The 72,089-nt window shown below is 36.8% G+C and overlaps 2 protein-coding genes and 1 pseudogene across 2 annotated transcripts; all 3 read right to left on the reverse strand.

The window, feature by feature from the left end:
* Positions 1–9,435: 9,435 nt before the first annotated feature.
* Positions 9,436–13,480, reverse strand: LOC109159940. The gene is made up of 3 exons (XM_019308054.1): positions 12,317–13,480; positions 11,783–12,196; positions 9,436–11,649 (listed from the first exon to the last, which is right to left on the reverse strand). The coding sequence occupies exons 1-3, from the start codon at positions 13,478–13,480 to the stop codon at positions 9,436–9,438; spliced, it is 3,792 nt and encodes a 1,263-aa protein (XP_019163599.1).
* An 11,993-nt stretch (positions 13,481–25,473) lies between these two features.
* Positions 25,474–32,943, reverse strand: LOC109159941 (annotated as a pseudogene).
* Positions 32,944–62,744: 29,801 nt separating this feature from the next.
* On the reverse strand, positions 62,745–64,166 carry LOC109159942. The gene has a single exon (XM_019308055.1). The coding sequence runs from the start codon at positions 64,164–64,166 to the stop codon at positions 62,745–62,747; it is 1,422 nt and encodes a 473-aa protein (XP_019163600.1).
* Between the last annotated feature and the right edge of the window lie 7,923 nt (positions 64,167–72,089).

The following is a 72,089-nucleotide window of genomic DNA, read 5'->3' on the forward strand; positions in this document are numbered from 1 at the left end:
ATTGCTGTTGTGAACAATGAGGCCAACGTAGTACAAAATCAAGAAGATTGGGTGGTAGACACTAGAGCCTCTCGACACTTCTGCACAAGCCGAGACATGTTCAAAGAGTTCGTGTCAACTGAAGGGGAACAAGTCTTCATAGGAAACTCCAGTGTTTCTGAGGTAAGGGGTAGTGGAACAATAGAACTTATGTTATTTTCTGGCAAGAAACTTCTTTTGCAAAATGTGCTATTTGTTCCTACCCTTCGTAGAAACCTAATCTCTGGAGCCTTGCTGAATAAGGCTGGGGTTAAGTTAGTCTTTGAGTCTAACCGTCTGGTCATGAATCGAGGGGAAAAGTATCTTGGGAAGGGATATTTACGTAATGGACTTTTTGTGCTTGATGTAAATGTGGTTAGGCCTAAACCAAATCATGATGTTGTTCCAAAATGGCATGGTCCAAATAATAATAATGATTCTTCGGCTTATATTTCTGTCTCAGTAAATGTTTGGCATGGTAGACTAGGTCATGTTGGCTTAAACTGCTTAAATAGATTGAAAAGTATGTATATATTGCCAAATTTGTCTACTGATTCATATTCTCAATATGAAATATGTGCTGAAGCTAAATTTGCTTGAAAATCATTTTCTGTTGTAAATTCTCGTTTACTTCAGTTCTAGAATTGATTCATTCTGATTTGGCTGATTTTAAAAGTATTGAAAGTAGAGGTGAAAAGCGCTATTATATAAATTTTATTGATGATTTTTCCCGCTTTACAAAAGTGTTTTTGTTAAGAACAAAAGAAGAAGCTGAACAAAAATTCTTGATTTTTAAATCAGAAGTAGAAAATCAACTAGATAAGAAGATCAAAAAGGCTTCGTTCTGATAGGGGAGGTGAATATGAAACAAAGATTTTGAAAAACTTGTGTGAAAAATCTGGAATCATTCATGAAGTAACTGCTCCATATACCCCACAACAAAATGGAATAGCAGAAAGGAAAAACAGAACTTTGAAAGAAATGCTCAATGTAATGCTAATTAGTGCATGTGCTCCAGACTCCTTGTGGGGAGAAGCTGTGTTAACAGCTAACCACACTCTAAATAGAGTTCCCCATAAAGGGTTTGAGAAAACCCCCGATGAGTTGTGGAAAGGGCATGCCCCCAACCTAAATTACTTCAAGGTGTGGGGGTGCCTAGCCAAAGTGGGTCTTCCGTCCTTCAAAAGACCCAACATAGGGTTTAAAACTTTAGATGCCATTCTTGTGGGCTATGCTGAAAACAGCGCTGCTTACAGATTTATGTGTTTAAAGGATCGTTCTATATGTGAGTCACGAGATGCTATTTTCTTCGAGCACATATTTCTTTTGAAAAATGCTCACAACCTAACTGGCATTAGCCATCAATTTGGTGAACATGCATGTCTTCCTTTTACTAGTGCTTATGATGATTCTTGTGAGCCTAGAAGAAGCAAAAGGTCAAGAACTGAGAAAAGCTTTGGTTCTAATTTCATTACTTACATGACTGAGTTGCAAGACATAAATGAAATATGTGATCATTTCATTTGTCAGTTGGTGTTAGAAGAAGAACCTAAAACCTTTGACGATGCTATGCAATATGTTGATTATATTGCACCTTGTGGAAAGAAGTCATCAAAAGTGAGTTAGACTCAATTAAGTCAAATCTCACTTGGGAGTTAGTAAATCTCCCAAAAGGGTGTAAACCAATTAGCTGTAAATGGATCTTCACGAGAAAATTAAGACTAGATGGGTCTATTGAAAGATTCAAACCCAGACTCGTATCCAAAGGTTACACTCAGAGATTTGGTGAAGATTACTTTGATACCTATTCACCAGTAACAAAAATCGCAACTATTAGAGTTCTGTTTGCCTTAGCTTCGCTACACAAGTTGTTAGTCCACCAGATGGACGTCAAAACAGCATTTCTCAACCGTGACTTGGAAGAAGAAATCTACATGAATCAACCGCCTGGATGTGCAGAACCAGGCCAAGAATAAAAGGTATGTAGACTCAAGAAGTCGTTGTATGGCTTGAAGCAAGCCCCTAAGCAATGGTATGAAAAATTCAATAACACCTTGTTAGACCTAGGTTACTCTGCTAATCTGTCAGATGCTTGCTTATATTCGAAAGAAATTGAGTCTACAATAGTGATTATATGTCTCTATGTAGATGACATGTTGATATTTAGTCCAAACATTAATACAATTAATGAAACCAAAAGGACTTTATGTACCAAGTTTGATATGAAGGATCTAGGAGAAGCCAACGTTATCCTTGGAGTAAAGGTTACAAAAACTGCGAGGGGTTATCATCTGGCTCAAAGCCATTATACAGAGAAACTATTAAGGAAGTTCAATAGTTTTGATGTAACCCCAGGTAAAACTCCTTATGATCCAAGTATCAAACTATTTAAGAATATGGGAGAAGGTATATCTCAGGGAGAATATGCCAAAATTATTGGAAGTTTAATGTTCCTAATGAATTATACTAGGCCTGATATCTCCTTTGCAGTGAATAGACTCAGTCGCTATACTCACAACCCAGGTAGTGCACATTGGAATGCACTGAACAGGGTATTACGGTACCTCAGAGGCACTCTGGACTGGGGTCTTGACTATGTAGGATTCCCAGCGGTGACGGAAGGGTTCTGTGATGCTAACTGGGTCAATGAAGGTGATGATGCTAGCTCCACTAGCGGAAACATGTTTACTTTGTGCGGAGCAGCAGTGTCATGGAAATCGACTAAACAGCCGTGTATAGCTAGATCAACTATGGAAGAAGAATTCATAGCTCTTGATCTAGCAAGCCAAGAAGCAAAGTAGCTGAGGAACTTGTTGGCAGACATACCATTGTGGGGGTATCCAACACCTTCTGTGCCATTGCATTGTGATTCGCAAACGGCCATTTGTGTTGCGAAAAATAGAGCCTATAATGGGAAAAGAAGGCATATAAGAGTCAGACATGAGTTTGTACGACAGTTAATTATGACCAGAGTAATCACGATGGAATATGTGAAGTCCGAGAGGAATATTGCAGATCTTCTTACAAAAGGGCTAAACCGAAAAGCCATCCTTGAGATGTCAAGGGAAATGGGTTTGAGTTCGGTGAGGTGAGGAATTCATGACGAGGTCACGAAAAGACTCACATAAGTGATAAGATATTGATCTTAACAACTCTATAGCTCTAAAAGGGTGGTCTATGTTGAGGTAGATTTGATAGAGTAAGATTAAATGGTCAAGTCATTGACCCACGTGTGTTAAAAGAAAAGTTGGTGTGTGCATTTGAGTTCAAAATTTGTCCAAACGAAGAGTTCAAGACTTGTTTCACTCTCGAGAGGAAAATTACTCAGTGTCACTACGTGTCAGTTCAAAATTTTAAATCACTGACATTAAGATCAACTTTGTGTATTACTCAGACGATGTTTATGTCAGCCTTTTCCTATAAATGTGTGGGGGGTTCTTGGAAGACATTTAATATAAAAATGCTTCTCTTCTATGCTTGCATTGATTATTTCCTTTCCCCTAATTTTGTGGTCAAACTCCACCTCTCTGTCCGTTGCAACATGGGATCATTCAGCCCATGATCCTTACTTTGCGGTTATATGTGTGGCTGTGTAAGTTGAGTGGTAGTTATGCTATACACTATAAATTGCAAAGCCAATTTACGTAGAATGGTACACTAAAGAAACTACAAACACTCTGCTTCTTCCCATCTCTCTTGTCTGAGTGCTCATTTACGCAGAAAACCTTCTTATGCTACCATACCATTTTGCCTGAACTATATTAAATAGCTTTGTCCAAGTACAAGCTCGTGTGCCTGTTTTACCGGTCGAAAGCAACCGCGGGAAGACGGTAATTGCTTTTAAGGGAGTGTTTCAACAACACGACACAGTGCTGCAATTCACATTTCCTCCCTTTCAGTTTCTATAGACATTGTTCATTCACAAAAAAAATCCAACAATTTCAACAATTAATGATCAACAATTATATAGTCGTATCATGTGAACAAAGAGCAATTTGAATAGAAACATAGAATTCCTACATTGTTTATTCAAGCATTTTCACAAACACCTCATGTGCATTCTTAAAACTAGAGAATTTCAACAAAAATAGTCAATGCAATTCAACTCTCATATACATTTAGCAACAAGAAGCACACAACATGAATTTCCAACTTCAATTTCATCACTTTCTAGCTCAAATTCATAACCTTAAAGATATAGCAAAAATTCCCAAATTTGAAGAACAATAATTCACACCTTGAATTGATGAATTTGGAAGATTAGAGCTTGATTTTTGGTGTTTGGAATGGAGCACAAGTGTTGTATGGGTGTACCTTTGCAATTCTTCAACAAGATTTCGAGAGGTAGGGGGTTGGGAGTGAAAGAAGTGGTTTGGTGTGGGAGTGGGCAGAATAGAGGGCTGCTGTCTCAGCGTTGTTTTAATTCTGATTCCTGGGCGGTGTACGCCCAGGCGAATGCATGCACGCGACCCCGTACGTGCTTGCTAAATTCTCCCACACGCGTGGGTGGGAAACAAAAACTTCCACGCGTCTTGGCCCACGTGCGTGGTGGGGTGTATGCGCGTATGGGCCCGCGCACGACCTTGTACTTAGCAATTTTTTCCATTTTCGCTTCGTTGAACTCCCCATTTGGACTTTGTAAGCTCCCAAGTGACTTTTTCCTACAATGTTAGCTCAAATACAACACAAGAAACTACCAAAAACACAATTCAAACACACACAATATATATATATATATATATATATATATATATATATATATATATATATATATATAGATTTTGGTTCCTGTAAGGTCAGGTCTTCCCGTGCGGTCAGTGCGGCATACACTATTACGTATGCATAAATGCACCATACAGTGTTCGAAAATACAGGAGAATGAAATGCCAAAAAATACACCACACAAAAAAAATACAACACACATAATGGTGTATTTACGAACACTGTGTGGTGCATTTATGCATACCTAATGGTGTAGGCCGCACTGACCGCACGGGAAGACCTGACCTCACAGGAACCTGACCCTATATATATATATATATATATATATATATATATGTATGTATATATATATATATGTGTGTGTGTGTGTGTGTATATATATATATATATATATATATATATATATATATATATATATATATATATATATATATATAGGGTAGAGTTCCAGTGGGAACATGTGCTTAGGTGAGAATATGAGAACACATCTAATATTTTTTAATGGTATAGATTAGATTAAGTGTGTGCGAACGCGCATTAAATGTGTGCAAACATACTTAATCGCGTTTGCACACATTTAATGCGCGTTTGCACACACTTAATCTAATCTAGACCATTAAAAAATATTTGATGAATGCACACGATTTGTTCTCACGTTCTCACCTAAGCAGGTGTTCTCATATGATCATAAATATATATATATATATATATATATATATATATATATATATATATATATATATATATATATTCCATTTTTTCAGTTTATGATTTTTTTTTCATTTTTCAAATTTTGCTTGGGTTGCCTCCCAAGAAGCGCCACGTTTTACGTCTTTGGCCAGACGAAACGTGTCTTATGTGTCGAAGCACACGAGAATGGGAACCTTGCCATGCGTCCTATCTACTTTGGCTTTGAGATATACCCCAAGATGCTAGGCATTCTCAAACACATTTACAAACATAAGGTGCACAATTTTATTCAAAATCATACAAGGGAATACATAAAAAAAAATACGCTCTCTCCCTCTAAAATATTGTGCCCTTTCTCTTCTCTTCTTCTTTCTAATCCACCCTTAGTATTTTTCTCCTTCCAAGTACTTATGTCAACAAACAACACAAAGGTATTTTCATTTTCTATCCCTTACTCCTTTCCACACTTTGATCTTCAACACCACCATTTTGCATCTCATCGACATCATTTTCACTCATCTCGCCCTCAACATTGTTGCCAAAAGTGACAACTTCACCAATTTTCCTATCACCCTTCTCAACACACTCAACACTCTCCTCATCCCCCAATCAAAATCATCACAATCATAAAATTCATCACAAAAATGAGAAGAGATATTATCAGAACCACCTATAGAATCATCCTCCCAAGAATGACAAGAACACATTATCAAGAGCATTAAGCACATTATTGCAAGAATCAAGGGAGTCATCTTCATAAGCATGAACTTACAGAACTATTATCACAATCACCAATCATACCCATATAATCAATTTCACAAGTATCCAAGGAATCCTCCTCCCACACATCAAGAGAAATATCAACAAATGAATCATTGGAAGAGTGAAGGGAGTCAACCTCACAAGGGGCACAAGTATGATCATAACACGATTTAGTACATATATCATTAAATGTAATGACACAAGTAGAGTCAAGAATGTTACCACATGTAGTGTCACCCTTTGGTTTCTCATCTTCCCACACAACCTCGATGTCATCATTACTCTCACTAGCTTCATCCACCCCTTTTTGATTTTCCAATTCATGAAGTGGAATCTCTTCAAGCACGGGGGTTTCATCTAGCAAAGGATCACCCTCGGCCCTCTTTGGTTCCGGAAGTGTATCAATACTCCTTAAAGCACTAGCTTGGGCCTCCAGCCCCATGTAGTGAGCTTCTTCATCATGAGGCAAAGAGTTTTCTCGAACTGTTTCAATGGTTGTAACATGACATTCTTCAAAGTGGCTAACTCTTCCCCCACTTCCTTTTTGACTTCGGCCTTGAGATTGAGCATTTCTTCCTTTTCTTCATGAATGATCTTTTGTCATCTCCTCTCTAGGCACTCAAGCTCATTACTAAGGTGTGGTGGGTTATCATAGGGTCGATTGTTCCAATGTGAGTGGTTGTATGGCTCATAAGATTTTCTTTCATCATGATGCCATTAGGTGGGTATTTGAGGTGGGTTTTCGGGTGGGTAAATATGTTGAGGTTTATATGAGTTTGTAGTTTGGACTCTTTCCAATTGGTATTGTGGTGATGGTGAGTAGTGAAATGGAAATGGTGGATAGTAAAGTGGAAGTGGTGGATGGTAATGTAGTGGATAATGGTATGCATAAGGGGTGTAATGGGGGTGTTGTCCACAAGTGCTATGTGGGGAATGGTTCATTGATACTTCTCCACCGGGTGGACATCCATAACGATAGGCATCCTTATTTATTGGTGAGCTCATTTGATATGTTATTCAAAACTTCCTGCACAAAAGCTTCACCAAACAAGTGTACTTGCAACTAGAAGTAATTGCAAGGTGAGCAAATATAATATACAAAGTATTGGTACCCACTTTCAAAGGAAGTAGCGAGCAAAATATGTACAAAAACAAGAAAAAACAACAATGAGAAAAAAAATGAATGAGCAACCTAGAATTCTTATCAATACACTACTAGATATCAAAGTAAACGCAATGGTGGTCAACTTTCTCCTCCCGGGCCTTGCCCTCTCGGATCGAAGGACGGGGATTGGGAAGAGTAGGACTAATGGAAGCACAATCTCTTGCTACTTCCACACTCCTAAACTCCTCTCCTCATTGTGGCCACAAATGAAGAGTGAATCATTACAAAACTCATCCACAACATAAGGATTCTAGGTCTAGCATTGCATCACATCTAATCAATTATTCAATACAAATCATGAATGCATAATACACAAGTCAATTAATCCAATTCCTAGAAGATCTAGTCACTCAACATTAGGAATTGAAATCACAAAGCAATTAAATCAAGCTAGCAATGTAGGTTATGGAATTGAAGATAAAGATGAAGAGATTACCAACTTGAATCACAAAGTGAGGTCAATCCTTGCACAATTGAAGGTCTACAAGTGACTAGAGAGTGTATCTCTCTTTTAGAGAGAGAAATTCTAACCTAAAAAGCTTTGAAAAATGATAAGAATACAAGATGAAAATGAAAAGTTCAGAAGTCCCTAACTAATCCCACCTAGCCTATTTAGATAGGCAGGAAACTGTTCTGCATACCCATGGGCGTACGCTCCTGCGTACGTAGCCCAATTTTTGCCTTTTCTCCTCCACGCGCGTGTATTCATCGCTTGGAACTTTCTGGTTCTGATTCACGCACGGCCCACGCGCGTGGGGCACTTAGTGGGTGGTGTTTTGGGCTTTTTTCCATCGCCTTCTTCTTCGGTTTGCTCCGGTTCACGCTATATGCCTTCCTTTTAGCTCAAAAACCCTTCAAAACACTAAAGTGCACAAGATCATGGGCATTTGCAACACATTAGCATATCTTATAGCGTTTACACCATAAATCATTCACAATTAGTTTTAATTAGGCATAATACAACCCCTTAATGACCCATAAAAAGGTGGCGTCTTTGGCACTTATCAGGCGCGAATTATTTTAAGGCCCAAATGGGCTGATATTTAGGAGAGGCTAGGTCAGATTTTTTGAGGCAATTAGGAGGCATTATTTTAGATTAGATTTAGTTCTCTCTTCTAGATTAAGCTCTAAACTCTCTCCTCTTGAGATAGGAAGATCTCCTAGGGTTAAGGAAGAATTGACAACTCTCATTGAATCAATTGGATCTCTTCTTGCTGGATTGTTTGTGATTTGCAATTTAGCTTGGTAATTTCCTGCATTTCCCCCTCTTTAATTCCATCCTACATCTACATTCCTTTGCTTTATTGTGTTGCATTACAATCTAGACAATGCTTGGCTAGAATCAACTTGTGAATTGGATATTTCGTTGTGATAGTTGATGGATTGATTTAGGTAGATTTGGCTATCTGTTGATGTCTTGTTGGAAGTGGAAATTATCGTGACTCTTGTGTGTGAAGTGCACCACATGCAATAGGTTTAGGAAGGATTATGTTAACAAGAGATTCAGGCATAATCCTATACTCCTTCTCCTTGCAATTCCGGCCCTAGATCCGGGAAGACAAGGTCCGGAATGGGATGTAGACAACATGTTTGATGAAATGTCTCATAGAGAATGTTGACACTCAGGTGCTACATTGCTCTATGATAGGCCTTAGAGACCGAAATAGCTAAGGCATTGAAAGTCATCTCACATAGACCTTGATAAACATTATTTTAATTGTTATTTTAAATAATCTTTTTATAATTAATTTGCAATAATAGATTTATATATATATATATATATATATATATATATATATATATATATATATATATATATATATATATTTATTTATTTATTTATTTATTATTGATGTATTTAGTTTTGTTAATATTATTCTATTTTAGAATTATTTTTATTAAATTTGTCTATTATTTGAATTCTATCAGAACAATAATTCCTTAACCCCAATTTAATAGGAAGATTATTATTATTATTATTATTATTATTATTATTATTATTATTATTATTATTATTATTATTATTATTATTATTATTATTATTATTGTTATTGTTTTTTTTTTGAAAGCCAACAAACTTATATTGCATTAGCCATTCCAGGCTCAAGAAAAGAAGGAGGAATATCCCTCCAAAGAGAATGTGCCAAAGAGGCAGTTACATGCTTAGCCATAACATGGGCAGCCTGTAAATCATCCCTACGAACATGAATAACTGTTGATCTAGTCATAGAAGATAACAAACGATTGCAAGCTAGCAAAACATAACCAAAATAAGTACGAAACGAACTTGCATGTTTAAGACTAGAAACTAAAACTAGACTATTGGAGCACACTGAAATCCTTGAGTAGCCATTATCCCTTAGCCATGATAAAACCTCACACAAAGTCATTGCTTCCGCCAAGAGGGGGTCATATGGGCAAATAAGAGGACCATTCCCTGCCGCCACAAAGGTTCCATCCATCTCCTGCACTATAAAACCATAAGCCGGTGCATGATTTGGACCGTGAAAGCCCGCATTTACACGACAGATCACACCATCATCTAATACTGAAGCCGGACCCGGGGGTACATGCGCTACACGCGTGGTACTTCGATGCTGATCAGCTGCAGTCCATGAAATCCACTTCGTTGTGAACCTCCTGACCACCACACATGGCATTAGCAAACAACCATCCCAAACCGCCTCATTCCTGGCAGTCCAAATGTCGTATAACAAACCACATATCCTCCCCTGAGCCTCTGAACTATAAGTGAGCGAGTTGCCAAGCCATAGATCTGTCCATTGCCTAAAACTCCTGCCGTCAAAAGAAGGGATAAGCAGTTGAGAAAAATTCCACACTTGTGAAGCAAAAGAATAAGAACATAAAACATGCATGATAGTTTCCTCCTCCATGCCACATGCTGGGCAAATATTAATCAACTCAACTCTTCTATTAATTAAATTATCAAGGGTGGGCAGGATGTCAGACAAAGCTCTCCACATAAAAATTCTCCATCTTGGGGGGACCTGCAAACTCCACAAATTACCCCATACTGGCAAACATGGGCCATTTACCTCTCCCAACCTTCTGTAACCATCTTTAACCGAGTAGCAACCCCTCAGATCCCTGTCCCAAAACCAATCATCATCACATTCCAAACTAACAGGGAGCTGCTTAATCAACAAAACATCTCGTGGGGCAAACAACTCATCCAACAGTTCATTATTCCACCCATTGGTGGCATTATCAATCAAGTCTGAAACCAGAAGCTCCTGCCCCAGACCTGGGTGGGTCGAGGCTACATAGGGATCAATAGCATCAGGTAGCCACGGATGATTTAAAACCCTAGTGGTCCTTCCATTACCAATTCTCCGCCTGCAACCGGACTTTAGTAATGTTTGACCTGCAAAAATACTTCTCCACGCATAACTCGGGTTTCCAACAATTGTGGCTTCATAAAACGAAGAAGTAGGATAATACCTGGCTTTAAATACACGAGCTACAAGGGACTCCGGATTGGTTAAGAGCCGCCATCCCTGTTTGGCTAACAGTGCAATATTAAACTCATGTAAACGTTTAAAACCCATACCTCCAAACTTCTTAGGCACGCACATTCGGTCCCAGGACATCCAGTGAATACTGCCCTGTGAGCTACTCTGACCCCACCAGTACCTGTTCATCAACCTTTCTAGAGCATTACACAAAGTCATAGGGAGTAAATAAATGCTCATTGTGTAGGCAGGCATTGCTTGTGCTACACTCTTTAAAAGCACCTCTTTCCCTGCTTTAAATAGCAGCCTCTTGTTCCATGAACCGAACCTCTGTCTCAACTTCTGCTCAACATATGCGAATACTACACTCCTATTTCGGCCTACAACAGAAGGCAATCCAAGATATTTCCCAAAATCATCAGCTTGTCCCACCCCCAAGGAATTCGCAACCAGGTACCTTACCTCCACCTGTGTATTACGACTAAACGTAATGCTTGATTTCTGAAAGTTAACCGCCTGCCCAGAGAAAGCCTCATAAATTCCCAGACATCTCTTTACCTCCAGAGCTTCCTGCAAATTAGCCTTAAAGAATAGTAAGCTATCATCTGCAAAAACCAGATGCGAGATAGATGGTGCCCCCCTAGCCACTCTACAACCATGTAAAAGCCCTTTAGCCTGAGAGTCCTGCAACAACAATGATAAGCCCTCAGCACAAATTATAAACAAATAAGGAGACAATGGATCTCCTTGTCTCAGCCCCCTCGTGGGCACTATTTCCTTAGTAGGCTTCCCATTGACCAGCACCCTATACCATACTGACTGCACATCACAACATTACCAGCTGTACCCATCTTTCATCAAAACCCAAGCCAGTCAACATCTGCTACACAAAAGGCCACTCCATCCTGTCATATGCTTTCGCCATATCAAGTTTTAAGGCCGCCCACCCAACCTGCCCCAACTGTTTCCTCCTCAAATAATGACCAACCTCAGACGCAATAAGTATATTATCTGAGATCAACCTACCTGGTAAAAAAGCACTTTGCGAAACAGAAATCATACCCTCAAGCAATGGTTTCATACGATTAGCAATCATTTTCGCCATTATCTTATACAACACATTGCACAAAGCTATTGGCCTTAAATCAGCCACAGATACAGGGGAGCATTTTTTTGGGATCAATACTATATTAGCATCATTCAAATTTGCAGGAAAAGACTTCTCAGATAAACAATTAAGCACAAAATCAGAAACATCCTTACCAATGACATCCCAGAAGGCCTGATAGAAGCCCGGGTTCATGCCATCCCGTCCCGGAGATTTATCCTTGCCCATAGAGAATAAAGCACTCCGCACCTCTTCCGGCTAAAAGGGATGCAGCAAATCATCATTCTGTTCTCTGGTTACACGAGACTGCAAGGTATCCACATTAAAACTCCCTGGACTCTTCCCCGAGGTAAAAATTTAGTTATAATAGTCTGTAACCACTGAGTCCAAGGCATTGCGCTCTCTCCAAACACCACCATCATCCTTCAGTCTCTGGATCACATTCTTCTTCTTCCGGTATGTGGCATACTTGTGAAAAAACATCGTATTCCTATCAGCTCCTTGAAGCCAGTGCTGCTTAGCACGTTGCCTCCAGAAAGCCTCCTCCTGAGCTAGCACCACAGTCAACTGCTCATCAAGCTGCCTAAACCGAGCCAAAGAAACAGGATCATGACTACCTCGTAAACCATTTATCTCCTTCTTTATACCTTCAACCCGTTTCCCATACTTATGATGGCGATCACCACCCCACCTCCTCAAACCCCGGCCACACACACCAAGCCTGGCCTGTAACGCCAAACCTGGAGTATTAGACCATTCCCTTTCCACCACCTCCCTGCAACCACCATCCAGTAGCCATGCATTCTCAAACCGGAAACCCCGGGGCCTCAACACATGATCCACCCCTCCTATATCCAGAAATAGCGCAGTATGATCTGACGAGTCAGTTTGAATATTAAAGACCCTCGCCCTATCATTGCCCTGCAGCCAGTCAATATTCGCCACCAGTCTATCCAAGTGCTCCTCCACCCAGCGAGCAGTCTCTTTCCCACGCTCCCACGTGTAAGGGTATCCAATCATAGGCAGTGTCATCAAACCACAGTCATCCAAAGCTTCAGCAAACCCCTCAATCAAACCAACAGGATGTGGCAACCTCCCTCTCTTATCCGCCTGCATCAATAAATCGTTGAAATCTCCCAAAACCACCCAAGGAAGGTCAGATACCCCCTTGAGAGATCGTAGAAAATCCCATGCAGCCCTCCTCCTATCCCTCTGTGCAAATCCATAATAACACGTCAACCTCCACAGCGGCTTATCAGGCAAAGAAATCTCAAGATCAATGTGATTAGTCGAATATTTAATCAAACGTGCACCATTATTCTTGGCCCATAGAAAACACAAACCACCTCTCTGGCCGTCACTATCAACCGCAAAGCAACCCTCTAAACCCAGTTTCACTCGTAGTCTCTCGGCATGACTTCTATCTACCATAGTTTCCATCAAAAACACGAACTCGGGCTTCTTCTTGGACACTAAGTCCACCACCTCCTGAACTGTCCGTGGATTGCCCAAGCCACGGCAGTTCCAAAATAGGGTACTCATTGAGAACGGTGGGCCTGGTCCCCAGGTCCCACCAAACTGTCATACTCCGTTTCCATCTGCATAGCCCTCACCTCGCTCACGATGTCACCTCCCAGTCCCCTCCTCCGCTTCGGATCCACCCTCAAACCCCTCTCCTCCCCCTCAACCACAACAGCAGCCATATTAATCTGCGCAACTCCCAAACCCGAAACCCCTTCCCTTGACTGCCCCGCCATCAAACTGCCATCCACCCCCTCCACGGCACCCTCTTCCCGTACCCCCTCTGCTGTCCCCTCCTCACCGCAACACCACCATAACCAATCTCCCTTCTCCTCTCCTGACCAAGCCGGAACTATTTATCCCCCAGCACCTTGGCCGCCCCCATTCCCCACGCCTTCAAACCCTGACCGTAAATATACTGCTCCGGCGACAATGGGGACCTGAAATTAATCCACGCCCACGTACCATCACGCATGATCATCTTCATGCGATGCTTTATGGGGTTCGCAACATCAAGCCGCACCCGAACCCTATAGAACTCCGTCCATGACCTCGCAAAACACCGCTCATCAATACACAGGAACACACCAACATAATCCCCCACCTTTTCTAAAACATTCTCCGTCCGATAACCCGTCGGGAGCCCAAAAACCTGCACCCAAAAGTCGACTGTACTCAACTCTATCAATGCCGGATCATCGTCCCCTTCTAGCGGTTGACAGAGAAACAGTGCATTCTCGAAAGCCCAGGGCCCCTCCTCCAAAACCCGACGTCGATCGGCCTCATCAAAGAAAGTAAATAGATAAAGCCCCGGCCGAACATCCGTTATTTCAATTCCCATTAATGGACGCCATGCTGATGCCATAACCCTCTTCATTATCTCCACCTTCAAATTACGGTCGGTCAAGAACTGGCCAACAAGAGCCCATGTTCGACATTCAACGCCGTGCTCCACCCCACCGTCCGGCTCCTCCACAAACTGAACCCCCACCTCCTCGTCTTGTAGCGTGATGTGAGCCGTGCCATCAATAAGCCCTTGGACGTCCAGACCAGAAGAAACGCTCGCCGATATATCGCAGCCGAAAACCCTAGAACTCAGGGATGTATATCGGAACCCTAATACGTAGGGATAGAGAGAGAGAATTTTCTTATTGTTATTGTTATTGTTATTGATATTGTTATTGTTATTGTTATTCTTATATATCAATATAAGAATGTGATCGCAGACTCGTTCTCGGTCATGGCTACGATCCGATAGACTAGCAGAAGAATGCTCCATAGCAGCGCAGAAGCGGAGAAGTGGCTTGGCCGGAACAATATAAAATGAAGCTAATGTTCATCATTCATGAATCAATTGGCTCCGGACCAACTCCGGGGACGGTGAGCGGAGAGTTCCGACGGCTCCATTCTCTCTGGTGACGACGGGATTCTGAATACCAATTCCGGCAGCACAAATCTCCTACACAGCTGCTGCAATTAATTTGTTCGGCGGTGGCTTCGTTCCGTTCGGCGGCTCCTATCAGCGCAACTGTCTTTGTTTCAACAAATTCTTCATCAGTTTAATTCCAGCGTAAAAGAGTCCATCACAGCAATTTCATGGCAACTTTAAAACCCATTCGTTCGATGTAGTAGCTTTGATTTAGTGGTAATGTTTGACTTCTGTGCGTAGCTGTAGTTTTAATTACCATTGGATTTGTGTTTAGATTGCGAATTACATTGTGAGTGGTCTGCTGCGTTTCTCTTGTTTTCCTAGCAATTCTTCTGTTTAAGCTTTCAATTTCCAAATTGTTAATTAATTGAATGAGTGATGCAACGTGGAGCCAAGTAAAGTGCCAAAAATGCTAAACTTTATTTTATTTGAATTGTTATAATTGTTTTTAATCTGCTCAGCTCTATTTGATTTTGTTTACCATATTTGCTTTTAATTTGCTAAGCTTTATTTTATGGGTTGATATTTCAATGATCGGTAGGATTAGACTAGAGGTGCAGAATTAATAGCGGTAATGAGTTCAATTCCCTAGACTTTTTTTTTTGTCCAATTCTGATTAATTAGATTACTTGTTTACTTTTTTGAGTTTTTATTCACTTATTTATTTGTTTAGCTTCAAACTTAATTATTTTGCGTTCTTACCATTGGCAATTGTTTCTGGTACTTTAAATTATTGAGTTAATTAATTTCAAGTTATTAAATTGCATCGGGTACGACCCTTGCTATTGCACACTATCACTACAACTGACTCGTGCACTTTCGAGGACATATTAAAATTGTCCATCACACCTCAATTCATCACATAGTTTCATCATCAATTCATCCCTTACCAAAGTCTCTACATTGCAATGCAAGGGAATCCAATTCACCACATACTCCACTTGATAGAATGAACTTCCCTAACCTTTTATTGCAAATGCATGCTTATGTTTGACTACACAATATTCAATTTCAAATGTCCATCATTTGAGAACGATATCCGGAAGAATTTTCATTCTCCACCCCTACTTTCCATACACCGCTAACTCACAACTTGTCAATGAGTAATAGTACAATTTAATTATGAGTATGTTATTTCATTATTTAACTGCGAAAATCATAGTGCACCTTCAAGGAAGAGTGGTTTCTTTAAGTCGAATGTGAGCTCTTTCTCCATCTTTCCCAAGCTTTTCGACTGTGAATCACAGTCTTCCAACAAAACATAATGGCAAATCGTTTCAAAGTATTAGTCTAATCGACCTTAATTTCTGTGTCCTAAGTGATAAGAGTTAATACCATCTGAGGTCCTCCGAGTATAATGTTTTTGTCACGTTTAGTCCTAAACTTTCAAATTGATCATATGTGGTCCTTCAACTTTCAAATTTAACCATTCGTAGTCAAAAGTAACCACCATAGTCCTTCAAGTTTCGAAATTTAACCAGTCGTGGTCCTCTTGAAAGGACCATAGTTAGTTAAAATTTAATAGTTGAAGGACCATGAGTGGTTAACTTGGACCACGAATGGTTAAATTTGAAAGTCGAAGGATCACAAATGATCAATTTAAAAGTTTAGGACTAAACGTGGCAAAACTACTATACTCGGAGGATCTCGGATGGTATTAACTCTAAGTGATAAATACGATTGAGAATGAGAAAGAAAGAGAAATAATAGCCACATTTCATCGTTGTTGCGAACTAACTCTTCCGCCAAAAAGGACTTGAAGATGTTGTCTTATACTGTGAAAACTAGAGTATAAGCAAATCGATTCCCTGATATGTATTGGTATTAATATAGCTTTTGTGCTTTGAGTATTGCGGCTGAGCAGAAATTGGTGGTTAATACAGAACTTGTTTTATTTCATATTTTACTTGCTTATTGAATACCTATTTTTATTTTTCGTATGATGTATCAGTTCTCTCTCTCTGTATGTGTGTCGATATGTATGTATTTACTATGTATCAGTTCTCTCTCTCTGTATGTGTGTTGAATCTATGTAATTGATGATTGAAGTTCTGTTCATATAATATTTTGTACTACTTGTTGAAGATAGTGGCTAGGGCATCTTATTATATTGTTATATATACATGGGACACACACCAGAGGAGATGATATGATCACAGGTTAGGTTCTGCATGATTTCTTTATTTATTTCATTTCATTACTATCTGGAGCAGATTTAACCTATAAGACTATACCCAAAATCCATAATAATGTGGAGTGTACGTGCTCTATAATATTGTTGTTTCTCAATGGAACTTGTAAAAAAGATATGGAGTATTGTTTACTAGAGGTTGTGAGTTTGAGCCGATATTGACTCTTTGACTTTGTACTTCAGTAGGTTGAGAAATTAAGTAGTTATGAACAGATACTGCATTATTGTAACAGATTCAATACTACTCAAAAATTGAAATTTTCTCTTTTAAAAATTAATTTTTTTTTTTTAAAAATGACTACCCAAAATACAATGTGCATTTTTTAAAATTTTGTATTCTTAAAATGATAATTACAACTTAACTTGCAAGCATGCATCTTGTCATCCTTCATAAATTCATCGAATTATATGATTAAACTATCAAATTATAAATATCAATAATTACAATAAATAATTAAACACAAAATCTATTTTTAAAATGATATATCCTAAAACCTACCTATAATAATATTAATAAAGGATAGTCACAAAACTAAATTCAAGAATGTTACACTAGATCCTAACTTTACTACATGATATTACACTATTCTAATATTAAGTATATTCTTTTGTTAACATGTAATGAAGTCGATCAGTTCATAAACAACAAATACATAAGAGTCAATCTGAATAACTTTAAATTTAGAACCTCGCACATACTATGAATGGAATTAATAAAATCTCCAAATCATCATAAAATTAAATAATTATTTTATTAACTAATTTCATACTCAATTGTGGAATATCATCAATTCGATCTTACATTGACATATGCAAACTCCTTGGAAACAACCTTTTGATACACATTTATCTTTTGTTTACTGAGCCGTTGATGCATTTTAGTTATGCAGAGTCTGCGTTTGTTGTGCACTTTGCCTCTTCTAAATCATTTATGTGCACAATAATGTTCGATTAGTATGAAATCTCACCTAAATCATGACACCTAATTATTATTATTTTTTTTTTTGATGGAAACCACACATTGTGGTCCGGGTCTTTCTCTGTCCGTTTAAAGGTCCAAGTCCACCCGATTCGCTCCGAGAGGCACAGAAGCTGGCCCAAAGAGAATCGTCACTTGTGAGAATTGAACCCGGGTTATCCTGGAATTCTCCCCCACAAAGAGAGCTCATTTGCCACTTGAGCTACCCTATTGGGTTGACACCTAATTATTGTTACCAACTTACGTATGATTAGTATGAAATGTCACCACATCTTACATTAATACTTATACCGTAGACCAAAGTCCATATAGCAACATGAGCCTAAGTTGTAATTAAAATATATTAAAATTTATTTTTATCTTATATATATATATATATATATATATATATATATATATATATATATGTGTGTGTGTGTGTGTGTGTGTGTGTGTGTGTGTGTGTGTGTGTGTGTGTGTGTGTGTGTGTAAATAAATAATATATAAAAATATATCTATCATTAAAAAACCTATTTGAGATTTTATAAATGCATCAATTTATTTATATAAATAGAAACAATTAAACTCAAATCATATATTTTTTAATTAATTGATTAGATTTTCTCTTTTAAACAATTAAATCGTTGAAATTTTTTTTAAAAAAATCTTGATATTTCAAGTTTATACCATGAATTTCATTTCAACACGGAAATATGTTTGTATTGCCAATTTGCATAATATTTATTGACAAATGCTTATCTGATCTATTTATTAAAAAGGGCCAATATCATACATAACACTCTGACTATTAGGCCAGTACTCATTGTGAGAATATGAAATAATCTCAATTTTCTATATAGAATGATCGGACCGACAATGGCAAAAAACACAAGAGAAAGTGCAGTGACATTTTTATAATTACTTGTATTTTAATTTCATCAGTGTGTTGCATGGAATGAATTTGTTATAATATTTTAAGAATATTTAGATCGATATACAATTGTATAAATTATAACAACGAATATTATACAGTGCAATTGAAGAATTAAGTTGGATCGATTATGTTTTTTGATGTTTTCCTTGCTTGAATTCGAGCAAATATTGCCCAAATAACAAGTAGATATACGCATCCAGTGCTGAAACTTTAGAGATTTTATATATAAGGGTTTAAGATTTGTATTAATTGGGCTAATTAGCTCGTTGTCTAGCAACTTAGTTATAGAAATTGGGGATAAGGGTCAAATAGAACCTCGAATTATATATCCAAGTGCAATTAGCCCCTCGAACTAAAAAAAAAAAAAAAACCTTCAATTCAACCCTTAAACTTGTTTAAAATGTGCAATTACCATTTTTAATAAGTTACCAAAAAGTAATCAGTTAATTTTGCTTGCTAGGCATCTACATGGCATTTCTTTGATTTTTTTTAAATAATAAAATAAATAAATAAATAGTTGCCAGCGGCGTTTAAGAGAAGAGAAGTGATGGCTTCTTCGTTGGCTTCTCCATTTGAGAAGCCAGCGAGCTTCTCCGTCCAGATTTGGACGGAGAAGCTTGCTGGCATCTCAACGGATTCTAGTCCATGGCGGCAGCCTGCTGCCATGGCATTTATTTTTAAATTGATTTATTTTTTAAAAAATAACCTTAAAAATATTAATATAATTGACGTGGAATTTACGTGAAATCCTACGTGGCAGGTGACTTGAATGTAACATGCTATTATATGTTAAATATGTTAATTGCACTATTTTAACAAGTTTAAGGGTTTAATTGAATGTTTTTTTAGTTCAAGGGGCTAATTGCTCTTTGGTATATAGTTGGAGTGTCTTTTTGACCGTTATCTTAGAAATTATTTGTATGGAAGATATATTTTTTGTGCAGATATATAGCAATTTTTTCATCTTTCTATAAAAAGAAAACATAATATCACTAGTTTGAAATACACATTATTGAAAACCTCTTTGTAGACGACATTGGTAGTAGTAACAAAATTTTGTCCATCCTCGTCTAGAGCTAAAACCTTCTGGCCATATGGGTGACACGGGAAAAAGCCACGTACAATTGACCATGATTAAAGATCGGTTTTTTCAGCAATAACCCAACGTGAGTTAGTGTTTGGCCTTGACTTTAGTTTATAGTCATGGCATATGCGAGCATCAACGGGAATTTAAGTCTGCCGTTGGGTTATTACTTACCATCAATGACCCTGACTCTACAAAGTTGTAGTATAACGATCAGTGGATCTACCACCATTATAGTAAGACAAAAAAATAATCCACGTGCTCGTCCCACAGGGTTATCGTTAACCGACTCTCCCTGAGTAAAAACAAATGTATTTGGTAATAAAGACTATATGTTTATTTATACAAATAAAGAAACCATTGAAAAAAATTCTACATACCGAGATTCAATGACGAAATCAATCAACCTTTGAGGATTTTGATTGACTTAAATAACTTTTGGCTCAGTAACGGAAACTACACGACCAATTAAATATGTGAAAACCAACAAAACCATTGTAAGTTTGCAAATATGAATGAATTAGAATAATATCAAAAAAGAATGCAAATAACACCCAATATAGAACGAATTGTAATAATAACTTACCAATTAACTAGTCACTATCAACACCTCCGGGAGCCTTCGACGATCCTAAATCTTTGAATTTAAACATGTGTTTGGGAAAACGGAATCATCTTGATCCGAAATGCTGATCAAAGTGTCATTGTTTGCTTTCATAATGTATTTGTGCTCGCACGACTTAAACCTCATGCGAGAGGTATGCACAATGAAATTTTGGATATCATAAATTTTCCCTTCCTTCAAGAGTTTGTTGAATTTTTCGACAAATTCTTTTGGAATTTGTAAATGGATGCAAATCCCTAGGGAAATTGTTGGGCGTTAGTCGGGTTGGCCGAGTTCAGCCCCTGCTCGATTCGACACGAGTTCAGCCCCTGCTCGATTCGACACGTGGCGCTGTGGCTTACCATGGAGAGATGTGGTTAAATGGTTAATGTCCACCTGCTTATCACCAATTGGTTTTGAGTAGGATGTGACAACCAAGTACCATAGAACTCTATGGTTAAGCGTGCTTGACTTCCGACAATCACGGGATGGTTGACCCCCTGGAAAGTGAACATAGTGCAGCGTTGAGATCCAATAATTGGTATCAGAGCCGAGTTCAGTCCCAGATGAGATGTGGGCGTAGGTCGTAGGTCGGGCTAAGTCCAATCCCAGGATGGGGCACTACTACAAAGTTGACCATAAATATTAGGCCTGTCATCATTTGGAAAATAAATAATAATAAAACATGCGCGGTGGTTTTTTTGTTAAACAACAACTAGCGTTTGTTGTAAAAGAAGAACATATGCTAATAGTGTAATACTAATAAATCATGCCCTATTAGCGACTGTTCTTCTTTGAACGAAAATTTATATCCTGCACCACGGCGTGCGTTGCATTGTGCGCCCAGATGCAAAACGACGTCGTTTTAATTTTATTATTTTTTTTATTTTAGAAATTTCGCTACCCAGTGTTTGGCAGTTAATTTTCCTTAAAAAAAATCTCATGTTAAAAAATGTACAATTCTTATACTAAAATACACATAATTGTATACATGAATGTACATAATTATATAACAAAATACATATACTCTTTTTTAAAAGATAATACACATAGTCTAACATAATACATAATAAACATAAACTTTTAACATAATACACATCAACTCTTAACATAATACACAAAAATTTCCTGATCCGGATGTCACTACTAGAAATTATGGAATTCCCGACCACCTGAAAGTAATCTTAAATCAAGTTGATACCAAAAAGTGGTCGGAAATAGCAACAAAGGTTTTTCCGGATACCAAAAGTGGTTGGAACAAGGCTTTCGACTTGATTTAAGATCAATTTCAGGTGGTCGGAAATTCCATAATTTCCAGTAGTGTGTACGTAATTGTATAAAAAAAATTGTACATAATTGTATAAAAAATGTACATAATAAAAAATATACATAATTGTACAAACAAATATACATAATCATGTCAACTTCTTACCGCGCCTCCCAAAACGACGTCATTTTGGGAGGCGCGGGGTGCACAGTGCACTATGCGCCGTGGTGCAGGGTATAACGATTGTCTTTGAACAGTAGCTTATTTGTCATAAGATTTAAAAAAAAATAATATATGTTAGGAATAAGGGTCAAATAGGCCATCCAACTGCACACAATAATTCAATTAGGCCACTGAACCTAAAAAAGCAACAATTAGATCCCTAAACTAATCATTTTTTTACAATTAGTCTAATTTGTAAGTTTTCTAGGTTGTTAGCAGGTCACCTTGGATTTAAAATATTTTTTTAAATTTAAAATATTTTTTAAAATATTTATTATTTAAAATAATTATTTAAAACTTAAAAAAAAAAAAGGAAACAGATCGTCTCCGGCCATGGATTCGTCTCCATGGCCGGAGACATCTTCGTCTCTGGCCGATTCTTCGTCTCCGGCCATGGAGACGAAGAGTCTCTTTGTCTCCACTGCCGGAGACGAAGAGACTCTTCGTCTCCATGGCCGGAGACGATGAAGTTATCTTCGTCTCCATGGCCAGAGACGAAGAGTCTCTTCGTCTCCGGTCATGGAGACGAAGATAACTTCTTCGTCTCCGGCCGGCCAGAGACGAAGAGGTCTCCGGCCATGGAGACGAATCCATGGCCAGAGACGAAGAGGTCTCCGGCCATGGAGACGAATCCATGGCCGGAGACGATCTTCTTTTTTTAAAAAAAAAAAATTTTAAATAATTATTTTGAATAATAAAATTTTAAAAAATACTTTAAATTTAAAAAAAAAATATTTTAAATTAAAAGGCGACCTGCTAGCAACCTAGAAAACTTATAAATTAGACTAATTGCAAGAAAATTGTTAGTTTAGGGATCTAATTGTTGTTTTTTTAGGTTCAGTGGCCTAATTGCATTATTGTGTGCAGTTAGATGGCCTATTTGACCCTTATTCCTATATGTTATAGGTACGTACGAAGCATTGATTGATCGACGTCAGCACAAGCTATCCTATCACCATTTACTCACCATCTCCTTTGCTTCCACAATTCCATCTACCATATCTCCTAGCTAGTAGCCTTCATCATCTCCATAACCTTCAACATCTTCTTAGCCTTCATCTCTATCTTGAGCTTCGCCGGCGACCTCCGGAGGAACGACGACAACGACCATCGGAGAAACGGAGACGATGCCGCGGCGGAGGTGACTGGCGACGACGTTGAGCAGCAGCGACATGAAGAAGCAGCGTCCAAGCAGCGTAGCATCTTCGGTCGTCTCCTTCAGGTACGTACATCTTCTTCTTCTTCCTTTTCCTCTTCTTCTTCTTCTTCTTCTTCCTCCTCTTATTCCTCATCCTCCTCTTCATCTTCTTCCTCATCTTCTTCGTCCTCTTCTTCCTCCTCTTCTTCCTCTTCTTCTTCTTCTTCTTCCTCTTCTTCCTCCTCAGTGATATGCAATATTTATGGCTTATTATGTTAAGAAAAAAAAAATTACTTTTTATGCAATGTCACAGTAATGTGTGATTTTTTATGGCTTATTAATATAGATATGCAATGTGATATGTAATATTTAGGGAAGAAAATAGAGACTTTTTAATAAAAATTATAAATTAAAAAATCATTTTAATTAAAGTAAATAAAATTTAAAGACTTCAACCATGCTTGCACATGAGAGATATCGATCGTAGTTGGATGTATGGGAAACGAAATACATATGAATATATGCTAGGGGTTGAAAATTTTCTAAAGTATGCTGAAGAAAATAAAAATAAAAATGGAAAAGAATTTTTGGTGTGCCCTTGTTATGCTTGTAAGAATCTGAGGAAATTTCGTAGTTCTGAGCAAGTTAGGAGTCATTTAATATGCCGCGGCTTTAAAGAATGTTATAACCAATGGATATGGTATGGTGAGAGTGTACTTTCTAGTACAAACATCGGTGAAAATAGAATAGAAAATGATGAAGAGAATGATGTTCACCAAAAAAAAAAATGATGAAGAGAGCATTGGTAAGTAATCTGTTTTTCTGTTGTGTTTATATAAGTGAATTTGAATTATTACTAATTAAATGTGCAATGTATGTATTTATAAATTATAGAGAGCATTGGTTGCTTCTAGTGATTAATGTTTGTTCGAGGATGGTATATGTTTTGGATCCTTTGAAACGTGACCGGGATATACAACTCAAGCCTGTGGTGAATATGTAAGTAAAAGTTTATTTGTATATAAAATTTTTTATATTAGGTGTTATAATTTATTAATTGTGTTTATACATTAATGTTATAGAGCATTCCGATCATATCTGAATCAACGGGGTCAAAGAGCAAAAAATCTTGTTCAATGGAAGAATCTTAAAGGTAAAATAAAACAATGCTTACTAGCTTATTAATTTGTTGTTTAGTTTTTTTATTTGTTTTTTATTTTTTTATTTGTTGTTTATTTTTCTTAATTTGTTGTTTATTAGTTGTTAGCTTGATTACAAATTAAAGAATATTTACTTTATTTTCATTTGTTTTTTTAGTGCCCTCAACAACCGGGAGGTGTTGAGTGTGGATACTATGTTATGAAATATATGCATGATTTATGCACAAAGTATATATTCCACATATACTTCTTTGGATAAGGTACATATAAAATGATATAAACTAAGTATTTTTTTAATAAATTAATTATAATTTATTATTAATACAATTAATCATTCTTTTGTAGGTGTTTCAAGATCGCACTACGCCATACTCTATTGAAGAAATAGACGAGATTCGTGAAATGTGGGCTAAGTATTTTCATAAGGAATGTATATAATGTCATATATTTTGTGCATGTTTGACGAAGTATGTACTTAATTAGATATTAATGGTTGGATTATATCTATTGTAGTTTGGAGTATATTATATTATGTTGTAGCTAGTTTGGATATGATGGTGGATTTTGTAATTTTGATTATATTGTGGATTGTGCAATATAATTGGGTTAATGGATATTATTGAATGTGTTGTTGGAAAATAATGTGGAAGAATAATGTAAGGTAGCAAGGTGACCAAATAATATATATATATATATATATATATATATATATATATATATATATATATATATATATATATATAAAAGAACAATAGGCATCTGTTCCTCCAAAGTACCAGATTCCTAAAATACGTAATATTACTTAGCATAGTGACAATAGGCGTCTGTTCTTCACCAATAAAAAATAATCATATTCATGAAGAACAGACGCCATAAACAACTTTAGAAGTTTACAAACGACAGACGCCTAAAGTCAGGACAATCAGTGTCTGGTTCATAGGCGTCTGTCACAGAACAGACGCCTGTTGGTTCCAACAACAGACGCCCGTGAACTGTTTTGTACTTGTGGGGATTATAGGCGCGTAGGCTAGGGAGATTGGTGGGTGTCAGCCGGGACTTCCAGCAATCTCGGGATGGGTGACCTCTTGGGAAGTGAGCATAGTGCAGCGTTGAGATCCAACAGAAATCTGGGAAGTGAGCATAGTGCAGCGTTGAGATCCAACAGAAATCTGGGAAGTGAGCATAATGCAGCGTTGAGATAGAAATCACTACAGAAAATAGTAATTTATGTCACTTCTGAATTATTAATGGTGTAAATGTTTCCCTTCAATTTTCAAAACGGTACATATATTGTCCCTTATCAATGTGGTGGGTTTATTTTTGAAAATTGTGGATGTTGATTGCGCACAAGTTGTGGGCTTCCATGTGCACACGAGCAGGTAACATATTTTAACAATAATCATCATATCCCACTTTATTCGATTCATATATTTTGGAGAAAACTCGACTTATCACCTTCCATCTCTCTAAACAATGAGGATTTTGGTTTTGTGCATCAGCTTCATATGTTTAAGGATCAGTTCAAGAAACAATCAAGAACTAGTAAATTCAGTATATTGAGAAAGTTGAGGGAGATGATTGCGTCATCTACAACTTTGATCCGTGAGCCAGCCATGCAAATAAATATTCGTGGGTGTCCCACTTCAAAGAACAAATTTCTCAGAAAAACTCAAACTGATCTAACTATGCCCACTCAAGATCCTAGTAAACATAGTCGTTTGGCTGCATCAAGATATGCCGAGCCAAATGCTTTTCAATTTCAAGAACGAACTCCAAATAGTTGTTCAGCTGCATCAACCTCAAGTGATAGACATTTTTTACATCCATATATTCGTCAAATTGCGGTTATATTCCATCCTTTCATCATGCAAGTGCAAGATGTGAGATCTGACGGAAATTGTGGATTTCGAGCGGTAGCTATCTATCTTGCTTTTCTGGAAGATGAATGGTTCAGAATTCGATCTAATTTAATGGAAGAACTAGAGTCTCACAAGATGGAATATACCAATATGTTCGGAACTCAAGGATGGTATAACGTCTAACTCGTTGAATTTTTTTGAATCAGATCGGTGTGCACCAGTTGGGCACTAGATGACTATAATACTACATGTTCTGAATATGGCCGACAGTACGACATATTTACCGCTTCGATCTAGCTCACCACCTTGGTACGAGCATGTAGCAATTGCCCCTTGGTTATGTTAATAATAATCATTATGTTAAGGTAACATTAACAAGAGGGTACCCAGGCCAATGCCTACTATTGCTCCACAATGGACTTATTTTAAATATGATTGTGCAGATGCATGGATTACTCGATATGTGAATCGGATCAATAATTACAATGAGCATGTACGCTCTAATTGTACTCATGATAATGTTATATTGGATTGAAATGGAATGAAATTTTCTTTTTATATTTTATTGTGATGTTAATATGTTTTTACAGTTTTTAGAGATTAAAAATTAATTTATTACATTTTTATAAAAAGGTAAAATAATGCATACAAAACAATTTGAGTTATAAAGAATATTAGAATAACAAAAAATAAAATTAATTTTATCATTAAAATTTATTAAACGTTAGATACTACACAAAATAATTAAACAATATTATAGACAAAATTATTATACTATCACAATTTGAAATAAAAATAAATAATAAATATTTTAAATAAAAACATGAAGCATGTAATTAAAGTTAAACAAATTTCATAAAACTAATTAAAAGATAATTAAAAAAATAATCTAACAAAAAGTAATGTATTCGATCACCTAGATAATTCTAATGTTTGACTAACTTTAATGAAGGTGCAGTCGTGCAAATAGCAAGTTGTTCTATTTACACCACCTATAAAGGTAGCTCACCTATCAAAGGGTGGTGTAAATAGCAATAGAGTAAAAGACATTTTTGGTCCTAGACTTGTGGCAAGGACAATTTTGGTCCTCCATAAAAAATCACACAATTTGTGGACACTTTTATTGTGAGGAGGACAATTTTGGTCCTCCGTCACTCTTCATGCCCGGTTTGAGAGGGGGTATTTGGGTCTTTTCATCATATCTCCCCCTCTTTCAAAAACGACGATGGTTAATGCGTCTTATCAATTGAAAAAATCAGATTTCAGTATTGAGAGAGTAAATTGTTTACCTAGTAGACGGAAAAGGGCAGAAAGTGATGACATAATCCGTGGCGACGCATGTGAAGGTGCTAGTGCAATCGTCGTAAGCGTAGCTGTAAGCGCGTCGTAAGCGTAGCTGTAAGAGCTGGGCTTGCAGGTGTTCGGAGTCGCGTATTCTCCAATGCAGCAGTATTTCGGGTCGCCGAACGCCTCGCACGTGCTCCTACACGGCACGCACTCGCCGTCGGCGGCGGCGCTCATCATCTTCAGCTCCGCCGGGCACCCGTCGTTGAGGTTGCTCATGCATCCAGTGGTCGTACAGTTTCCCTCCCTAGTCCCACCCTATGGGGCCACCAGCATGGGCATGTTGTAACCGTCAAGCAAACTAACCTCGTAAAAATCCAAGCCCCCCGCGGTGTTGAGCGTGAACTCCGCCAACCTAATCGGCGGCGTGGCTCCTCCACCGGAACATTCCACAGTCCCGGAGCCGCAGTCCCTTGTCATGCAGGCGAACTTCCCGGTGGCAGAATCCTGAGAGCATTGTGTCCGGCCCCACAATCGGCCGAACCAAGCCACGAGAACAGAAACCGGAACCGACTGACCCGGGTCCAGAGAAAACCCGTGGGAGAAACCTGAGCCGTCTGTAAGATTGTGAATGAAAGTATATTGATCAACATAAAAGAGCAGAGTTTAAATAGAGTACAGGAGAGGAGAAATAGAGAGAAGTTAGAGCTACTGGCCTAGTCTACAGGAGCCTATTTAGAACAATAAAACAAATATAAAATATCAACCACTCATATGCTTAACACGCCCCCGCAAGATTGAGGATCCATCGGAGACACCAATCTTGGATCGGAGCTGAAGAAACTGCTGACGGCCAAGCGGCTTGGTGAGAAGATCAGCAAGTTGAGCAGAGGATGGAATGTGTCGTACAACCAGCATGCCACTAGAAACCAAATGCCGAACGAAGAAGTAGTCCAGGACCAGATGTTTCATGCGAGAATGAAACACCGGATTCTTACAAACATACGTGGCGCTGAGGTTGTCACAAAACAGGACCGGAGGCTTTACCAGACCCAAATTTAACTCCTGCAACAGACTCTTAACCCATTGAACCTCCGCTGCTGCATTCGCCAAAGCACAGTACTCAGCCTCTGTAGATAACCGGGAGACAGACTTCTGTCGCGAGGACTTCCAAGAAATAAGATTATCACCCACGTACACCAGGTACGCAGTAGTTGAACGGCCGGCGGTGGCACTACCTCCCCAGACTGAGTCTGTAAAGACACGTAACAAGAGCGGTTGACCCCCTCGAAGAAATAGACCATGGCACACCGTTCCCTTGAGGTAACGCAGTAATCGTTTTACGGCCTGCCAGTGCAGCTCAGAAGGCGCATGCATAAATTGCGAGATCCGATTGACCGCGTAAGCCACATCTGGGCGAGTAAGCACCAAATACTGCATTAGACCCAACAGTCGACGGAACTGTGTAGCATCAGTCGCGGCACTAGAGGACAGCGTCGGCAGGAGTTTGTCTGATGTTGCAAGTGGTGTTGTAACATCCTTTGCACCATCCATCTTGAACTGCGTCAATATGTCAGTAATGTACTGACTCTGTGATAGAAAAATACCTCCAATAGTAGGAATGACCTCCACACCCAGGAAATGATGTAAGGGGCCAAGGTCTTTGAGAGCAAACCGTGCTGACAGGGTCCTCACAAATCGGTCGAGCCAGGTTGTATCACTCCCTGTCAACAAAATATCATCGACGTACACTAAAAAATAAGCAATTACATTATGAGCTGAGTATACAAATAAAGAAGCATCAGCCTGTGACTTCATGAACCCACAACGTTGCAAAAATTGTGAGAGTTCCTGGTACCAAGCTCTTGGTGCCTGCTTAAGCCCATACAATGCTTTCGTCAACCTGCAAATATGAGTCGGGTACTGAGGGTCAACGTATCCCGGTAGCTGTTCCATGTAAACTTCCTCATGCAGTGTACCATGTAGAAAGGCGTTGTTGATATCCAACTGACGCAAACACCAGTTATTACTCAGCGCAACGGTTAAAACAAGGCGAATGGTAACCGGCTTCATGACTGGGCTATAGGTCTCAAAGTAGTCTCTGCCAGCAGTTTGCAAGAAGCCCTTGGCAACAAGGCGGGCTTTGTACCGATCAACTGAGCCATCGGGTTTACGCTTAACACGGTAAACCCACTTACAACCAATTGGAACCCCTGCGTCGCGAGGAACCAGGCGCCATGTCTTGTTACGGTGCAATGCATCAACCTCTTCATCCATGGCTTGCCTCCACCTAGCATCTTTTAGAGCCTGAGCAACGGTAGAGGGTTCTAAAGCTGGAGGTATAGGGTGGGCAGTGGTGTGATTGACAACATAGTCAGTGTACCGTGGATTTGGACGGCGGTTCCTAGTAGACCGACGCACACCACCTTGTGACTGAGAGTCGCCAGAGGTGGTGTCGGGCTGGGAAGACATAGAAGCAGGTTCACTGGTTGGTGGGGCGGTTTCTGGAACAGTAGGTGACGAACTGTAGGCAGAAGATGACGAACTGGGAACAGAGCTTGCAGCATTGCTTCCACCTGTGGGCGTAGTGGACGACTCAGGTGACGACAATTGCACTCTGGTAGATTCTGAGGCGGAAGAAGGAACGGGCGAGGGTATGGACAAAGATGGCAGATTAAGAGACGTGGCACCTGCGGAAGAAGGCAACCGGAACAGAACCTGTTGAGAGGCAGTAGTTTGGTGCCCAGACACGGTTCCCGTATCCAGATGTAGTTCTTTTGCAGGAAACTCATTTGAAACAAAACGCACATGCCTGGATAAAAACACTCGATTTGAAACAAAATCCAAACATTTATAAGCAAATTGAGTGTTAGAGTACCCTAGAAAAATACAAGGATGAGACTTTGGCTCTAACTTCGTAGAGTTATAGGGTCGTAGCCAAGGATAGCATAGACAGCCAAACGGTTGCAATTTTGTATAATTGGGTGGTTGTTTAAATAAAACCTGAAACGGAGACTGATTACCTAATATTGGAGTCGGAAGCCGATTAATGAGGTAAACGGCAGTAAGGAAGGCATAGGACCAAAACGTGGATGGTAAGAAGGCAGAGTGTAGAAGCGACATGCCTGTTTCGACAATATGTCGATGTCGCCGTTCAGCTATTCCATTATGCTCTGGTGTGTGAGGTGGAGTAGTGAAATGAGATATTCCATGAGCATTAAACAGAGGAATCAATTTAATAAACTCACCCCCGTTGTCTGAGTAAACGGACACTATTGGAAGTTCAAAAAACTTCTCAACCAGCCGTTTGAACTGAGAGAAAACCGAAAACACATCCGACTTGTACTTTAAGGGATACAACCAAATGTATTTTGAGATGTGATCAATAAAAATAACATAATAGCGATATTCATCAATAGACTTATCAGAAGTTCCCCATACATCAGTGTAAATCAAGTGTAATGGTTTAGTACTAACAAGAGTACTTTGAGAGAAAGGTAATTTGTGACTTTTGTGGACACTGCAAGACGAACAGTGAAGTTGACGCAATGATGAAGCAGTAACCGGAATATTGCAGCGTTGCAACACAAGTTGTAACACCTTGTTTGAAGGATGACCGAGCCGATGGTGCCACTGAAACGCATGAGACAGACGCACAGTGTTTATTGTAGGCTCATAAGACAAAGGTCCATAGTAGACACCGTTAATGTTCGTCCCCCGTAACAGTGTTGTCCTCGTTTGAAGTTCCTTCACAAGAAAGTGGGAATCAAAAAATTCAATAGGCACTTTATTAGTTTTGCATAGCTGAGAGACGGACACTAGACTATTTTGTAACTGTGGAACACACAAGACATTGCGTAGAATAAGGGCGGAAGCGGAAGTGGGAATGGTAGACTGACCTATATGGGAAATTTGTAGAGAATTACCGTTGCCTAGGCGAACTTCATCAGGACTAGTGTACTCTGAAAAGGTCTGCATAGGGGTCACATTTGGAGTAGCGTGGTGAGAAGCGCCCGTGTCAAACAGCCATGGTGAGGTCGAGCCGATGGTGGAATTGGCCGTAGGAGACGGATATGATGAAGCGGCCTGCATGGGAAAAACATTATGTTCTTTCAAAAACCGGGCTAACTTCCGGCAAACTTGCGTTTCATGACCAGCAAAATTGCAAAATTTGCAAACAACACCCATTCGATTGGGTCCTCCTTGCGGTGAAGTTGGTTTGTTGTTAGCGGTACCGTTGTTATTATTATTACGGAACCTTCGGTTCGACGCAGGCTGTTGATTACGAGAACCAAAAGAACCGCATTGAGTAATATTAGCACTGGCCATTAAGGACTGACGAGCATCATTGGCCTCTTTTAGTTGGCGTTCATGATCAGTGAGAATGTCTACTAATTCTCTCAAGGAAATTGGAGTTTCACGAATGCGAACAGCTGACATGATAGAGTTGTACTCCTCTCCTAATTGAGTCAAAACGTAGACAACAAGGTCTTCATCGGAGACCGGACACTGAGCCAAAGCAAGTTCATCAGCTATGGAACACATATCATTGAGATAGGCGGTAACAGACCGAGCGCCTCTCGGGTTTTTCGTGAGCTTGGCCTTGAGGGAAATGATTCGTCCTCGAGTGGCACTAGCATAACTGGCGAGAAGTCGTTGCCAGGCATCATTGGCGGTTTTAGCTGTGGATATGAGGGGCTGGATTGTGTCACAACAGCTCCCCAAAAGAGCACTGATGATTATCTGGTCTTGGCGGTGCCAGACAAGATGAGCTGGGTTCGCGACTGTGCGAGCAGAATCATTAAACGCGGCTGGTTCTTTGACAGAGCCGTCAATGAAGCCGAGAAGATTGAAGCCAATCAACGTGGATTGGACCTGGCGCCTCCAGACAGAAAAGTTCGAAGGGGTGAGTTTGATAGGGAAATGTGATGGGGCTGTGAGTTGGATAATCTCAGTGGTGGTCGCAGGTGGACTGGCCATTTGATAAGGAGATAGCAATAGGGAAGGAAAAAAAAAAAAGCTCTTACGAGATTATGGCTCTTGATACCATGTAAGATTGTGAATGAAAGTATATTGATCAACATAAAAGAGCAGAGTTTAAATAGAGTACAGGAGAGGAGAAATAGAGAGAAGTTAGAGCTACTGGCCTAGTCTACAGGAGCCTATTTAGAACAATAAAACAAATATAAAATATCAACCACTCATATGCTTAACACCGTCCAGGCGCCAGACAGAATCCCAGGCCAAACACTATAACTACACTGATTAACTATAAATGTGGCGGAAAACATGCCGGAAAACGAAAGAATAGAGCATAAAGACCGAAGAGGAAGAGAAATCAGAAGCTTTGCCATTGGTTCTCCATTTGCTTGCCAGAATCCATCCTCTTTTTTGTCTTGGAAATGCCTAGAGCTGTGAGTTTGGTCTTTCTTCACTGCAAATTTGGTCTTTGACGGGTCGAATCGAAGGATTTACTTCGCCATTGATCTTCGACTGGTATGATTGGAGTCAAATTAGGTTTTCAAATGTTAGGTCTTATGGCTGAGAAAAACACTGAAAAGGGGTCACTGCTGGAAATCTCGCGTTTTCCGTCCAACGAATATTGGACGGAAAACGTGATATATTGGTCGGAAACGAGGTTTCCGTCCAACATACCGACCAAATTGAACGTTCGGAAAAACGCTTGTGGGAAATTCCGTCCAATTCTACTTTTTGGTCGGAAATTCCGTCCAACATATAAAAATGGACGGAAATTCCGGACAATAACCCACCATTTTTAAAATGTGGGAATTTCCGTCCAACTACATATGTTGGTCGGAAATTCCATCCAACTACGTGCATTGGTCGGAATTCGTTGGACTGAAAACTTTCATTATATTTTGTTATTTTCCTTCCAACTATTGGTAGGAAAATTCTAAATCATATGAAATGTTTTTATTATTTTTATATTACCCTAATTTTATTTATACCTATTCTTAATAAATTAGATGTCATCAAAGTAACAAACTAATGAACACACTAAATTTCAAATTGAAAATATATTTAAACATAAAAAATATTTACAACAAAAATAGTCATGTTCATAGTACTTCCAACAATAGACTATTAATACCATACACACAAAAAAAATGAAAATATATACTACTTAAGTATGCTCGATGCACCCAAATAAGCCTTCAAATCCGGCACTTCTTCTATGGCTTTGACCAATGCAGCATCCACAACCTTCTACTTCAATGACTTTGTTCAAGTGTATATGATGGGTATACCTACAAATGTAACTAATTTAAGATGATGGCTTTGATCAAATAAACATTTTTCTCATGCATTTCTAAAGTGATTTTTAGCAAAAATGACCTTACTTTCTTGATGGTATAGATAAATGTAAGTTCTACAAAACTTTCTACACTTCACAAGTGTTTCTAGTTAATCACGTGTTGAGTGTATTAAGACAAATGGAATATCACATAGTCAAATGCACATATATTGAGTGTATTAAGCCAAATAATAAACATCAGAACTGAGTTTTTAAGTTTAAAATATAATGATGAACAATTATTAGTTATACAATAAATCATTTGCCAAGTGTGTACATCAGTAAATATTCATCCTAATTTTAAAAATAGAACTCAAATCCATACCGTGTTCTCGCCAAGAGGAGCTCTAAGAGTTGCTAATGATCAAAAGTCAAACAGTCATCCATAGCTTTCTCAATCCTAGCTCTTGCTGTCTCAATGAATCTCAGTGCCTGAGCAAGAAACACGACTGTCAAATGATAATCCATAAAGTAAGTTGGAGTGGATTGTTCACAATCCATAATCATAGGCTTGGCCTAAACAAAAATTGATAACAAGAAAAATTGATCATCATCGGATCGCCAATGAAAGTAAAGTTCAAAGAAGCAAACATTGTTCCCATGCCTGTTTGCAGTGTAATTGCAGAATGCCGTAATGTTGAGTATGATTTGCAAGCAACGAAACATCGGAAGCTCTTTTGGATCTTTATAGCAGCTGCTTCACGAAACATACATTTTGCAAACCAACATTGCTGATAATTGATAAGAAAAGTTTAGACATAAATCAGGATTTCTATAGCGGCTAGATGAAACAGGTAACAAAGCATTAAAAATATGAATTCAAAAAGCTAGTAAATTTTGTCAAGACACACTAGTGCACAATATTCAAATGCAACTAAACATGTATACGGGAACAGCCTAATCACTGCCTTGTAAGATAAAGCTCATGCAAAATGGAGGAGAGTGGTAGTTTACAAGACATGCTTCGAACAGAACTTTATAGTCTATACTTTCCTTTTTTAAACTGCTAAGTTTAACACACTTAAAAGTATCCATAATGCTATCTCAAAATTTCAATTTTTGAATTGAAGTAAAAGAAAATAAAAATCTGTGAATTTGAATGATTAAAAGAAGTAACACACTGCATCCTGGGACTTCTCAAATCTAAATATGTTGAGAAGAAAAAAAGTTAATTGTTCTCACCTACCAACAACACCACATGGTTCTGATATCCCAATCAATCAGTAACTAAAAAATTATAATCTTCCTACATTTTATATATACATACTGCACCACCTAGCAGTCTAGGTTACCTACAAGGAGTGTGATATCTTGAATATATGCAGCAAAAACAAAATGCACAATTGCTGCTTTAGTTACTATTTTGTTCACACACACAGTTCTACTATGTTTTATGTTTAGTTATGCATAAAACATAAAACACTGCTTTAGTTATAATAATTCAGACTACCGAAGTTCAATTGGCTAGAATTGAAGTTGAAATTGACATCCAACATAGATTAGATAATAATTCAGACTACTCAAATTGACAAAGGCATACAATAAGATACCTCTCCTATTCAAAACTACCATCGGACAATCCACATTGCACCAGACGTTGCGTGGAGGAATCGGCTAGAGACTAATATCTGAAATCTGAAAGAAATTAAAAAATTTGAAACAAATTAAATATAAAATAAATAAATAGACTTACAGGTCGCGGAGAGGAATCGGCAGCTCCGGGGCCGTGGCGGTGGCGAGTGAGGGAGCTCCGACGGAGGAAGGATGGCGGCGGAAATGGAGAGGAAATGACGGTTGGCTGTGGTCTCAGGCGTCTTCGTAAATGGAGTGAATGGCGAGGGGGCGGTGTCGTCGGAATGGTCTCAGGCGCTGTCGGCTGTCGTCGTGAGCGGAGGAAGGGCAGCGAAAATGGAGAAGGCAGGGCGAAAAGGCGTCGTCAGAAATGGAGTGAATGGCGAAGGCAGGCGGAGACAATGGAAGAAGCCCTAATTTTGCTGGAGACAACAGAGACGATGGAAGCGGGAATTTTTGCTAAGTTCTCTTTTGCCAAATTTTTCTTTTTCCCATCCAAAGTTATATTCCCGCTCTCTATTTAGTGTCCACTACTCCAGTATTCCTTTATTTTTAGCTAAAATATTTAAATTTCCGTCCAACATTGTTGTTGGACGGAAATTAAAATACCTATTTTCAATTTCTACCTATCGGTCAATTCAGGTTTACCAACCAACATCACAGGTTGGACGGAAATTCAGTCCAACACTCGCCCGTTGGATGGAAAGTCTGACTAACTTTTTATCCATCCATCTTTAGCCATAGAAAATTGAAATTTTTATTAAAACACCGACCAACTTACGGTTGGACGGAAATGTTGGACGGAAACAGCGAGATTTCCAGCAGTGGGTTAAGAAGAGGTATGATGAAAAAACGCAAATACCCCCTCTCAAACGGGGCATCTAACGGGAAGAGTGACGGAGGACCAAAATTATCCTCGTCACAATAAGAGTGTCTACAAATTGTCTGATTTTTTTATGAAGGACCAAAATTGTTGGTGCCACTATAAGTCTAGGACCAAAAATGTCTTTTACTCATAGCAATAAGGATGTGCAAATAGAATTCCCCATTAGATTAGATTAGAGAAAATGATTACTTTTGCTTTTGTTTATGAGTTGGCTGATAATGTTTCTCTGCCTTCCATTCTGTGCGTGAGCCCGGGCGGGCCATTTTTCAAGACCTGTAGTACACTAGTGCTTTTACTTGCTTGCAATTCAGTAATTGTAATGTAAGTGTGCTGTGCTGATAACAATTTTGAAGTCAAATTAGGGACCGGACTACTGTGACTTTGGGAGATTGTTGTTGGGCTGTAATACATTTTCTTCTCCTGAAAACTACTGGATAATTTGTAGCCCCATACATACAGCATTTTACATCTGTCTTTTATGAAATTCAAAGATTCAATCTTTTGCACTAATCAATGTACTTACTGTATGTATTATACAACTTATTCTGGGTTTGAGGTCCACTACATTAGCAGCCAATTTTCTACATGCAACCTTGGAGAAAATATTTATTCACATTTTTAGTTTAGCTACTGAAAAATTAATTAATGTTCTGGCATTGTGTGTTGTTTCTTACCCTTGAATTCTTCTTGTTTGTTTGCTTCATTCATCAACTTAGATTTTTTCCCTCTTTTCCATGGGTTTAGGGTTTATGAAATTAATTAGACTGCATGCAAGAATCTCTTAAGTGAAGAATTATCAGTGCTAACTCCAATGTATGTATTAGGTTTTTGTTAGTGTGATTGTGTGAATTAATTATATGATGTGTTCATATTTTTGCTTTCTAGGTTGCACATCTTCTGCTGTGAATACTGAATAGGCATGGAGTTTGAGTTTGACAAAGTCTGTGTATTGGATGGAAGCCTTACAACTATAAGTTAAATTAAAATGATATTTATTATTTGAACTAGTTTTTTTACGCGCATTGTGCGATTGGGATAATGCCCAATGTTTTTTTTTTTTAAATAAGTACTTTAAAGTATATCAAGGCAAGATTATATTGGAATTGTTCAAGCATAGATAATTGAATGTTAAATTTGGGTATTTAAATAGACAATTCTAAGTTTACAAATGCAAAATAATATAGTCAAGATTAATTATAATTGTCAATAAACTAATTGTATAGGTATGGTTGAAACCAAATACGAGGCATAAGCGAGATTGAAGACTTAACTGCAGATTGCCAAATAAGGACATTGCGAGATAGTTTCTCACTTCAATTTGTTGTGTGATTTGAATACTCATTGTGTCACTAAATCCCCCAAGTAGTTAATATGATTGTCTTAATTATGTTTTTTTATTTTTTTTTATTTTTTAAAACAATTATTATTATTATTATTATTATTATTATTATTATTATTATTATTATTATTATTATTATTATTATTATTATTATTATTATAACTTAGGTCATTTTTCATGTTAATTTAAACAACTAATTTTTTTAAATATCGCAGGTCAAATTCGCTAATACAATTCACTAACGCTAACCGCTAACTGTTGATTGTCAAACAAGGACATTGCAAGGTAGTTCTCACTTCAATTTGTTGTGTGGTTTGAATACTCTCCTTGTCAACAAATCCCTCAAGTAGTTAATATGATTGACTTTATTAATATATATATATATTTTAATTTTTCATGGTATTAATAAAATACTTGGTAAATAAATATATCATTATTTTGTATTATAACTTTGATATTTAATTAAAAAATAGTGCACAAAAAAAATAATAGACATAATGTAGTGAATATAATCAATTGATGAATTTGAATGTAAAGAATATTTACATTGGAGAAATATAAAGACAATATAACTAATAAAATTATTTCTCTTAATTAATTTATTGATAATGAATAATTTTTTTTTTTTTTGAATAAAGACATTGTAGACACATAATTATAAATTATAAATTATATAAATGCATATGTATTATTTTTTGTTGTAGCTACTAAATTATTATTTAATTTATTTACTAAGAGTAAAATAGAGTACTAATTATGCCAACTTTGATTGGATGGGGTTCGAACCTAAGACCTTTGTTATTGAAATCAATGAGTAAGTTAACGGTGAACTAACAGAAATTAACGAAAAAGATAATATTTAACGGAAAATTTAATGGATAATCATATTCATTAAGGATAAATTAGGAAATCTTAAGGAAAAATTAAAATCTGATCAATCTGAGCCATTCATTCGAATAAAAAAATTGACCGCCATTTTTTCTACCCATTATAGGCCTAACTCTCTTGGGCTCTTATTAGTATACTAGTTTTTTACGCGCATTGCGCGATTGGGATAATGCCCAATGTTTTTTTTTTAAATAAGTACTTTAAAGTATATCAAGACAAGATTATATTGAAATTGTTAATGCATAGATAATTGAATGTTAAATTTGCGTATTTAAATAGGCAATCCTAAGATTACAAATGCAAGATAATATAGTCAAGATTGATTATAATTGTCAATAAAATAATTGTATAGGTATGGTTAAATCCAAATACGGGACATAAGGGAGAGCAAATAAAAATTAGGGCATAAAATATTAAATATATACTAATATTGAAGAGCTAATTGATGATTGCCAAACAAGGACATTGCGAGATAGTTTTCCACTTCAATTTGTTGTGTGATTTGAATACTCTTATTGTCAATAAATCCCCCAAGTAGTTAATATGATTGACTTAATTATATATATTTTTTATTTTTTGTTTTTTAAAACAATTATTATTATTATTATTATTATTATTATTATTATTATTATTATTATTATTATTATTATTATTATTATTATTATTATTATTATTATTATTATTATTATTATTATTATTATTATTATTAGTATATGTATACCCTTAGCTCATTTTACATGTTAATCTAAACAACTAATTTTTTCAAATATATTTTTACCAACCATTGATATAATTCGTTGGTCAAATTCGCTAATATAATTCGCTAACGCTAACCGCTAACAGTTGATTGTCAAGCAAGGACATTGCGAGGTAGTTCTCACTTCAATTTGTTGTGTGATTTGAATACTTTCTTTGTCAACAAATCCCTCAAAGTAGTTAATATGATTGGCTTTATTAATTATATTTTTTAAATTTTTTCATGGTATTAATAAAATACTTGGTAAATAAATATATAACATTATTTTGTATTATAACTTTGATCTTTAATTAAAAAATAGCGCACAAAGATAATAGACAATGTAGTGAATATAATCAATTGATAAATTTGAATGCAAAGATTTTTACATTGGAGAAATATAAAGACAATATAACTAATAAAATTATTTCTCTTAATTAATTTATTGATAATGAATAATTTTTTTTAAATAAAGCATTGTAGGGACAATGTTGCGAATATAATCAATTGATGAATTTGAATGTAAAGATTTTTTATATTGGAGAAAAATAAATACAATATAAATAATGAAATTATTTATGTTATTTAATTTATAGATAATGAATAATGTTTTTTGAATAAAGACATTGTAGACACGTAATTCTAAATTAAAGAATGCATATGTATTATTTTTTGTTGTAGCTACTAAATTATTACGGAGTATTTAATTTAATAAGAGTAAAATAGAGTACTAATTATGTCAACTTTGATTGGGATGAGGTTCGAACCTAAGACCTTTCCTATTGAAATCAATGAGTAAGTTAACGGTGAACTAACAGAAATTAACGAAAAAGATAATATCTAACGGAAAAGTTAACGGAAAATCATATTCATTAAGGATAAATTAGGAAATCTTAAGGAAAAATTAAAATCTAATCAATCTGAGCCATTTATTTGATTAAAAAATTTAACCGCCATTTTTTCTACCCATTATAGGCCTAACTCTCTTGGGCTCTTATTAGTATAGTAGATATATATAGTAGATCAATGAGTAAGTTAACGATGAACTAACAGAAATTAACGGAAAAGATAATATTTAACGGAAAAGTTAACGGATAATCATATTCATTAAGGATAAATTAAGAAATCTTATGGAAAAATTAAAATCTGATCAATCTGAGCCATTCATTCGAATAAAAAAATTGACCGTCATTTTTTCTACCCATTATAGGCCTAACTCTCTTGGGCTCTTATTAGTATAGTAGATATATATTAATATTTCTTTTTAATTATGACTTTTCCCTTTTATAGATTGACTAACTCAGATTCATGCGTTAGAAAGATCACTAAGTTATTCAAAGACTGAACAAATCCCAATGATTATGCATGGGGACAACTTAATGTTGATACAGTTAAATTTTATTGGGAGGAGTTCAAGGTAATATTTAATCGCATGCATGCATTGTATTTTAATTCTAAAGTAAATTGATATTTTGTTTATGTGTCTAACGTAAGTTAATATTTACATTGTGTTAGCACTTCTGACAATATGACCCCAACATCGGGACCGCCCGACGATGCTAATTCTGCAAATGTACGAGATGAAATTGAGAATTTGAAGGCAGAAGAGCTGGTACTTCATCATCACCTCCATCTCAAACCAATTGATCTTAATGTTGATTGTTATTTGTGAAGACTATTATATTGTTGTTTAGACTTGAATTGACTATTATTACTTACATGTGGATTGATAATGTATTATTACATGAACATAATATGGATGGATAATGTTTTAGAATTATGTTATATTTTATAATTAATAATGTTTTAGTATAGCATTATAGTTTTATATTAATATTTTAAAAACTTTTACTCCTATTTAAAAATAATAATTTTAAATAATTTTTTTTTAAAATAATTCAAAAAATGCGACGGAATCGCGATAGAATATAAGTTTCGCGGCGGAATATTTGTTTCAATAAATGCGATGGAATCACGACAGAATTAGCGTCAGAATAATTTCTGTTGCGCAAATTGCGACCGAATTGCGACGGAAGCAAATTTGCAGCGCCTTGTTCCGTCACCTTATTTTGCAACCGAATTATTTCGTCGTGTATCAAAATATTACAAGCCAATAGACGACAGAATAGATTCCATCGTGATTAGCGACAAAATTTTTTCGTCGCGATTCACGATTTTTCTTGTAGTGAAATTGGGGACTAAATTTCCTAAGTCTTTTGGTATCATCAAAAGCAAATTTACACTTGTTCCTACCAACCAGGATGACGACATGTTTGCTGACAATGCTATCTTTGTTGCCAGATAATTTTGCTTGGGTCACCACACTTTTCGTAGTCCGTTTGAAGAATTTTTTGCTTCTCTGCAATGCTTCAAACCATGTCCCTTCAAGTTGTACCCTCATGTTGTACCTGAAACAAATTTTGTTAAAAAAAAAACTATTTACATACCTCTCAGTTTCTATGTTACTTCTTTGCATCTTCTCTTGCACCCAAACATTAGCTTGATTTCCTTGCCCACTTGTAAAGCCTAGACATCATTTATTGAAGAATTTCATTCAAGCTTCTAGTTCCTGTGTTCAACATCCTCACACGTTTTTTTGAAATTTTCCAACTCTTTTTGCATGTGTTGTTCATTTTCAAGTTTGGCTTCCAATTCAGCCTTAAGTTGTTATGTTGTTGATTTTAGGACAGAGTTTTCCACCTCTAGAGACTCAATGTTCCCCTTAATTATCGCAAGGTTCAACATACTTACCCTGCACTAGTTCTTGTACATATCCCCATATGCTTTAGATAGGTCAACCTCTTCATCATCGATCTCTTCCTCTTCATCTATCTCATGAGTGTTTGGAATTGCAATCTTTCAAATAGACTTCTTGCATGTGTCTGTAGCATCCACATTCATAGCACCGGATACCTTTGACCTAAAAATCTTGATTTGGAGCTTTTTGCTTTTGAGTACTTCCAACTCTTCCTATTTGACATTTGTTTTCATCACACCTTTTCCCATGGCATTCTTCAACATTTTGTTGAGCTTCTATGTCAGCATAGCCATCATCTCGTTTGTTTTCGTGTCTGAGTCAGATCATCCAAGAACAACAGCTCTAAAAGCAACTATGTTGTTCTTTTTCAGGTACTTTTCTTCCTCTTCCATTTCCATCTCAAAATTCTATAGATTTCCCATTAAAGCATCTAGGGTTAGAGTCTTGAGGTCCATTGACTGCTTGATGACAACAACTTGCTTCTTGAAAATCAGTGCTAATGACCACAATACTTTATGAACCAAGTTTTCTTCCTCGAATGGTTCACCCAAGTTGCGTGCACTATTCGCCAGGTTCTTTATTCTCACATTGAAATCAGAGATTGACTTAGTTTCTTCCATCATATTATTTTCGTATCTAGTCATTAGCAACTGTAGTTTTGAGACCTTGTCAGGCCTTCTACCTTCGTAATGAGTTAGAATTGTATCCATGCATTCTTTGTAATATCTGCAGCTGAGATTAACTCGAACTTATTAGGACAAAGAGCATTATGAATAGAATTCATTGCCCTATTTGTTAATAACACTCATAATTTAGATTTTGATGATGATATCAAAAATTTAGGAATTTTAGTCACCAATTTCTTTTAATTTTTAGACTTAGGAACTCTGTTCAATCTTTCGAATAGTCCGAATGATTAATCCGAATGGTTGTGTTTTGGATTGTCAAGTTAGTCAAAATTGTAACCCGAATGGTTATGTTTAGGGCAACCAGGAAGAAGCCTCGAAGGATTGATCGAGGAGTTCAAAACTACAACACCAAAAGGTTGCAAAGGTCAAATGGTGGAAGCTAGGGCTTACCTTTCGAAGTGAATAAGTAAGAAGGAAATGAATGAATGGTAAGGACAACTATTCGTAACCAAAAGGTAGCAAGTGTCAAAGGTCTGGAACGTTATAGTAACACTTGATAATTCAAAGAGAACTGCTCGAAACATTCTCTAAGCAAACAGTTCGAAACCTTATGACACTGATGCTTCATGGTAAAATGTTAAAATGTGACCATGGCAAAGAGAGTCCTAGGTACACATCCCAATAGATTTTCCTTAAATATTCTAGATAATTTGTGCAGAGCAAAAAGATATGTTCAATGCAAAATAAGCTAAGTAGTCTAACGGATGGAATGTCTGACATGCAAAAGCTACATTTTGGATTATACGCTAGTCTTTACTCACTGGGTAATAGATGTCTGAAATGGGTTTTCCCTCCGATTGATCCTTTTCAAATCGCCTATAAATACCTTCTTCAAGAATATAGAAAGAACTGGTCAATTAAGAGAAAATTCATTAAGTGTCCAAACCATTTAAGTTCCATATTTCGTGACCAGTGAGAGAGATCGAAAAGCTGCAAAGATATATCCAGATTTTAAAACCTTGGGTTGCTCAAACGCAAAGAACAAGAGTATCCATCATAGCTAAGACTTCTAGTTGGAGATTGAAAAACTGTATCTTCAAACAATTTGTAACTCTACTCGGTAGAAGTTGAAAGAGGCGGGGTAAACTCAGTGTTGAGTTGAAAAACCTAGATACTCAAGGTCAGCTTGGTGTTCAAGGCTTGAAGACCATCATCGTGGGTGGAGTCTAACCACTCTCCATAGCATCTCAACAATCTTTATCTAAGGATTTGATAAAGGCTTTTATCCTAGAGCCTTCCAGTGGGCATAGTTACTTAGCCTTTCAGCAATGGTAGTTTCAAAATTGAAGCACCTTCTTCAATTCTGCTAAACAACACTTGAGTATCCCTATGATCTTGTTAACAAATTGACGCTGCTCTGATACCAATTGAAATAATGTAATAATGCATAAATATATATTGACCAAATAACGAAATCAATCATAGTATCAATAAGAACAATTATTCCTAATGATATTCTAAACACAATATAAAGTAGTAAATAAAAAACCGATCGAACAAAACACAGTTGGAGTTTACCTTCAAATTTGCTAGGCCACGCCCAAAACTTTCCACTAGAGATCAACCAACATTTTCACAAGTAGAAGTTTCAAATGATTTACAAAAACTAGGTTTACCACTTATTTTTAACATCAACCTTATACAACAACTCAGTAAGAAAGTCTCAAGATACAATTTGAGCTCTAATACGAAAATTACACAAATTAAATTGTATATCGACCCGAGTTTTCACCCAATTTGTACTAGTATTAAGTGGAGTAGCTTCTTTAGATATGTTGGTAAAAATCCCACTTCTTGTGACAATGAAAATCACAGAACTGACAGGAGCACAAACACAAGATGATACACAATATCCAAAAATAAATAACAAAGCAAGGAACACAAGATTTACGTGGAAACCCCAAAACCACGGGGAAAAACCACGGGACCACCACCACCAACTTAACAATTCCACTATAACAAATCTCGGGTACACAGGTTCAGGCTACCACACGAGCCATACATCCACAAATCATCAAATACACCAATTCTAGGCCAAATACATCCTTTAAAATTCACAGGATAAATAGAAATAATATCACGTACGTACTCAAAATATTCAACTACCACGAACAAGATAAAATGAATATAAGTTGTACGAGATTACCCAAAAGATGCCTGGAATAAATACAGACATTCAAAACATTTGATGAAGATTGTACCCAACAAGTTCGGCAAACTCACAGCAAGTTCCTCGCACTGCCAAATGAAAAGAATGAAGGGAGAATAGTTTTTCCCTTCTCTTAACCTCACTGCTGAATCAATCTCTCATATGTATATGTGAATGCTTGGAGAAGAATGAAGAAGCTCCTTTTATAACCTCAATACTTGAACATGGAAATAATGAAGATTAAATGAGAATAAATTTCTTCAACTCTTCACATGCTTAACTCTTCTACTTCCCCAAATCCTTATATCCCCAACTATTATTATTATTATTATTATTATTATTATTATTATTATTATTATTATTATTATATAAATAATAATAATAATAATAATAATAATAATAATAATCATCATGTCTAAAAAATTATAGTGGATAAAATTGGCTTGGTCCAAACATGAGCTATTTACCACATAGGAGGGAAGCTTAACCCAACAAATCTCCCCCTCCCGACTATGTGGAAGATACCGCCATCCCGGCGATAGAACAACATACTCAAACTTTCCTCTTGGCAACGATTTGGTCATCATGTCAGACCCATTATCATTAGTATGAATCTTTTCAAGTTCAAGCATCTTGCATTCTAAGATATCTCTAATCCAATGATATCGCGTGTCAATATGTTTTGACCTGTAATGAAACGTGGAGTTCTTTGCAAGATGAACTGCACTCTGACTAACACAATAGAGCACATACCTATCCTGAACAAACTCGAGCTCCTGAATAAACTTCTTCATCCATAGCATTTCTTTACTGGCCTCAATAGATGCTATGAACTCAGCTTCAGTGGTAGACAAAGCAATACACTTTTGCAACCTTGATTACCACGAAACTGCTCCCCATGCATAGGTAATCAGATAGCTTGAAGTAGATTTCCTAGTATTAATGTCTCCGGCCATATCAGAATCAGGGTACCCGGTAAGAATATGTTTCCCTGTACCAAAACATAAACTCAGACTTGAAGTACCCCGAAGATAGCTTAGAACCCACTTCACAGCATCCCAATGTTCTTTCCCTGGATTTGAAAAAAATCTACTAACAACACCTACTACATGAGCAATATCTGGTCTCGTGCATACCATAACATACATCAAACTACCAACAGCTAAAGAATAAGGAACTCTTTGCATTTCTTCCTTCTCTTTCTCACTAGAAGCACATTGCTTCTTGCTCAACTTGAAATGCATACCAAGAGGTGTACTCACTGACTTAGCTTCATCCATGTTAAATCTCTCAAGTACCTTCTCTATATACTTCTCTTGAGATAACCACAACTTCTTATTCTGCTTGTCACGGATGATCTTTATCCTAAGAATTTGCTTTGCTGGTCCCATGTCCTTCATAGAAAAGGACTTACTCAACTCTTGTTTCAACTGTTGAATTCTAGAGACATTGTGATCAACAATCAACATATCATCAACATAAAGCAGCAATATAACAAAGTCATCATCAGAATATCTATTTACAAAAACACAGTGGTCTGAAGAAGTTTTCTTGTACCAATGCTTACTCATAACGGAAGTAAACTTTTTATACCACTGCCTCGGAGCTTGCTTCAAACCATACAAACTCTTCTTCAATCTGCAAACATAATCCTCCTTCCCTTTAACTTTGAAGCCCTCAGGCTGCTCCATATATATCTCCTCATCTAAATCACCATGGAGAAAAGCTGTCTTCACATCCATCTGCTCAATTTCTAAATCCAAACGAGCTGCTAGACCCAACACAACTCTAATGGATGAAAATTTCACAACAGGAGAGAAAATTTCACAACAGGAGAGAAAATTTCATCAAAATCAATACCTTTCTTCTGGCTAAAACCCTTCACCACCAGCCTAGCTTTGAACCGTGGAACTGAAGTGCCTTCTTCATGATTCAATCTATAGACCCACCTGTTCTTCAAAGCTTTCTTGCTCTTTGGTGCCCTCACCAACTCAAAGGTATCATTTGCATATAGGGAGTTCATCTCATCCTGCATAGCCTCAAGCTACTGTCTCTTTTGCTCACTCTCCATGGCTTTTTCATAAGACTCGGGTTCTCCCCCATCAGTCAAGAGCACATACTGATCGGAAGAGTAACGAGTAGATGGTCTCCGCTCCCTGTTAGACCTTCTAGGAGGATCAACTGGAACCTGCGAAGAAACTTCTTGTTCCTGGTGCACAACATCATCAACATGACCATCTACATCAATTGTATCATCCTGAAGGTCTGGTACAGGATCATCATTCTGACCATTCTCCTGAATCTCATCAACATCATGTGTATCTTTGTTGAAAACTGGCTCAAGGTCAACCAAACTTCCGTTGTCATGAGATTCTGGCTTCCTCACTTTATCAACATCCTCAATGGTTTGATTTTCAAAGAACACTACATCACGGCTTCTCACAAGCTTCTTCTCAACTGGATCATACAGCCTATAGCCAAATTCATCAAGACCATAACCGATGAAGATGCATTGTCTGGTCTTCGAGTCTAATTTAGATCTCTCATCTCTTGGGACATGCATAAATGCCTTACAACCGAAGACTCTGAGGTGATCATAAGAAACTTCCTTTCCACCCCAAACCTTATCAGGAACTTCATTACTCAAAGCAATAACAGGAGATAAATTGATAATATGAACAGCTGTGGAAACTGCTTCAGCCCAAAAAGATCTAGGCAACTTCACATCATCAAGCATGCATCTGACTCTCTCCATAATTGTCCGGTTCATCCTCTCTGCTAAGCCATTTAACTGAGGAGTCTTAGGAGGAGTTTTCTGATGTCTAATACTGTGAATTTTGCAATATTCATCAAATGGACCACGGTATTCACCGCCATTATCAGTACGGATACACTTCAATTTCTTCCCTGTCTGTCTCTCAACAAGAGCATGAAACTTTTTAAACACACTAAACACATCACTTTTGTGCTTCAAAGTGTAGACCCAAAGCTTCCTAGAATAATCATCAATAAAGGTCACAAAGTAAGACGCACCTCCAAGTGACCTAACCTTCATTGGTCCACACACATTAGAATGTACCAACTCAAGTGGCTCTGACCTCTTTGAAGGAGGGTTGCTCATGAAAGAAACTCTTTTCTGTTTCCCCGCCAAGCAATGAACACATCTGTCCAACCTAGCTTCTTTTACCCCTGAAAGCTTACTCTTCTTGGCAAGGCAATCAATCCCCTTCACACTCATGTGGCCAAGTCGTTTATGCCACAATTCTGATGCACATTCTTTTGCTGCCACATTCACTGAATCACCAGAAATAAAGCTTTGCAAAGAGTACAAGTTAGAAGACTTGTTACCTCGTGCAATAACAGTGAACCTTTAGTGATTTTCCAATGTCTATCACCAAAGAAACAACAGAAACCATCATGATCAAGCTTTCCTGTAGAAATAAGATTTAATTTGATAGCTGGTGCATGCTTTACATTTTTAAGTACCAGCTTTGTGTCATTGCTTGTCTCAAGGCAAACTGTACCGGTACCAATCACCTTCACCTGACCATCATCACCCATTCTTAACTCTCCATAGTCACCTAGAGTATATGAAGTGAAGAATTCCTTCCTTGGTGTAACATGGTAGGATGCACCTGAATCCACAATCCAAGTTGTTTTGTGGCATGCAACGTTGATGGCGTTCTCATCACAAGCAACAAGTAAATCTGCTTTAACTGTTGCAACCTGGTTCTCAGTGTTATCATCTTTCTTGTCTTGCTTCTTGTCCCTTTTCAACTTGAAGCAATTTTTCTTGATGTGTCCTTTCTTGCCACAATAATGACATTCAACATCCTTGTGCCATAACCTTGACTTACTTCTGCTTTTATCTCTACCCTTTTGACCCCTTTGTTTGTTTCTCCCCCTATCATTTGTAACCAAAATATCTGACTAAGAAGTGGAGGTGTCTTGAGATCTTCTTCTTGACTCTTCATTCAAGATACCACTCTTGACATACTCCATGGTCACAACACCGTTGGGAGCAGAATTGGTCAAAGAAACCCGAAGTGTTTCCCAAGAATCAGGTAGAGTGTTAAGCAACCAGAGACCAAGTACCTCATCCTCAAATTTGATGCACATGCTAGACAACTGATCAAGAACACCCCGGAAGTCTTTGGCATGATCATTAATCAATGTGCATTCCCTGTATCTTAGATTCATCAACTGCTTCAGCAAAAACAATTTGTTATTGCCTGTCTTGGAAGCATACAAGGTCTCAAGTTTATCCCACAGGCTTCTGGCATGTGCCTCTTTGATAATGTGATTCAGAACATTATCTTCAACCCATTGGCAAATATAACCACAAACTTGTTGGTGCTCAAAGTCTCACTCTTCGTCTGACATACTTTCTGGCTTTGCAGTTGCAAACACAGGTAGATGTAATTTCTTCACAAATAGGAGATCCTTCATCTTGGCCTTCCAAATGTGATAATTTCTATCATTCAATCGTACAATATTACTCATATTTGTCTCCATGTCAAATGTACCCAATCAACAACCAAGGGCTCTGATACCACTTTGTTGGAAAAAATCCAACTTCCTGTGACAATGAAAAATCACAGAACCGACATGAGCACAAACACAAGATGATACACAATATCCAAAAATAAATAACAAAGCAAGGAACACAAGATTTACGTGGAAACCCCAAAACCACGGGGAAAAACCACGGGACCACCACCAACAACAATTCCACTATAACAAATCTTGGGTACACAGGTTCAGGCTACCACACGAGCCATACATCCACAAATCATCAAATACACCAATTCTAGGCCAAATACATCCTTTAAAATTCACAGGCTAAATAGGAATAATATCTCGTACGTACTCAAAATATTCAACTACCACGAACAAGATAAAATGAATATAAGTAGTACGAGATTACCCAAAAGATGCCTGGAATAAATACAAACGGACCTTCAAAACATTTGATGAAGATTGTACCCAACAAGTTCGGCAAACTCACAGCAAGTTCCTCGCACTGCCAAATGAAAAGAATGAAGGGAGAATAGTTTTTTCCTTCTCTTAACCTCACTGCTGAATCAATCTCTCATATGTATATGTGAATGCTTGGAGAAGAATGAAGAAGCTTCTTTTATAACCTCAATACTTGAACATGGAAATAATGAAGATTAAATGAGAATAAATTTCTTCAACTCTTCACATGCTTAACTCTTCTGCTTCCCCAACTCCTTATATCCCCAACTATTATTATTATTATTATTATTATTATTATTATATAAATAATAATAATCATGTCTAAAAAATTATAGTGGATAAAATTAGCTTGGTCCAAACATCAGCTATTTACTACATAGGAGGGAAGCTCAACCCAACAAGATAGTACTTTAATTTGTCCATTTGCTTGAAGTTTCTTCACGTACCTTTGTGAATAAAAATGTTTGTATTTTAATCTGTGAAGCTTCAATTAATTTCACTTATTACACAGCCCCTGTCTATAGTCTTCAGACAAGCACAATAATAGATTAATTGGCTTTGTAGATCGTCACGATCTCCACGTAGGGAAAATATGGCTAGAATCTTTTTTTTCATCCACTCATTGTTGAGAAAATATTGCATCTTCTTCCAACTTATCAAGGACTCATTCTTAACTCCTCAAAAATAGGTTCCATGATTTACAAACTAATTTTATCCAGATTAAAATACATTGGACCAACATATGCCAATAACAAAAAGAATATGTACTTAACTAATATATTTATTAATTCCGTAGTAACAAATTGATTTGCATTTATTTTCATGCGATCGAGCTCTCACATTGTCTGCATTTGTGTCAGTAGTCCAACTCTGTAATTTCTATAACGCAATTGGTTATACATCAGTTAACTATATATACGTCATTGCTTTTGCAATGGAAGATCAGATCATTGCTTAGCTTGATCAAATCTAACAAAAGTGCATGTAATGTAGTTTGGAGTAGATTGCTTCATTTGCTTGCTACTGGTTTGTACCACTGGCAAAAGGGATTGTAAAGAATGACGGCAAAAACTTGTATGCAGGGGCGGATCCATAAATCTTCGTCAATGGGGGTGAAGGATTAAAAACCAATGAGATATATTGAAAAAAATCTTAGACGCCGAGTCATAAATATTGTTAATTAAAATGAAAAATTAAAATAAATCAAAATGAGATAAAAAAAATATTCAAAACAAAATATGAAATATAATTAATTAGATAAAATAATTTGAATAGAAAACATATTATAATAAAACACTCATATCACTATTAATGTTAAAAAACGAGAAAAAACACAATGTTAGAAATAAAAATTCCACAAAATATGAAATATTATTAATTAGATAAAATAATTCGAATAAAAAATATATTATAAATAACTAATATCATTATTAATATTAGAATGGGATTAAAAAAACACAATGTAACAAATAAAAAATTGAATTAGAATTAATCTGATCTCACTATAAATTCATGCAGTAGGATATGAACCCCTAACATTTAGAGAAAAACTAGATATCTTATATTACCATCTAAGCTAACTCATCCTTTAATTACAAGAAATCTATACATACAATATATATTACCATGGGACCGTCTCATGGATCCTTGTCCGTGAGACGGGTCAGGTCAAGATGAAATGTAATACCATACTAGCAAATATAATACTGTACTAGATCAAGAATAAAATGTTTATTACTTATATGGAAAAATATAATACTTTTAAGGTAAAATGTAATACTTTTGCATTTTGATGTAAAAGTATTACATTTTCCTTTATAAGTGCAACATTACTTATAAGGAAAAAGTAATACTTTTAAATCAAAATATAAAAGTACTACATTTTTTTTCTTCAGAAGTATATGTTTTCCTTTATAAGTAACAAACATTTTATATTATTCCTAATTTAGTATTACATTTGTTGGTATAAGTATTACATTTGCATATTAACTCGACTCAACCCGACCCGTCTCACGGCTAAAGATCCGTGAGACGGTCTCATACAAGTGTGACCCAAGAATGACAGATTAAATTTGTTAATTTATAGGAATTTTCTCATTGCATTTCTTAGATATTGTGTTTTTTTTTTGTTCTTGTTAATAGTGACTGTCCTGTGAAATTATCCCACGGATCCCTTATCCGTGAGACGGGTCGGGTCAAGATTGAAATGTAAAACCTATACTGAAAAATGTAATACTAATTAGGATAAAATGTTTTTTTACTTAAAGTAAATGTAAAAGTATTATTTTTTTCAAAAGTATTACATTATTCCTTATAAATAACAAACACTTTATTCTTGATTAGTATTACATTTTTCAGTATAAGTGTTACATTTTCCGGTATAAGTATTATATCTTCATATTGACCCAACATGTCTCACGGACAATGATTCGTGTGATGATCTAACACAAATTTGTGTACTTGTTAATTATGTCTTAGCCTCTCATTCAATTCCCTCACACTATCAATCTACACTAATTATAATGTGAGCATAATTAGATCATAGACCATATATGGTGAACTTTATCATGTTTGAGATAAATGTTTGTAATTCAGTATGATGGATTAATTAACCCGGGGGTTCACTACAGAGTCGAAGTTTGGCTCCCACTCCTTGACAATCAGATAATGATCGAGTATCATCCACGGCCCCTCGAATTTTGTGAAGTCGAGATCATCTTTGGATCCAAACTTGACCAAAAATTAATCATTATATATCGCAACCATCTCAAAACTTCCCTTCCGCCTCCATAAAGCACATAACTTCCTCATCGAAGGAATAGTCCACACGTTTACCCCAGACCTTCATGATTACGCCTGTCTCCACGGCTCTCTGATCGCTTCTTTCTCCTTTTTGGTTAGCCTGATGGTCGAGCACAGAGGATCGTCCTCCACCCCTTGTTGTTCGTCATCAGAATAACAATCATCCTCATCCTGCCCCCCCCCCCCCCCCCCCCCCCCCCCTCCCTCCCCCCATGTCAAGATCGACGATCATTACCGCGTTCGCCGCCACCGCATCTCTAAACGACAAAGGTGGTTGATCGCGCCTAACCGGTTCCGGTGGGACCTCGCACTCTACCATCACCACCAGCGGCGTCTCTGGTTCCATCTCGATGGTCTCCCTTGCATGCGCCGCCGTTGCTCCGACGTCACTCTTGGAATTTTTGGTGCTCCATTCAAGCAGATCTTGATCCTCCGATGAACGTTGTTTCGAGAGCATTTTGTTCACTCAATAACCAATAGATATAAAACATAGCATTCAAGATCGTATTTGATCTTTATACATAAATATTATGATAATGATAATTATTTAGTTCAAACATGATTAATATCTAATTTGCATATTGATGAAGCTAGACAATACCATCAAAGTTACCACTATTATTTTAAAATTTAATTTGCAACCATAAATTAAATTTATTTTATTTTTTGAAACAACCATAATTGTATTTTATATCACACAAATTAATGAATACATATTTCAGACAAGTTAAGTCCAACCTTATAATAAAATAAACTGTCCGGTCTATATCAATCAGACGTGACATCATAAGAGACAATGCAACTTGATACAATTCTACAACCAAGAGATTTGTTTATTTATTTATGTTGACAAATGTTGCCGGTCTATGTTCACCCACTAAAATAAATCAACAATCTAGTGGGCGCTTGCAATCATTATATTTCTTTTTGTTATTTATTATTTTTTTGTTGTTTAGTGTTTGAACTTAATCAAATATAAATATATATATATATATATATATATATATATATATATATATATATATATGTATATATATATATATATATATATATATATATATATATATATATATATATATATAGGCGTACAAATTGGACGACTGTTATATATATATATATATATATATATATATATATATATATATATATATATATATATATATAGGCGTACAAATTCGACGACTGTTTTCTCATAATTTGGATAATAAGTTTTATCCACAACGTAACCTTTGAAGGAATTCGTGATGCTATAGGAATTGTTTATAATTATTTTTTGTTCTTTTTTCCCCTATATCTTAAAAAAAATATAGTGAGAGGATATGATGAGGAAGAGAAATATCATTTTAAACTTAGTAGCTAACAAATTGTTAAGTATATATAAAATATAAATGTATAGTTTAATTATCTGTATAAACATTTGGTTTATTGAAATGGAACACATTCTTTAGTCTAATATCAAAACTAGACCAATGTTAAGCATTTTGGAGCTTGGAGTTCATAAGAAAGTCAATCTTCACACGTGAGGAGAATGAGAACTGATAGAATTGTATTGAATGAATTTAGTTACAAGATACAGACTGAGGAAATATATACAAGAAAGAATCACAGGAAGACTAGGATAGAGAGTCAAAATCTAACTCAAATACATAGAGTCCTAATACTCCACCTCAAGCACATGGTAAGCTAGTAACCTGTAGCTTATCTATGAGAAAAGAAAATCTAGGACCAGGTAAAGTTTTGGTGAAGATGTCTGCAAGTTGATCTTTGGTTGAAATAAAGTTGACTTGAATATCTCTGGAAGCAACTCTATTTCCAACAAAGTAATAATCAATCTCAACATGCTTAGTGCAGGCATGAAAGATGGGATGTGTACACATATATGTAGCACCTAGATTATCACACCACAACTTAGGAATACGAATACCTGGCATTTGATCTCACACAATAGCGAAGTAATCCATATCATGCACTTCAGCACACACATCTGCTAATGCTTTGTATTCTGTCTCAGTAGAAGATCTAGCAACAGTTCTTTATTTCTTGCAAACCCAAAACACAAAATTTGACCCAAGAAGAACAACATAACCACTAGTAGACTTATGATCTTCAAGACAGTCAGCCCAATCAGAATAAAAAAAAAAAGCATGTAGATCTTTTGACACTGATTTTTCGTATATGTAAGCCAAACGAAAGAGCTCCTTTAACATACCTCAGAACCCTTTTAAGTTGTTCCCATTGTGAAACTGTAGAAGCATGCATATGTTGGCACAGTTGATTGAAAGCAAAGGAAAGATCAGGCTGTGTTATTGTCAAATACTACAATGCCCCAACCAGACTTGTGTACTGTGTAGGATCATCATATAAATCTGCACTAAATGGAACATATTTCGAAACAGGAATAGGAGTAGATAGAGGCTTGCATTATGTCATCCCAACACATTTTAAGATGTCATTCATATATCTTTGTTGAGCGAGTAAAATGCCATCATCACATTTGACAGTTTCAATACAAAGGAAAACACTAGGTTCACCAAGATCTCTAATTCTGAAAGTACTAGATATTTTAGATAGTAAATGATTCACAAGGTTCTGATCACTCCCCATCACAAGTATATCATTCACATACACCAAAAGATACACGTGAGCAGAATCCTATGAATAATAAAACAATAAAATGTCTGTTTTTTATGCTTGGAACCTAACGGATAGTAAACATGTGTGAGACGATTAAGCCAAGCTCTGGGAGTCTGTTTTAATCCATACAGAGACTGTTTTAACAAGCAAACATGATTAGGAAGTTGAGCATCAATGTAACCAGGGGGTTGTTTCATGTATACAGTTTCAGACAGATTACTATCCAGAAAAGCATTATGGACATCAAGCTGCCTAATAACCAAACCAGAGGATAAAGCCAAAGATAGTAAAAGCCTGATAGTAGTGGGTTTTACCACCAGACTAAATGTGTCAAAGAAATCTTGCCCTAGAGCCTAATTAAACCCTAACCTGGCCTTGTGCCTCTCAAATTCTCAATAGTACCATCAGCCTTTCATTTTGTGTGAAAGAGCCATTAACAACCAATAACATTCATATCATTCGTAGAGGGAACAAGACACCAAGTTTGATTTTGAAGAAGAGCATTAAAGTCCTGATCCATTGTCTCACGCTACTCAGGATACTTAACTACATGTGTGTAGCAAGTTGGCTCAATAGGACCTGGGAAGTTAGAACCGTAGGAAGAACCTGAGACCAAGTCCGGGTATCCATGGCATGCGTTCAGACGTTGGGTCGTGTTACATTTCACGTGGATGAGCTGCAACAGCCACCGGTACAGATGGAGCAGTCCGTACTATTTTTGCTAGAACCGAGGGAAACACTGACCTACAGTACGGACTCTGCCCACGGGTCACTTCTGGTGGTTGGGGCTGCCTGCAAGGAAGGTTTAATAACAAAAGGAAAAACTCCTTCATCAAATTTGGCATGCCTGCACACATAAATCTTGTTAATCTGTAAGTCCTTGCACCTAAACCCCCTAAAAGAGTCCGGATAGCCTAAGAAAACACAACGGGAAGACCTGTATGACATTTTATGACGATTGTATGGCCGTAAATGAGGGTAACACAGGCAACCATAGACACAAAGAAAAGAATAGGGAATTCTATTGATTAAATACACATCAATCTCAAAAGCAAAATCCCAAAATTTAGATGGAACAGACACATGAGCCATGAGTGCTAACCGGTTTCAACAATGTGCATGTGTTTTCTTTCAACACGACCATTCTGTTCATGAGTATATGCATAGGACTATTTGTGAAGAATTCCTAATTAAATAGATTGTGAGTGCAGTGTTTTTGTATTCTGCACCTAGATCAGACTGAATGAATTTCATTTTGCGATTAAAGAATCGCTCAATAGGAGTACGAAACTTATCAAAAATTGCATAGAGGTCAGATTTTAATTTCATTGGAAGTACCAAGTGTAACGAGAGTTATCATCAACAAAAATAACAAAGTAACGATAGCCATTTGTGGATATATGTGTATATTAAATCAAGAATATTAGAACTAGACAACTCAACATGTGGCAAGGGGAAACGAGAAGATTTACCAAATTGACACGCATTGCACAAACTAGAATTACAATGAATATTATTATTGACCCACTAACCGAACAAGATTGAAGAATACGACTAAGAACACGATGATGAGGATGACCTAGACGATTGTGTCATACTGATGTAGTGGCACGAGCTGAAAGGAAAGCGGAAGGTGGGGGATTCGAGACTAGTAGAGTGTAAAGCCACCCAGAGCTATTGCCCCATAGAAGAATTTCCTTGGAGTTGATATCCTTCACAACAAAAAAGATGGGTGAAACTCAAAGAACACGTTGTTATCTAACACAAATTTTTTAAGCAGATAATAAAGATGTAGAGAGACTAAGAACATGAAGAACATCAGACAATTGGAATGACCTAGAAGAGGAATTAAAGGATGCATGACCAACACGACTAATTGATAAACCCATACCTTCACCAACACGCAACGTGTCATTGCCATTGTACTCCTCAGAGGTAGAAAGGGCAGCTATGTCTGGAGTAACATGATTGGTTGCCCCCGTGTCTGGGAACCACGTATGATTGGTATCTAAGGGGGATCCTGATAAACCATGTGAGGATCACTGGCATACCTATTGTAACAAGTAATCGTAGTGTGTCCAAGAATCTCACATATTTGACACTTGGGCTGCCAATTATCGTTCCGGCCACCATGCCCTCGTTAGCCAGCATCGCGGTTCTGGCCGCTGCTATTCTACTCGGAGTTGCGACCGCCGCTACCACGCGACTGGCCTCCTCGTCGCTGCTGCCCGCCTCCACGTTGAGCCGCAAAGGCCGCCGGTGAAGAACCACCTTGGAGTTTGACCGGCTATCCACGAACATTGAGAGAGGACGTCAACCCACGAAACATAGACCGTAACCCCTTGAAGACATAAAGATTTTGTCCTTCAAGGGATATTGGTCTACTGCCGTGAGCAAGGTCCTCGACCAAAACCCGTGCCCCTCCAATATAGTCCGCAACCGAGGAATCGCCTTGATGAAGCGATTGAAGCTGGTTGAGAAGGTTCAAAGACCTAGCCCGGGAAGAAGACGCAAGGGAGTTAACAATGGTCTCCCATGCTGCCTTGCTGGTGCAATGACTGATCACCAATGACAAAACCTCCTCCGAAAAAGAAGACATAATCAAGGAAAGGAGCGCCTGATCCTGACGAGCCCATGCATGATACGCCGGATTCGGCTGCGCTGGTGTGCCGTCGTCGCTAGCAGGGAGGAATGCGGGCGGACATGGATTCGTCCCATCAACGAAACCCATCAAGTCATGATCGCGAAGAAAAGGAACAACCTGAGCTTGCCAAAACAGTAAGTTCTTATATGTCAGTTTAATACTGATAAAGTGGTGGGCAATGGACAAAGAACTCACGGTCAGTTCTGAAGAATTAACAGATCCGTGGGAAGAAATCCTACCTAGCTGATACCAGATGAGAACAGATAGAATTCTATTGAATGAACTTAGTTATAAAGATACAAACTAAGGGAATATATACAAGAGAGAATCACATGGAAACTAAGATAAAAAATTATAATCTAACTTAAATACATATAGTCCTATTAAGGAGACGCATTAAAAATATTATATATAAAATATAAATGCATAATTCAAATATCGATTTAAAATTTTAATTGAAGCAGAACTCATCTTTTAATTCAAAGCGCGGTGCAACTCTGTAACTTGTCCTGGTTAGCTGGAATTGAAGAAGACCTGCTGATGTTGACTCTATTGGCTATTTTGTTGGCAATGAGCTCTAGATACATCGCATTGCATGCTTTTCTTTTATTATTCGTTTCAAATACTTGAATATAATAGTATTGTTTTTAAATTCTTTTTATATAATATCGAGCTCATATATATTTGTTATTTGTAAGACTAATTTAAATTCAACTTAAAACATGTATAACGAGTTTGATCCAAAATAATAATAATATTCTTTTTCAGTATGTATAATAGTTTCCTTCTTTTTTAAAATGAAATTAACATTTAATTTTTTATTAAAATGGTGAAAACTTTATTATTTCTCAAGAATGAAGATTACAAGATAGAATAAAAGAATAACAGGCAAGTTCAATGAATATTACAAGATAAGAACACATTCTTAACAATTGTATTAATCAACTAAACAAACACCTTAATTACCTTATGATACTTTACAAAGAAAATTTAAAAATTCAACAATTATATTGTGGAGCACTGATAAATTTATTTATTTTATATGGAATTTTTATTTTTAATGTATTAAAGTTTCATTTTTAAATAGTATACCAAAAAAATAAACCTTCACAAAAAATGAATATTCAATGTACTAAAAATGATCCTTATATTTAATGGTTTATGGTATAATGATTGAGTAAAAACAAGTAAGATCTAGCCAAAGAAAATAACAGCTCAATGGACCCAAACAGAATATAGGATATGACCCACAAAACCAGGATATATATATATATATATATATATATATATATATATATATATATATAAGGAAAATACTATATGTACTCCTATTTTCTACTCTTAATTTTTACTCTCACACTTAAAATTTTGATGTAGACACAGTTACAGAGGTATCAGATTTTAGGAGGGAAAGCTCTGTACAAATTGATGCATAGAGAAGAATAAAGGGAAACTGTTTTATCTGCTTTACAAAGATGGTGAAGACCAGTATATATACAGTGTTAGCTCTCAGAAAGTAAAGTGGCGGTAATAGTGGTTATAACCGTTTTGGTGAAAGTTCAAGACTACCCTTGCTTAAGTGTTGGCTTGTCCAGTTTGCCCTTCTTTTTTCTTCTCCAATACCCCTCGTAAGCTGGAGGATACATATTTTGTGTTCCCAGCTTAGACTTGAATCGATGAAAGGGAGCAGCTGAAAGCGGTTTTGTGAATCCATCAGCCAATTGATTTTCTGAGGTAGCCGGCATGAGTTTGATCAAACTTTGGCTGAGCTTTTCTCTAACAACATGACAATCAATGTCAATGTGTTTGGTGCGCTCGTGGAAGACGTGATTCTCTGCGATTGCCACTGCAGACCTGTTATCACAGAATATTGTGGCTGGTTTGAGTGTGGGAACATTCAAGTCTCGAAGTAAAAAGGTTAGCCACTGAATTTCACAGACGGTTGATGCAAGAGCACGATACTCTGCTTCAGAACTCGACCGAGAAACCGTAGCTTGCTTCTTAGCTCGCTATGATATGAGAGATGAGCCAGGGAAAATACAATATCCAGTCACTGATTTTCGGGTTTCGGAGCATGCTGCCCAATCCGAGTCTGAAAAAGCTTTGAGCTGTAGGTATGAATCTGTGGCATATAATAACCCTTGCCCTGGTGACGCCTTGATGTATCTCAATACCCTGTGTGCGGCAGCTAAATGTATGTTGGTGGGAGAATTTACATATTGACTCAATTGTTGTACTGCAAAAGCAATGTCTGGGCAAGTGGTAGTGAGATATAGTAATCTTCCTATCAACCATTTGTACATGCTAGCATCTGGAAGATGAGTTCCTTCATTGAGAAGTAGTTTGGTGCCTTGGACCATGGGTGTGCTTTCTGGTTTGCTATCAAGAAAACCGGCTTCCTTTATAATCTCCAGGGCATATTTTCGTTGGCACAAGCTTACTCCAGTTCTCTCTTTGTGAGCCTCGATTCTCAAGAAGTAACCCAAAGGTCCTAAGTCCTTGATTTTGAAGGCAGTGTCCAACATATTTTTGAGACTTTGGATGAGTTCCATACTTGCACTAGCAACCAATATGTCGTCAACATAAACTAACAGTGCTATGAAGCTATGAATACTGTCACCTTTCGTGAATAAAGAGGGGTCAACAACGGATTGTTTGAATCCATCATGAATTAGCGCAGAGCTGAGCTTGGCATTCCACTGCCGACTTGATTACTTCAATCCATATAGGGATCTTAATAATTTGCACACTTGATTTGGCTTCTCACACTCAAAACTGGGAGGTAAGACCATATAAACTTCCTCATTGAGGTCTCCATGAAGAAAAGCGTTGTTTATATCCAATTGATGGATTTTCCAAGAGTTTGATACAGACACACTAATGAAGGTGCGAATTGTGGTCAGCCTAGCCACTGGGGAGAAAGTTTCAAGGTAATCAATACCAAGCTGTTGTGTGTATCCTTTTGCAATGAGTCTCGCCTTGCACCTTTCAATTGTGTCGTCTGCTTTTAGCTTCACCTTGTATACCCACTTGTAGCCAATAGGTACCTTTCCTGCAGGTAAATCAGTGAGCTCCCATGTGATGTTTTCTTGGAGAGCAAGAATCTTAACATTCATAGCCTTTTTCCAACAGTCGTGTTGCACTGCTTGTTTGTAAGTTCATGGCTTAGTGAATGAAGTTACAGCCATGGAGAATATTTTGTGTGGTTCTCCAAGATTATCATAACCAATCACCTTTGATAAACTGTGAGGAGATGTTTTATTTTGCATGACATTGTCACAGTAATATCCATCTAATCAGCTAGATGGTTGACGTTGCCTATTAGATATTCTAAGTTGCAGCATAGGATCAAGTAGTTGTTGGATAGGAGCACTAGGATTGTTATCATTTCCTCCAGTATTGTTGCAAGAGTGAGGTTCTGTTGTGTCCACAGTTTCTTCATCAATATCATGGCTGAAGTGGTGAGTGGAATTCGAAGGTGACATCCCAGCATCATTATCATCATTTGTATAAGGCATGTATGCATGCAAAGGTGGTGGTTCTGCCTGCATCTGAGGTTCATTATCCACAGCCATTTGAGAGCTATAGTTCTCACAATCTGTTGTGGGAATGTTAGGCAAAGAAGGGGGCACAACTTGTGAATCTGCTTCCGCTGATTGAACCATAGGGAATTTATCTTCTTAAAAAATGACATCACGAGATATGAATATAGAGTTATCAAGAAGATCATATAAGAGGTACCCTTTTACTCCTGTCGGGATTCCAATGAAAATGCATCTTCTACTCCGGGGTGCCATCTTGTGACGGGAAGGAGAGATGATAGCTGCATAGCACAGACAGCCAAAGGTTTTGAGGTTAGTGATGTCTAGACTTTTGCCATATAAATTCTAATGAGGACTTGATCACCCAATAGTGGCTGAGGGAAGTCTATTTATGAGATAGGCAGCATGAATAACACATTGCCCCCAAAACTGGAGAGGGAGATTAGCTTGAAATCTGAGAGCACGAGCCACTGCTAGTATATGTTGATGTTTACGTTCCACTATGGCGTTTTGCTGAGGTGTGTGTATGCAGGACTTCTGGTGGATCATGCCATTATTGTTAAAGAAAACATCCATCTTGAATTCAAGACCGTTATCACTTCGCAGTACCTTAATAGCCATCCCAAATTGAGTGAGCACCATTTTATGAAAATTCCTTATGCATTCTCTTGTCTCAACCTTGCTCTTCATTAGTCGCAACCATGTATATCTGGAGTGCTCATCAACAATGGTTAAAAAATACCTTTCCCCACCCAATGATTTCACTTGAAAGGGACCCCAGATGTCCATATGAACAAGATCAAAGCAGGCTGTTGATACGGAATTGCTTAAAGGAAAGGGAGATCTTCTATGCTTAGCAAGATGACAGATATGACAAACCAGATTCTTTGTATTAGAAACAGAGATATTTTCAATGAGATGCATCTTATTTACAGGGAAATGCCCCAATCGTTGATGCCACAATTCAACACTATTACACTGTATATGAAAGATACTACAATTATTAGTGCTAATCTTCGGAGGATTATTCAGCAGGTAGAGTCCGTTTTGTTCCTTAGCAAAGCCAATCATTCTCCCATGGTCCTTCCGAAGAAGACACTAACCATATTCAAACAATAAAGAGTGAGGAGAGTTTTGTAATAATCTGTTAACCGAGATGATATTGAATTTGAATGAAGGGATATGTAGGGCATCCTTCAACCAAATACCATTATCCAACCTTACACTGCCAATTCAACAGCAACATAACTCTCATTAGGTAGATTTACCTTTGCTCCATTCACAGAGTGGTATTTATCAAAGAAACCAAGAGAGCACACTATGTGATCTGTGGCACCCGAGTCAATAATCCAAGCATATGAACTTAATGCAACAGAATTAACATTCAAGTGTTTAATATACTTGCCTTCATTGCCTGGGGCTTCTGGACTAAATCTTGGAACAAGGGTTGCTGCTGCAGTAGAAGTTGGTTGGTTCTGCATCATCATACTTTGAAGAAGAGATATGAGACTTCGAATCTGCTCAGAATTAGAGTTGTTTTTAGAATTTGTACCAACTGCTGCAACCTGTTGTTTGTTTCTAGACTTGAAGCCTGGCACCCATCCCGGTGGGTAGCCATGCTTCTTGTAACATTTCTCAATAGTATGCCCCGTCATACCGCAGAAAGTACACTTAGCATTGTTCTTGTTACCACCTTGTGAGTTCATCATCCTTTTCCCATTAGAGAAATTCATAGCAGCATACATCTCTTCTCTGGTGTTTTGTTCGTTTTGAGTAGCATTGACCTGCATCATTTCTGGATTTGTCATAGACATATTTTTGATAGTTAGTTGTCTTTCAAACTTTTCAAACATCACAAAAACCTTATGCATATCAGGTAAAGGATCTAAGAGTAGCACTCCGGACTTCAAAGTGTTGTAGTCCTCAATTAACCCCTGGAGGAATCTAATAATTTGATCGATTTCTCGATCCCGTCTGATTTCGTCTAGGAGATCACAAGAACACCGCGGATCACATTTGCAAATTGGGAGTGGTCTTAGTGCGTTCATCTCTTCCCAGAGAGTGCGGCACTTCGTATAATAGTCATTAACGCTCATATGTCCCTGCTTCAAGTTAGAAATGTCATTCTGTAGGAAGGAGATTCTATGAGCATCATGTTGAGAAAAACATCTCTTAAGATCGTTCCAGATGTCCTTGGCTCTGTCCATGTGCATAACGCTCTGCGCGATTGAAGAGATGACAGACTTGAGGATCCAGGAGCACACAATCAGGTTACACCTCCTCCAGGCAGCGTATTGCGGATGAGACCTCTTCGGTGGTGCTAGGGTTCCGTCAATCAATCCCCATTTGTTTTTTACCTCTATGGCCACCTGCATGGAGATCTGCCATGAAGCATAATTTGCGCTTCCAGACAACGGAGGACTCACCAACACAGCATTTGGATTCTCGTTGACGTTGAGGTATAGCGGATTTTCCAGATCGTCCATGTTCCTCTGTGGAACATAACTTCTCTGTTGATTAGCTTCGGAAGGTCCTTGTGTCACGTTCTGGTTGATCGGAGATGCCGGATGAACTCCTTGACTGGATTCACTGGAGCCGGTAAGCGCGACGGCATAACTGCCATACCAGAGCTCTGATACCATATAAGATTTTAGGAGGGAAAGCTCTGTACGAATTGATGCATAGAGAAGAATAAAGGGAAACTGTTTTATCAGCTTTACAAAGATGGTGAAGGCCAGTATATATACAGTGTTAGCTCTCAGAAAGTAAAGTGGCGGTAATAGTGGTTATAACCGTTTTGGTGAAAGTTCAAGACTACCCTTGCTTAAGTGTTGGCTTGTCCAGTTTGCCCTTCTTGTTTCTTCTCCAATAAGAGGCCTACATGAAGAAAATAGCCTATCAGTGCCGCCACATTATGGAGTAAATTTGAGGAAGTAAGATTTTGGAGTATTTGTAATAGAACTCTATATAGAAATCCTAATTGACAATCTTCAATTCCTTTGTTGCCATCATTCTGAGCTACTATATGATGTTGTGACCCATCACTATGCTTGTCAATCATTATATATATCGTGGATCATGTTCCACATTGAAAGGTATATGACTAACGTACATGTTAGAATTTACCATACTAAAAAAATAAACTATTTTTAGTGTACTTTAAGTTCATTTTAAAGATTCATTTTTTAAATCAAGGATAGGAAACCCATGTGTCAAGAAGTTAGTACCCGTCAATAACTCTACGTGGCCTGGCCGCTCCTAACGGTCTTCCATCAATGCTTGCGCAACACAATCAAGAGGTCCACATAGGTCACTCCAGTGATAGTCTGTCTGGGCTAACATTCTCGCAAGAATGTATGTTACGTAGTTCTGCTTTTAGTAAATATGTTGTATCATTTTTAGTGTACAATAAGTTTGTCTTTAGTATACCAAATGAAATTATATTACATTTAAAAAGAACTTTAATTTCATTATGTTAAAAATAAACATTTATTAGTTATTTATTTGCCATATAAACCCTAACCCACCATATAATTTACCTAAGTTTACCTTTAGATCAAATTTGTCATGCAATATAATGGCTCATCTAGAAATAACTTTCTCCAAGAAATTACAGTCCACCATTGTCACCGATCTTTACCACCATGTAAAACCTAACTCACTCAAGAAGTTGATTGCTAGTTTTACTCAATATCCACTATTGAAAGTTGAAACCACTTTTCTTAATAAATTTTTGCCTAAAACAAACAAGCCATTAAGACAACCCAAAGGAAAGAAAAAACAAAAAAAAAAAAAAAAACAAAACAAAACAAAACAAAAAAAACAAAAGAGGGTATTACCCACAAAAGATAAAACTGTGTCTAATAAGAGAGGAATGCAATAAATAAACAAACAAACAAATAAATAAATAATAAAACCACCCTTAATTACCTCATGGTCATCTTTCTTGGTGGCCACCAAACGGACTACTTCGAAAATCAAGTTTTAAAAAGGGTTGGAGTAAGGATAACATAGAAAGCATTTCTCTCTATAGTTCTCGTCAGATCTTCTTTGTCTATGAACAAATTTTTTATACATATACTGATATACACGGTTAAAATTACATTGATGAGACTCACTGTTAAAATGAGTAATTTTTATTAGTGAGTACCATAAAAAGAATTTAAACAATAAAAATGACAACTTTCAGTCATCACTTTTCTTGATATGACATCATAAAAATGTTTGTAATGCCTTTTAAAAAAAATTGTACATTCACTTTCATCTTATCACATTAAAAAGATAATGTGAAAGTGATGTTGCCTTTTAGAAATATCTCCCATCACATATTAAATTACTTTTGAAAACATAATAAATGTGATTCGAACTTTATAGTTATCATCAATATATTCTTTCTCCAAAAAGTTAAATTCTCAAACACAATCACAGTAATTCAATATCTCAGACATAAGGCTATATGTCAGTGCACATAAGTAATTTGCACATTTTGAGCATAATTTCTACATTATTGCAGCTGTCGAATTTCAAACATTAACCTTTTTTTTCCTCAAATATTGCCAGGCCAAGCTATAAAATCAGTGAGTTAAGTTCGTGTGGACAACTTTATAGCTAGCTATTTTGTCGATAGTGTAGTTGTGAAATTTGAATTTATTACACAAGTTATTTTACTCAATTGAGGCTAAAAACTCAAAGATATTGTTTTTTTAAAAAAAATGAATAGATCATCATATCAAAACATTTTAATTTTATAAAAATAATTGTTATTTGTGATATATTTAACAAAAATGATGATTGAAATGGAGACATTTGATATGAAGATCTTTTAGCACATTAAAAATTAGATGAAAAGAGGTCATTTTAATTTAAGGTGTTAGGGAAAATCTTGTTTTTGAGATGGGCAAAATGCAGGAAAAACAAGAATTAATAATTTCAAGTGTGTATGATACCCACTTTTTAAAGTTTTTAATCATTTATTATATGAGCAATCTAGATCTGAGATAAAACTTGTGAAGTACATGAAACTAACCAATTTCTTGTATTGTAAGGAGATAATCTGACAAGAGCAAAAAATTGAAAGTTGTCTTTAAATTTTTTTTCTTGAACTTATACTGCAAACTAAAGCTCAAGAAAAAGACAATAAAGGTGATATTAACTTGACATAAAAAAATCTTTCGGGAAGTTTTTCTGAGTTTTATTTTCCTAACTCTTCAAGAGATTTGCTCTTTTGGGAAGATGGTCTAATTTTCCTTAAGACTTCTGCATACTCTCATAAGGGAAAACTTTTTAACTCTTCAGTTATATATTAAAATTCAAGCAACCTACTAATTAAGTACCAGATAACCAATCTTTTTGATTAATATAATAAAATTAATAAACATTTCTAAATCTAAAATATTATTTTAAACTGGACACCAAAATATTATTCAAAATTCAATAAACATGTCTGAAATCTTAAGACCCATTACTATATAATCTCCAATAATATAATATATTAGAGCATCTGTAGTTTAAAAAAAAATGTATGTATATATGTATTATATTATAATCAAGGGAAAATTAGGGCACTTTTCGTCATTAAGTTATAAGGTAATTATATATAAGATTCATCTCTAGTAGTTGGTTGTGCACACTTCTCATCCTTAAGCAATAACTGACAATGTAAATTTAGTCTTTTTTTTTAACAAAATATTAAGAACGAAATTTGCAACGTTAGTTATAACTTAGGGACGAGACGTGAACACGACCTGTTAAAAAAAAAAAAGATGAAATTTGTAATGTCAAGAAGTGAGTACGACCAATAAGTAGGGACAATTATATTCCTACAATACTTAGTTAATTACCCTATAACTTATGGACGAAAAACACAATTTATTAAAATAGACTACCAATTTTTAGTGCGATTAATCTCTTCATTGTGGTTTATAAATTATTACATAGGAACGGGATTTACTCAGGGACGGAGGCAAAGGGGGGGCAGCTGCCCCCCCTCACCCCACCCCCACCCCATATATAGTCTTTGTATGTATATATGTATATATAGTACAGGTTTTAGTATTAGTATAAAAAAAAAAAAAAAACTATACAATGTTAATAAGAAGTGAGTTAGATTAGGTGGTAGAGCACATATTTGATAATAGTGAGCTCAAGTGTTCAAAACTTGGTATCAACATAGTTTTACAATTCTTTTTACTCATTCCCCTATGACTTCTTTTTTAATATTTAATACACACACACATATATATAACATTCTTTTATATTAATAATAAGATGTGTAATTTATAATGTGTTTTCTATTCAAATTATTTTATCAAATTAATTATGTTTCATATTTTGTTATGAATATTTTTATAAAGTTTTGATGTGTTTTATTTTTCGTCCATATCCAACAATATTTACAATTATATTTCTTAGGTAATTTATTTATTTATTTTAAAATTATCTCTTTTGTTTTAATGTTTCGCCTTTACCGGAAAAATTTTCTGAATCCGTCTGTACTGTTTCGCCCCCCGCCCCCTCCCCCTCAACCGAATTTCTGACTCCGTCCCTGGATTTACCTAATGCACACTTTTATATAATGGTCGTGGATTTTCTTGTCGCCATAAAAAATTAGACTATTAATAATATAATTTTTGAATCAATATCATAGATCCACAGTAAACAAAATGAGGGGATATATTTCAATTCAACGAACGTATAAAAGATAATATCATATATATTTTTTAAAAGGTAATAGTTTGAAGAGAGAAAGGATGGTTGAGAGAGAACCCCTCAAATCTCTCCCCCATTATATTGTCATATACGGCCATGGGGAAGGTCTGTGGAGCTGATGAAGGGAGATCAGATTTCACGTTTTGTCACTTTATCTGATACGATTTTAGAAATGGGAGAAAAGGGGCCATCTCTTACTAATGCATGCTGGGATCCGGTGTATGGCCTTGTTTTCTTCGTTTGCTTTCTTTGTACTGTTTTAGTTTGACATGAAAGAGTTTGATAAAATCAATTAAAATAATAGGATTGGGCGAAAAAGAGCCTTTTATGCTATATATTTATATATACTAGTGTAAATTTAAATCTTTTTTTTTTTAATGTGGACAAAAGCTCATACAAAACCTTTCAAACTCTATTTTCTTAACTCAAATGGTACGCTATGGCCTATGAGAATTAGTTTCTTATTGACGCATAATACATTTTGTGCGTATAATATATCAAATTAAACCTCTTATTTAGGAGATCAACCCGAATTCATTTTAACCCAATTCAAATCAGAAGTGGACCCCACTAAAATTTATACAACAAAATGGCCATTTTAAATGTCATTTTAAGCTAATTTTTCAACAATCCTCCATATGAACAAAAATTGATTTCCAAGACTAGAAAAATGACACAATAGTGTTCAACGTACCATTCCTGCATAAGATAGGTATGTATTACCCTTTGAACCTTCCCTTGTGAAGATATATTCACTTTACTGCTTGGTTGCCAGGTAGAGTGCGATGTCATTGAACTGTACTACTCGGTGGTCGACTCGTCTTCCTACCTCTCAATAGTCGACCAACCTTCCCACCACTCGGTTGTCAACGGACCTTCCCACCACTCAGTGGTCGACTCGTCTTCTCACTACTCGGTAGTCGACGGATCGAACCTTCTCACCTCTCAGTGGTCGACTCGTTTTTCCACCACTCGGTGGTCGACTCGTCTTTCCACCACTCGGTGGTCGACGGACTTTCTCACCTCTCAATTGTCGACTCGTCTTCCCACCACTCGGTGGTCGACAGATCTCCCCACCTCTCAGCGGTCGACTCGTCTTCCCACCACTTGGTGGTCGACGGACCTTCCCACTTCTCAGTACATGGTTGACTCGTCTTCCCACCATTCGGTGGTCGACGAACCTTGGCTATTTATGCAAGAAAGCAATATATAGTTTTGATAGGTTACTTGGGCATTGGCTATTTTGTTTGGTCCCCATTATGCTATGTTCCAAACTGATTATACTATGAATTACCCCTAATGTCATATATGAGAATAATCAAGTTTGTGTTACACAAATGAGAAATTATATATTAGTTCTCAAAGTAAACCATTTGAGATTGAAAAGCATAGAAATTAAATTATGTTCATGATTAAGCACCTTATAGTGGTGCTTGAGGTTTAACACCTTTTTGGTGCTCATTAAAGCAAAGTATATATTTCTTAGTCACAAACTTTTGAGGTGTACTATTTTAGAATTGTGTTAATTCTAACTAGTATTTTCACCCGTGCGATGCACGGAATGGAATTGTTGTAATATATTAAGAATATTTAAATCGATATATAATTATTTAAGAGTTAATTTCACCAGAGGTCGTTTATCTTTCCTGACAATTTCAAATTTAATCCTAGACTATAGTTATTAATTATTACAATTTATTATATGTTACAACTCTTACGTTAATATTCTTACTATTATTATTAACACTTAATTACTTTTAGATATTATTATTACCACTTATATTATTATTATTATTATTATTATTATATTATTATTATTATTATTATTATTATTATTATTATTATTATTATTATTATTATTAGTTTCTTTTCAAGTACTGTTAGTATATAATGGTCGTGAGACACAATAATAATATAATCATAATTAAATATTCTTGTATTGTATTTCGGAGTTAATGCCATTTTTGGTCATAGACTTATTGAGGCAATGACACTTTTCATCCTCCATAATAAAAATTGCCACTTAGTAGACACTGTTATTGGTCGTTGGACAGTTTTGATCCTCCGTCAATGAAGTCGTTTGTTGACCGTGAATTAGAAGGGCTTTTCTGTCTTTTTATGTCTTATTCTTCTAATATTGTTTAGACCAGCGCTGCTGTGACTCCTGTGAGGCGAGATGGCGACACTTGGCGGCTAAGTAGTAACCGTCGGTAGTGAGTAGCAGCGAGGTTCTTCTCTGGCAAGTTGTGGGTACGGCGGCGAGCATACGAGGCAGTAACTCCTTCCGGCGACGGACCAGTAAGGCAGATCTGGCGGTGCAGCAACAGATTCGGCGAGGTTGGGGCCTTCACCGGTGGTTTTTGGTTCCGGCGAAGCAGAGAGGGCAACAGGTCGGCGAACCCTCCTATGGTAAATAGCAGTTGTAGTTGTAGATGGCGTGATGTAGAATTTGCACCTGTAAGTCCTCCCTTCCATATTGACCACAAATATCCTTCCCATCTCTCTCTGACCACAACTACTTGGTGCACAACCTCAAAAACTCTGTTATTCTACCTGAAATTCATTGAAGTTTCAAGCTGAAATTGTGGAATCCGCCGCTCCCCAAAAATCGCATTGTCTGAGGTGTTGGAATGGCCAGTGTTGACTTCCTGGCTGCTGTAGCTTCATTCCCCAACCCGGATGATAAAATTCGGAACACCAGCTTTGAGGTTCAAGGAGGTGGTAATACTGGTAATGCTTTGATAAAACCCGGATGATAAAATTCGTCTTGGTCTTAATCCAAGGATCATATCTAAGGTTGCTGATGACTCGCATGACAAAAGAATACTTGATGAGCTTGAAAGGGATGGTGTTGATACATCTTTTATGGTGGTGTCCAAAGGAGGAAACTCACCATTCACATATGTCATTGTTGACAACCAAAAAAAAAAAAAAAAACTCGCGCATGCATTTTCACTCCAGGATATCCACCCATGATATCTGAGGGTCTACATACCCAAATCAAAATTGTCTTCTGCGCTTGGAGTAAATATTGTCTACTTAGATGGAAGGCTGCATGAGACTGCTTTGATTGTAGTGCAAGAGGCAAAGAGTAGGGGCATACCTATTATAGTTGATGCAGAAAGGTTAAGGGAGGGGTTGGGTGATATTCCTGACTTTGCTAGTTATGTTGTATGCTCGACAAAATTTCCATAGGCATGGACTAACGCCCTTTCTATTCCAACTGCACTTGTTTCCATTATCTTGAGATTGATGTCAAATGTAAAATTCGTGATTGTTAGTTGGGTGAAGATGGTTTCTTAATGTTAGAAAGGACTGAAGCGGATAACCTCAGTTTGAAGAAATGGATGTAGCAGTGACCAATGGATGGAGAAATACAAGGATTAGAACATAAAAAGACAAAAAAAAAAAACCCTTTTAATTCACGGTCAACAAACGACGTCATTGACGGAGAATCAAAACTGTCCAACGATCAATAACAGTGGCTACTAAGTGGCAATTTTTATTATGGAGGATGAAAAGTGTCATTGCCCCAATAAGTGTAGGAACAAAAATGGCATTAACTCTTGTATTCCGTGAGTCACAATAATAATATAACAATAATTAAATATTGTTCAATTCTATATTCTTCTAGGATTTCTATTACCATCATTAATTATTCCCAAATTTACCATAATTAAATAATTTGACCAATTATAAAGAAAGATTATTAAATAATGCACGGGACAATTGTTTAATTAAAAACTTTAAAAATTCATTAATAAAACATAAGGTTCTCATAGTTTTTTCTTAGAAATTCTTTAATAAAGTAATTTTTTTTTAGAAATTGGTGGGCCAAACCGCCTACGGCAGTTTGC

This window comes from Ipomoea nil, unplaced genomic scaffold (assembly GCF_001879475.1).
Source record: "Ipomoea nil cultivar Tokyo-kokei standard unplaced genomic scaffold, Asagao_1.1 scaffold2845, whole genome shotgun sequence".
Lineage (NCBI taxonomy): Eukaryota > Viridiplantae > Streptophyta > Magnoliopsida > Solanales > Convolvulaceae > Ipomoea > Ipomoea nil.

Coding starts and splice junctions, on each gene's coding strand:
- LOC109159940 (XM_019308054.1), bottom strand. CDS start 13,480: ATGAGTACCCTATTTTGGAACTGCCGTGGCTTGGGCAATCCACGGACA. Junction 12,197..12,316: donor GCAATGCCTTGGACTCAGTG/GTTACAGACTAT, acceptor CATCCCTTTTAG/CCGGAAGAGGTGCGGAGTGC. Junction 11,650..11,782: donor GGAGGAAACAGTTGGGGCAG/GTTGGGTGGGCG, acceptor TGTGATGTGCAG/TCAGTATGGTATAGGGTGCT.
- LOC109159942 (XM_019308055.1), bottom strand. CDS start 64,166: ATGGTATCAGAGCTCTGGTATGGCAGTTATGCCGTCGCGCTTACCGGC.